Source organism: Dama dama, chromosome 25 (genome assembly GCF_033118175.1).
Source record: "Dama dama isolate Ldn47 chromosome 25, ASM3311817v1, whole genome shotgun sequence".
NCBI lineage: Eukaryota > Metazoa > Chordata > Mammalia > Artiodactyla > Cervidae > Dama > Dama dama.
The window spans coordinates 10,121,521-10,193,609 of record NC_083705.1 but is presented as its reverse complement, the minus strand read 5'-3'; the positions used below and the strand labels follow the sequence as shown (position 1 = coordinate 10,193,609).

The window sequence follows — 72,089 nt, the reverse complement described above, 5'->3', positions numbered from 1 at the left end:
GGGGATGACAGAGGATGAGATGGTTGGATGGCATCACCGACTCAATGGACATGGGTTTGGGTGGACTCTGGCAGTTGGTGATGGACAGGGAGGCCTGGCGTGCTGCGGTTCATGGGGGTGCAAAGAGTCGGACACGACTGAGCAACTGAACTGAACTTGTGCCAAGGAAGCAGGGCAGGAAACAGAATGAGCCACTCTACCACTTCTTCAGAGACTATTTCTGGGCTTTCTATATGAGAGAGAAATAAACTTTTATTTTGGAGATTTTCTGTCATCGATAGGAATTTGTTACTTACTCTTTTTTACCTTCTGTCCTCTGTTCTCTCTCTCAAGGATAAAGCTGTCATCAATGACAAACGTCTCAGGCAGAGAGGATTAAGAGTAAAGGTCAAAAGGAAACGTTAATTATATGTGGAACTCCTGCCGGATTAACCAGACAGTCAGTAGACAGGAAAATTGTCACCCACTGCTGTTCCATTCTGTGTCCAACCCCCGCCCCCCTCCAAGTGGTTAAATTATCTTCTTACAGGTGACACACCTGCTCAAAACCTCCACTGCTCACACAATGAAGTCCCAACCTATAAGCTTGTTACTCAAAGTCCTTCACAATCAGGCTGCAATCTACCTCTCCAACTTTTTGTTTTTTCACTACAGTCATTCACTAAAATCAAAGAGGACTATTTATTGTTTGACCCAAATGCCAACACCTTCCAACCTCCTGCCTTTGTCTATGACATCTCTCCTTCCAGTTTCCCTCCTAGTGTTGTACAGAGAGCCTGGTGTCTGAAGACAACTGAATCTAACACCCAGCCCAAGTACTTCCAAGTTATGTGAACTCTGGAAGTCTTTGTCTATAAAATGAGAATAATAACACACTGTCTCACATAGGTGTTCTGAAGCCAAAGATGTTGCATGAGAATGGGTCTTGTACTATACTTACTCTTATAAAGCATGACTGTCCTGAACCTGGCATAAGGGTGCATTACCCTCTGTCTCTCTTGGCTCAGCAACTGTCAGGTTAGCCCCTCGACCTCAGTTGCTAACTTTCATTGACCAGTCTCATTATTAAGTGATTTTCAGGTACTACCTCTATTCAACCCTCACAACAGTCTCAAGAGATCCATATTATGCCAGTTTTATAGATGAGGAAACAGGGTCAGATATGAACTCACAGTGCAAGCTTCTAATCATACACAAAATTTCTCAAGGGCAGAGGCTATGTCTTTTCTTATGTTATAGCTACACTACTTGTCTGTGGAAAGTCTACCCAAGTGTCCTCTCTGGAACTCTAATGGATCACCCTTTAAAGCTCCATTAGGAAGTACAAAGAACCTGGCCAGGGATCTACATGAGGCTCACTCTGGGTGCTCACCACACGGTGAGCTGAGAAAGAAGCCAAGAGGTTCTGGTATGAAGCTGCCCCCAGAAAAATCAGCTTCCCAGACAGACAGACACCGGCAGCCCTCGTCAGCTGGGCCAGAGGAAAAGGAAACTGAACGGGAAAGCAAAGCTCAGGAGCTCCTGTACTGGATGGGCTGGGACTCCCGAGATGTCCTGACGACTCCCGGATCCTTACGTGGCTCTAGCTCTTCGTCTTCCTCCAAGCCCCATACTCATGATCTCAGGTGCTCTTCATAAAAGAATGCCTTGAAGTGGAAATGTATTAATATCTAGACTTACAGTGAGGAAATTAAAGCACAGACCTGTCTGCAAAAATGACGGTGTCAGAACTAGAACCCAGACTCCTTACTCTCAGGCCACTGTTCTTTCTGCTGGGTGACTCCAGTCCCCCATCTCCTCATAACCCAAAGCCAAAAAGCCTTGCTTTTTCATTCCAGCTACCTGGAGTCTGCAGAGGAGGGCTGGAGAGTACCTTTCTTACCTCTGCCATTCAACGGCAGAGAAAAAAAGATCCTCTGATAAATAGGTACCTACCAAGTGCTCACTGGCCCTCTTAAAGGTCATTCACCCTATGAACCCCACCCCCAAATAGAATTTTCATAGGTAGGTGTGAACAACGTCAGATATTCCATCAGAAGAAGCCTCTGGGCCTAGAGTCTAACAGAGTTTCTAGTCTCTGAGCACACAGGTGGGGTTTCCTCTGCTAGGGAGGGTGAGACCCTACTCCATCCTGTAGGCCCCTCCCATCCTGTGATGTCATGTCCTGAATTGTGCTCCCATGCAGAAAATAAAGACTAAAAGCAAGCACTGATAAACTTTAATGAGGCTCTGTACAGCTGTCATCTAGGCCCTGCACGTGGGTTGATTCATCGTGTCTTCGACAACCCTGAGCAGCAGGTGCTGTTACTGCTCCCATTACACAGACAAGGAAACTGAAGCCTGTGGAGAGGACCTAAGTTGTCTAGCTCAGAAGGCTGGGAAGCACTGGAAGTTGGAATCCAAGAGCAGGAACCAGAGTCCATTCTCTTTGCCATGCAGCACAGTGCCCGCCCTGCAGGGGCACACTTCAGCCCTTCAGCCAGAGGGTGGGACTCTTCCACCACCCTCAGTCTCCCTAATCAACTGCCCTGCTTCCCCTGGGCTGCCAGTACCCGTCCCTTGTATACCACCCAGGCACCTTCGCTCTTCTGCCCACCAGTCTCCCTCCACAGAGGCTTCAGCACATATCTCATGTCCCTCCTCTGCTCAGAAGCCCTCTATGGCTCCCCACTGCCTAAAAATGGAAAAAGTCTCAACTTAGCATAGCATTCAGAGCTTTCTGAAATATGGCTCCAGCTTAACTTTGTGCACCCTTCCCTTCAATGCACCCTCCCCTCAAGGCAGAAGAAGCTGCCACGTTTTTTCTCTGGATGTGCTCTTGTTTCCCTGGATATTCCCTTCATGTCCAGCTTTCGTCTCCTAGATTGCATTGGTCCCTCCACCTATAAGGGTCTGCTCCATTTATCAGTCCCCATCTTCCCCTGAGCCTGATAACCTGAGCCTGATAACCTGAGCTAGAAGGGCCAGAGTTAGAGAAGCTTTAAAGTTGAAAAGTTAGTGAGTCTAGTTCAATGTAGGTAGAGAAATTGAGCCCCCTTCAGGGCATGGATTAGTATTTGTTCTCTGGCTGGGTACCATTCATCTTTAAACACTCCACAGCGCCTGAAGCCTAGTAAATGAATGACTAACTGGTGAGCCCTCCAGGACAGTGCTTCTCCAGCAGCGGCCCTGGGATCCCAGCATCTAATCACTCTCGGCCTTGGGTCCTCCAGCATCTGACCTGTTCAGTTCTCATCTCTGAGGGCGGTATCTAGTGTCTGCCTGTGTAGCAAGCCACAGAGAGGTTTTTAAATTCACACTTATCTGAAAACCACATTGAATCTATGGGGATTGCACCACAGGTGCCATTTAGTAGAAAGAGTCCTAGTACCTGAAGGTTCCCTTCCCCCAGTCACCACTTCCGCCCCTGAGCTTGAGGCAGAGGCCTCTGGGAACTTAGATGGCTGAAGCTGATGAGGCGGCTTCTTGGATGTCCCTGTATAACCTGGTGCGAGACTTTCTCCCACAGACTCTCTGGGGCTGAGTGGAGGGTCTTGCCCTCCAGCCCGACACCCTAAGGATGCTCTGACAAACAAGGGGGTCATCTGATCCAGGAGGAACAGGCAGGGGAAGCAGGCGGATGGGTGTCGCTTAGGGCAAGGGTGGCGGGAGGGACATGGGGTCAGGCAAGGCCCAGCCAAGAGAGACAACGATGCTCGATGCTCCCTCTAAGAGGACAAGTCTCCAGAAAGGGTGAGGGAGTCCCTGCAATGCTAGGAGCCTGACACACAGCCAGGTGGCTCCGAGCTCTGCTGGAACCCATCTAGGAAATGCACAGGCACTTAGAGAAAGAGGGCAGCCCTGTGGCGGTGGGCAGGCAGGAGAGGGAGCGGGCTGGGTGTGGCCTGCTGGGTGAGGTGCCCACCTTCCTCTCCCCCTGCCTCCCTGTTCCTCCCCTGCTGGCCCCAGAGCAGCGGAGAGAGCCCTCCGAGCTTGAGTCGGCACTCGGAGCCCACGTCCACACCGCTGGCTCCCCAGCACCTTCCTGGACGGCTATCTGGCCACCTGCCCTTCTCCTGCCAAGAGCCCAAGGCCCAGGCTTACCCACTCCATGTCGCTCCTTGTCAGTTTTGCGCCAGGGGGACATGGCTCGGCCGGGACCTGCAGGCACCTCCAGTCGTCCTGTGGGGAAGCAGCCAGGGGTGGCTGGGCGCGCTGCTGGGCCCCACTTCCTTCCTCTTTTCAAACTCCCTCTGGGCCCGCCCCCCCCTCCTCAGGGCGCCAGCTCCTCCTCCTGCCCGCCCTCTGGGCAGGGGCACGGCAGAAGCTTAGTGGTTAGAAGGTCAGAAGTCCTCCACAAAGCTTAGGGGCCACCCTCCACTGGCCTCCTCCCAGGCAATCTGGCAGTGGCCGAGCAGGTACCTGGGGTCACTCAGGCCATCACCACAAGTGCAGGAAGTTCCCTGGTAACTAGGCCTAGTGATTAAACCCAGCTCCCTCCCACCTTCCCAGGTGGCTCTAGTGGTAAAGAATCTGAGTGCAATTGTGCGGTAGTCTGAGCATTCTTTGGCATTGCCTTTCTTTGGGATTGGAATGAAAACAGACCTTCCCCAGTCCTGTGGCCACTGCTGAGTTTTCCAAATTTGCTGGCATAGTGAGTGCAAATCTTTCACAGCATCATCTTTTAGGATTTGAAATAGCTCAACTGGAATTCCATCACCTCCACTAGCTTTGCTCCTAGTGATGCTCCTTAAGACCCACTTGACTTCACATTCCAGCATGTCTGGCTCTAGGTGAATGATCACATCATTGTGGTTTTCTGGGTTGTGAAGATCTTTTTTGTATAGTTCTGTGTATTCGTGCCACCTCTTCTTAATATCTTCTGCTTCTGTTAGGTCCATACCATTTCTGTCCTTTATTGTGCCCATCTTTGCATGAAATGTTCCTTTGGTATCTCTCATTTTCTTGAAGAGATCTCTAGCCTTCCCCATTCTTTTGTTTTCCTCTATTTGTTTGCATTGATTGCTGAGGAAGGCTTCTTATCTCTTCTTGCTATTCTTTGGAACTATGCATGCAAATGGGAATAACTTTCCTTTTCTCCTTTGCCTTTCACTTCTCTTCTATTCACAGCTATTTGTAAGGCCTCCTCAGACAACCATTTTGCCTTTTTGCATTTCTTTTCCATGGGGACGGTCTTGATCCCTGCCTCCTGTACAATGTCATGAGCCTCCATCCATAGTTCTTCAGGCACTCTGTCTATCAGATCTAATCCCTTGGATCTTATTTGTCACTTCCTTTATCCTTTTGGTGCCACGACCCATTAGGAAATCTGATAAAAGCTCAGGAAACTCTCCTCTGAAAATATACAAGCACAGAACTTATCAACAATGCCATGAGGTCCAGGGTGTTCTAACAGCCAGCAACAGTGAGCCCTGGGAAGTGCGTCCTAGACTTAGACTAATGGAGACATTTCTCAGAAATACTCTGGGAACAGATTCCATCAAGAAGCAAAAATCTCTCTTTGATCCACAATGATAAGACTGAATTAAAGTCTTCCTGAATTTTCTTTCTTTATTCATAACTCTCACTACCCCTTTCTGCCTTGCACTAGAGAGTCAATAAAACAGATCAGGCAATATCACAGCTGACAGACAGCTATGGCAAACTATTAATTTCATTTTATCTAAAGTTATTTACTTTTCAGTTTTCTAGCAGCACAAATTGGGTAGTATTTTTTATAGAGAGAAGTGAGTCAGTCAGGATTCCACCAGGGAAACAGAATCATCAGGATAGATATGCGTGTTGATTGAGTGATTGATTGCAAGGAATTGGCTTGTGTGAGTGTGGCGCTGGCTAGGTAAGCCTGAAATTCAGAGGACCGACCTCCAAGAAGTGCCAGCTGAAAACTCTCAGGTAGGAGCTGTAGCTGCTACCTCTATGGAGAATTTCTTCTTCATTCAAGGAAAGTGTAGTCAAGGACTTTGAACTGATTCATTCCCGCCTACTCAGATTGTTGAGGATAATCTCCTTCACTTAAAATCAACTGGTTGTAGATATTAATTACATCCACAAAATACTTCCACAACAACACCTGGATTGATGTTTGGTTGAATGATTAGGGTCTATAGTTTCACCAAGTTGACTCATAAAACTAACCATCAGCGTAGTATTACAAATTGGACTCAACATCAGAAGTTGGCAAACTTTTGCTGTAAAAGATCAGATAGTAAATATTGCAGTCGTTTCAGGCCAAGATGAAAAATCAAGGATATTATGTAGGTACTTCCCCAACAAGAGAGAAAAAAGCTTCCACAATTTAAAAATGCAAAATCTGACATTAGTGACTGAGTCCATTCTTTTGTGACACATGTCTAGTAATGAGAAAAATAAATTTGTGGGTTAGATCACATTTCACTTCATTAGAGTTCAAAGTTAGTGTTCTCTTTGATCAAAATTGACTGCAACTCTTCATCTGCTAATGGTGATCTATAATGATATTTTACATTTCATCATTGAAAATGCTTCCCACAGGTGGTATGTACTAAATAATTAATTTTGCCCCAGATGTGGTCTGGTATTTGTCCTCAGCTACTGGGAAGTGATCTCTTGGAATGTCATGGTTTGCCAGGGGAAATGGGGTTACACTGGGCAATTTAAAAATATGACTTAGGGTCTAGGTTGACCATTTCAGGAAGACCAACAATGTGATATCTAAGTGGGGTTTTGGGCCACATGGTGTCAGTTGCCCTGAAGGTTGAGATCAACCACAGGGGCAATTATGGAGAAAAGTATTACCTACATGGTAGAGCCCCAAGAAAATATTTGGACACCAAGGTTTGGATGAGCTTTGCTCATTGGCAATATTCTACACATACTGTCACACGTTGATGCAGGGAAAGTACAGCATCCTGACTCCATGTGGAAGGGCAACAAAAATGTCTGATACTTACCTGGACTCTGCTCTATGCACATCTCCCCTTGGTTGAATTAACTCTCCATCCTTTACCAACAACAAATGGTAACTGAGCGTAACAATTTCAGGGAGTTCTGCAAGCCCTGTTAGTGAATTATTGACCCTGAAGGTAGTTTTGGGAACTCTTCCAAACTTGGAATTGATGTCAGAAGTGAGGATGGTCTTGCATGAATTGTGTGCTCTCTAAATTTTATAGCTGGCTAACTCTCGAAGTTGGCTGAAACACTCAAAGGAAAGTACTGCCAAACACTGATATCAATCCCTGTACATAATCTTTTATTAAGCATTTTCATTGCTCAGAAGGCATTTATAAAATTCTATTAAATATTCTCTTGATGTCTGCGTTTTAACACACCATTTATTATATTGCTAGATATGGAACTGCTGAATGGAAACCCTTCAATTGCACAGTGAAATGAATTTGAAATTTAAAAATTACTTTTACACTTGAATTAAGGTCTGAAAACATTGTTAGAACTGTAGTTTGAGACTGGAAAATATGTTCATTAAAATTCCTGAAGGAATGGTGATCTCACTTTCTGTTTTAATTTTTGACATCACAGCAAGTTTTATACACTGCTTCATGTTTCTTGTGATTTAAATATTAATTGTCATCAAAATGATTTTATCACAAGGTTCGACATATAATCATTGTTTTTCTCTGTCATTTTGGTTGAATCAATTAAGAAACATTATGAAGTCTGCAGCAAAAGCTAATTTTCCAGGTCAACCAATGTTCAATAATAGTGGTTGAGAGCTGTTCTTAAGAAAAATTTCAATCACCATCCTGAGCTCAAAAACTCACAGATGACTTATTACTGTTAAGTCATTAAACTGCTATGTAGGTGATAGGGCAAGTCAGAATATTCATCTTCTATTTTTGATAAAAGTTCACAAAACAGATAATAGTTAAGTCCAGAACAGATAATGATCACCTTTGTCACAATTCGTTCAATAATGCACAATAGATTCAAATATATTCCACAAAGTACCTTCTGATGGATATTATAATCAATTAGTAAAGGTTTTAAACACTTCATGTTTTCATAAGCTTTGTAAATTTGTCAGAAAAGCCTTTTCCTGCTCATTAACAGCTTAACGCATCTTAGCAGATTGTATTTCAGGCAGCATTTAGTGTTTCCTCATTTTTCTTGAAAATATTTTTGATCATAGTTTTTCCACACAGATTATTCATAGCTTACTCTTCATTCACTTCAACCTCAACATGAGGACTTGACAAACAAGTGAGCAGTATTGGTCAACTTATCAAGAGCCAAGGAAAACTGTTAGAGATCATCTGCCATGGTTTGAAATTGATTATTGATGTTGTTCCCAAAGTTTTCAACTCTTCAAACCGCTGTCACCAAAAGGCTAATAGCCTTAAACGATTTTATTTTCTCTAGACACATTTCATCTGTTGCTACAACCGACACTAATTTAATCAACTCGCCATCAATAAATGTCTTTCCTTGTGTGGTTAATAAATGAGTCATCAGGACACTTACATTGGTTACAGTCTCATTTTCATTTTTCATGGGGAAATTGTGCTATTATGAGATACCTGGTTTAAATTTTCTAATTTTTCCGGCTGCTCCTTCTTTGCAGCTGGGAATGTTGTGATGAGGGCTTACTCTGTTATGCCATATTCTTTTAGCACAGTTGTAGTGTCACTATACAGCTAAGACAATGCTTTCCTGTCCAATGCTTTAACAAAATAATCCACACTCCACTGTGACTTGAAAGCATGACATTGTGGATCTCACTATTCTCTTCTTTTTTTGGTTCAGGTTGGTTGGTTTGGACATGACGGTTATTGTGCTGGTAAATAAAATATAACAGCATTTCCGTAAAGTGATATGCTTGGCACTTGAAACAGTGGCATGACGGCCACATCCCTGAGGTCTGCAGGTTGCTGCAAAGCAATGTGAGCACCATGCACAGACAGTCTTTGCTGCACGTCCACAACTCTGCCACTGCAGTGTGCAAGCCTCCATACAAGTGTGTAAATGAATGAGCATGGCTATGTTCCAATAAAACTTTATTCATTTGCATTTCATGCAATTTTCACATGTCATGAAATATTTTTCTTCTTTTGAATTCTTTTCAATCTTCTAAAAATGTAAAACTATTCTTAGTTCATAGTTCATACAAAAACAGGCAGTGAATCAAATTTGGTCAATGAACCAAATTTTTTGTCTGCCATCCCTTGGAGGAATCTAAAAGATGCTTGTTTTTTCATCTTAGATTTCTGATATAGATGCAGACAAGTTCATAACTACAATGTGATAAGGTACTTGATGGGGGAACAAAGGTAGGTAGTGATTCCAGAAGGTAAATAAGGTTGAGATTTGAAGAATATTGAAAATTTCTCCTCCATTTAGTTTTTGACATGGGAATCTGGATTTTTAAAATAATGTTAAATAACAAATTATTCAACATATTAAAAGAGTTGAAAATTTACTTGTGGTTGAAGGAGATGAAATTTAGAAGGTTATTTTGAGTGAAGGTTAATTAACTTCTCAATGGGATGGTTTCCAATAGAGAAATCTTAAAGCTTCATACTGACTAGGATATGGCTTTTATATTTATTTGAAACATAGGAATTTTATTATAATGATTTTATGGCACTGTGGAAAATTTTTGGCAAGAGAGATTGATGGTCAAATATAAAGATATAACTAAAATCACTTAAAGAATTTACAATTATCTTGGTCACACAATTTTATTAAATACCATCTGCTACATACTTGTAAATTAGGTAGTGCACCATTGATGACTATAATCTTGCATAGACTCTGACAGATGATAGTGGAGAGAAGGACTTCTCCTGGCAAGACCCCACCTGAGGGTCAGGCTCATGTGTCCAACTGCCTCCAGGACCTCCCTTTCCCACCCAACATTAATGTCTTCAGTTCTGAAACTAAACTCATCACCATAGCCACACCCCAGACCTATCACCCCTCTGATTGTTTCTATTAATAATTTATTTAACAGTTGACATGAGTAAACTCTATGCTCCAACTGAAATGTTAGAATTCCTACTCTATCACTTACATAGCTGCTTAGTTTGGAGAAGTTACTTAACCTTTCTAAACCTCAGTTTCCTGAAGAAAAAAGTTTCTAACATTTATTGAACACTTACTGAATGCCGATCCTTGATTTAATACTTTACACGCATTATCTCATTTAATCTTCAAAGTAGCCCTATGAAGGGCATGCATTCTAAATCATTTCAATTGTGTCTGACTCTGCGACCCTATGGACTGTAGCCCACCAGGTTCCTCTGTCCATGGGATTCTCCAGGCAAGAATACCACAGTGGGTAGCCATGCCCTCCTCCAGGGGATCTTCCTGACCCAGGGATCAAACTTGCATCTCTTACATCTTCCGCACTGGCAGTCAGGTTCTTTACCACTAGCACCACCTGGGAAGCCCGAGGTAGGTACCATTATGATCCCCATTTTTGTTAAGAAGTAAATAGAGGCCAGGAGGCTGAGTGTCTTTATTTGTAGCTGTCAACCATTGTAACTGCCTACAAATGGTATCATCACCCTCTACTTCACCCTTTCTTTCCCTGCAGATGATCGTTTCAAAATGATCATCTCTTGGATATGCCCCTTCCTCCACACCACTACCTTGCCAAGGTCGTCCTCATCTGAAGCTCGTGTGTGAGTTCTCTGCCTCCAGTTTTGCCTCCTTCCAATCTCTTCATCATGTTACTTCTAGGATGCTTTAAAGCCCCAATGATTGTGGCACCTCAAACTCACAAAGTAAGCTAGAAAATATAAACAAATCAGGTTTTAGGTAACTTGAGAGATTTTTACTACCTTTGTGAAATCAAGATATTGCACATTAAAGTGCCATGCAAAGCCTCAAGTGCAGACCAAAGAAATCCATCCAGCCTCAGACCCATGTTTAGGAAGATCACAGGAACCTCTTTCCCTAAGGCACAGCAGAAGAAGACTGTATTGTCCAGCTTTCTCAGAATCACAGATTCAGGACTGAGATTTTGTTACAGTTCACTAGTATGGCTATGTGTGTGTGTGCTGTCTCTTCAGTCATGTCGACTCTTTTCGACTCCATGGACTCTAGTGTGTCAGGTTCCTCTGTCCATGGGACTTCTCCAGGCAAGAATACTGGAGTGGGTTGCCACGTACTCCTCCAGGAGATCTTCCTGACCCAGGGATCAAACCCATATCTCCTGCATCTCCTGCATTTCAGGTGGATTCTTTATCACTGAGCCACTTATGGCTGTAATGATTATTAAATATTGAAATATGAGTTGCTTAGGGCTTCTCTGGTGGCTCAGCAGTAAAGAATCTGCCTGCAATGCAGGAGCCGCAGGAGACACGGGTTCAATCCCTCAGTTGGGAAGAGACCCTGGAGGAGGGCATGGCAACCCACTCCAGTCTTCTTTCCTGGAGGATTCCATGGACACAGGAGCCTGGTGGGCTATGGTCCATAGGGTTGCAAAGAGTAGGACAGGACTGAAGCAACTTGGCAAGCAAACAGTCACCACCAACAGTGCCTGAAGTGCCCTCCTCCCACCCTTGCCTTGAAAAGTTTTCACTGGGCACCGCTGGGGTCACTATGATGGTGCTTCCAGCTTGTCCTCTATAATTTAAGAGGATGGGCCCCCTCCCCTGGGTGCCTCCCTGACTCTAAGCCAAAGGGAGGAGGAGAAGTGGACGACAGAGGATGAGATGGTTGGATGGCATCACCGACTTCATAGGCATGAGTTTGAACAAGCTCCAGGAGTTGATGATGGACAGGGAAGCCTGGCATGCTGCAGTCCATGGGGTCGCAAAGAGTTGGACACGACTGAGTGACTGAGCTGACTGCGAGAGATGTCTGGTGGTAGGACTGGCGAGTCAGCAGGTGTCAAGAGTCTCCTGGTCCACCCTCCACCGGCACCCCCTATGTGAAGTCCTTTGGGAACTGCAGCCTCCACAGTATAACATTTTCTATCATGTCTCTCTTCTTGTTTTACTCATAGAGTCATGGCAAATAGCTTCTATGAGGTATGTTATAAGCAATTCAAATAGTTTGGAGCTAAAACATGTACTTACCTTTTAGTAACAGGGGGAAACTTTAGGTCCTTATCATGCCAAAAATGCTCTAGGGAAGAAGACATGAGTGCCCGGAAGTAATCAGCTACACTAAAGGGAGCAGCAACAAAGACCATCTGTAAATAAAGAGGTGTTTAAATAATTTTGCCTTAAGGTAACAGTCAAATCTCTAGAAGTGAAGATAGGAATGGGAGTTGGAGATGAGGAAGAATCAAAAGGTTTCCTGCGTAAAAGAATTCACTCTCTTCCATTAAATACTAATACCCTCAACCCTTACTGCTAATTAACATTACCCATCACTGCCAGGGGGATCTGTCTAAACTGCGGGACTGAGATGTCAAGGCACTAGTCAACATCTCTCAGTGCATCCTCCACACCCTTCAGGATACTAGTTAACTCCTAAGAGCACTGTACAAAGCCCTCTCGGTCAGACTCTAGCTCTCTGCGACACCTTCACTTCCTGCCTCCTGCACTGCCCCTTCCTACAGCCACACTTCCCTGCACCACACACACTCTCTACCACATGACACAGTGTGACAGAGGTGCTGTCTTGCCACATGGTACTGTTTGAAGTTTCCCGAAAGTATCACAAGTTCTCACATTTTGTTCACCAGCACCACCCCTTCTTCCTCTCTAGACTACACTGTTCTCTAGAGGTAAGGGAAGTCATCCTTGGTAATCACCACCCCACCTCCAACTTCTCATCCAGACAAACAGCCCTCTTGGGTACCCACAGCAGCCTGTTCTCATGAACTGCTATCCATATTCTTTAACTGCCTGTTCTGTCCCGAAACTGTCAGAATTCACACTGTGTGCACAGCGGTATCAACCCTGTTCCTTGTTCATATCTGATTAGCACTGACTGATTCCTTGTCTACATTCAACAGAGGTCCAACCCCAGAAGTCCAAACGTCAAATCCGGATGATGACTGATTTGTTTAACAAGCACATTTTATTCTCACGGTGATTTTTTTTTTAATTGCCAACAATGAACAACTGAGAAACTTCACCTAAACTTCTGGTTTTTCTCAAAATAAATATGAAGATCTGGCAATTAGGTTCTGTGTTCCCACAGATAGACATGCCCTGGAGGTGATTTTAGTGGCTGTTCTTTAGTCAGAGTATACACTCTAGTTTGCCACAGTCCCCAGCATTCTCTCTCTTCCCCAAATACTGAGGCCAAGTCTTAACTGCCATTTATCATTAGATTTATACCACTACTTTTCTTAAGATAGGGCTTCCCTGATAGCTCAGTTGGTAAAGAATCCACCTGCAATGGTGGAAACCCCGGTTTGATTCCTGGGTCAGGAAGATCCGCTGGAGAAGGGATAGGCTACCCACTCCAGTATTCTTGCGCTTCCCTTGTGTGGCTCAGCTGGTAAAGAACCCACCTGCAATTCAGGAAACCTGGGTTCGATCCCTGGGTTGGGAAGACCCCCTGGAGAAGGGAAAGGCTACCCACTCCAGTATTCTGGCCTGGAGAATTCCATGGACTGTCCATGAGATCAAAAAGAGTCGGGTGACTGGGTGACTTTCACTTTTCTTAAGATAAAGACCAAAAAAGTAAACCCCAACACAAAACAAAAAAAACATACTACAACTCATGTGCCATCAAAAGTGAGAACACAAAAGAGACCAAGAGGGTATATGTTTTAAGAAACATGAAAGAGGGTCTATATGTATTCAATATGTAGATCTGAAGAACTGTCCTAGATGTAGATCTGTGTCAAGAGTTCTTCCTAAGCTGCCATTAAAAACAAAACAAAAACAAAAAACACGGTTTACTTCGTTTAAGATGCCTGCCCAGTTCCTAGAGGCATTTGAGTTGTGATCTTTGATAAGTGTGTTGAAAATGGAGGAGGTTAACATTTTTCTGGTCAATGAGAAGACTTTGTATTGGGTGACAGAAAACCAATGCTGTCAGGTTGCTCTTGGAGAAAGCAAACTGCTAGAGCCAAAGGAGCCCTTGAATAATCTCAGTCTAGGACAAATCAAGATCACAACAAGTATATGGCTTAACAGGAGACAACAGATTCTTCATAAGCACTCGTGTTATGGTTTCTCCAGTAGTCATGTATGGATGTGAGAGTTGGACTATAAAGAAGGCTGAGCACCAAGAATTGATGTTTCTGAACCGTGGTATTGCAGAAGATTCTTGAGAGTCCCTTGGACAGCAAGGAGATCCAACCAGTCCATCCTAAAGGAAATCAGTCCTGAATATTCACTGGAAGGACTGATGCTGAAGCTGAAACTCCAATATTTCGGCCACTTGATGTGAAGAACTGACTCATTGGAAAAGACTTTGATGCTGGAAAAGATTGAAGGTGGGAGGAGAAGGGGATGACAGAGGATGAGACGATTGGATGACATCACCAACTCAATGGACATGAGTTTGAGTAAACTCCAGGAGTTGGTGATGAACAGGGAAGCCTGGTATGCTGCAGTCCATGGGGTCACAAAGAGTCGGACACAACTGAGCAACTGAATTGAACTGAACTCTGGCACCAAGCCTCAGACAATTCAGTCGTGTCTCCTCCCTAAGAAGTCCTGTGCACATCTGCATACCATGCTGAGCTGTTGACTTACCCTCCATCCATCCCTAGAGGCGGAGTGTTTACTCCACCAACATTTATTGAGATCCCTGCATGTGAAAAGCGATGTGATAAGCACAAAGGTATACTTTGGTCAATGACACAGACCAGATTCTTTCTCTCATGAACTCTGTAGCCCATGAAGTATGGAAGAAAATCAACAAGTACACAATAAGGTTTAATGAGGAAAATAAAACAGAGAAATGATATAAAGAGTGTCTTGGGGGAGTAGAAAAGGCGAGAGTGAGGGAAAGGCTCACTGAAGAAATTATATTTGAGAAAGGACACTTGGGAAAACATTGTTTCAGGGAGAAATGAACACAAATATAAAAGTCCTGAGGGGAGAAGAAGCTTTAAGCATTTGAGAAATTAAGAAAGAACCAGTGTTATGGGACTGCAGTGACTGTGTGGTAGGAGATGAACTTGGAAATTAGGGAGGAATTGGATCATGTAGGACCTTGAAGACCATGGTAAGGAATTTGAATTTTACTCTAAATGGACAGGCCAGTAAGAAAGAGACAAGCAGGCCCTGGCACTCACAGGTTGTGGTGGTCTGTTGAACACCAATAATTCCTCAGAACAAAAACAGGATGCAATCATGATGAAACACAAAAAAGTATGGATATTGTAAAAATCACAAACATGATCAAATATCTATCATGGTTAATGTGTCTGCTCCTTTTTTTTTTTTAAATCAGTTTTAACTTTGGCTTCATTTTATTCTTCTAACCTTTAGATGAGATTTATTAATATATCTAATCATAGAATTAAACTTGCTTCCTTAAATACTACCCTATCATCAACATAAGCCCAAATCCTATAACAAAGTCCCTTCTGATAGACTCTATGGCTCCCCATGGTCACAAGCAATAAACTCAATTTGTTCTATTTTATGTATGTTGCTGGTGGTCTTTTGATAAAAGGCACTGACAAATGTCAGTGGAGGATTTTAGGTGGGAGGTGATATAATATTTTTTTAAAGAAAACTATTCTCATTGGAAAATAAACTCTATAGGTCAAGAATAGAAGCAACAAGACCAAATCAAAGCTGTTTCAGCATCCAGGGGAAAATGATGGTACCTTGGGTCAAAGTGGTAGAGCAAAACAGTCAAATTCGATATATTTCACAGGTGGTATCAGCAGGACTTGCTTATGAAGTGGATGGGTTCATAGAGAAACATGAGTAGACAGTCAAAGACAGAGATCCAAAATAAAATTAGCCAAAACAAGATAGAAACCTATTTCTTATCACATAAATTCTCAGTTGTCATCGCAGATCCATGAATTTAGCAGGGATGCAAGCTCCATCCTTCCTGCTATCCCACCATCCCTCAGGTTCACAAACATTAAGTGGATGACCCAAAATTACTTACCACCACGTCCCCATGCCAGCCTGCAAGAAGCGAGTCAGGGAAGAAGAGGACATATCTGGGAAGCAGCACTCATCAGTTCTGCTCACGTTCCTTTGACCAATATCTGGTTTCACGGCCACACCTCATTGCAAAGGAACTTGGGAAATTTCTAGCCTTTATTCTGCATGGTCATACATCCAACTAAGGTTTCCCTGGTGGCTCAAAGGTAAAGAGTCCACCTGCCAATACAGGAGATGCAAGTTCAATCCCTGTGTCGGGGAGATCCCCTGGAGAAGGAAATGGCAACCAACTCCAGTATTCTTGCCTGGGAAATTTTGGACAGAAGAGCCTGGCAGGCTACAGTCCATGGGGTCTCAAAAGAGTCAGACATGACTTAGCAACTAAACAACAATAACATGTCCAACTAAATGGTCTCTAACTGTGGAGAGTAGGAAAACAATTGTGAAGACAGTGTAGAGGAAAGACAAAGCCTGGTTGGAGTTAGTTAAGGAGAAAATAGAAGATAAGAAAACAGAATGGTGAGCACAAGCAAATCTTTTAAAGAGTTTTACTGGGAAGAACAGATAAATGAGGTGGTAGCTAGAGGAGACCATAGAATGAAGAAGTTAAAAGAGGTGTGGTGACCATTACCTTTCAAATTTCCCACTGTGAAGAACACAGTTGACTACAGGCCCACGTTCTGTGTTCTGAAAATCTTTCTTCACAATCGTAAGACTATACTCTTCCATGGGCTGCTCACAATCACTGACCAGGAGTGGAGGGAGAACAAGATAGGCATGTCCCTCCATGACACAAGACTCCTCTGACTAGTGGCTTTAGCCTAAGGACTCCCCCCTGGGGGGGGCGGGTATCGCCAACACTTTCTTAGAGTTGCAGTTCAATCCAAGGCACTTCACTGTCTCTCTTTCCTTCCTTCTTTCTCTCTCACCTGCCCAGGGGTCATATCTGATGGCTCTTCTGATTTTCTTCCCACCTTCTCTCACAGGAGCTCTGTGAGGAAAGTGCCATTAAAATTTTTGCATATCTAGTTCTGTCTTGGACCTTGCTTCTTGGAAGACTGAAATGATTCCAGAAGAGATGCTGGAGCATGTTTGTAGCCTTGTGTAAATGAACCCGGCATAAGGAGTCAATGTGCTCATGCTTAAGGGAGAGGAGGTCATTACAGGCAGATGAGATGGAATGGGAAGCTTGTTTTTAGATGGGTATGCACAGAATCAACTTTATAATTATGGGGAAGGCAGAAGACATGAGCGCAGGTTCAGATTAAGGGGCAAATGCAAAAGAAGGAAACAAAGGTAGTCCTTTTTGCTTTGTTTCAGCATACCACGGGAGGCAGTATTGCGCGGTGGTGACAGGTGGATTCTGTAGTCAGCCTGGCTGGATTCAAAGTCAAAGTTCTGTCAGTACTAGCTATGTGATTGTTTCTGTTTCCTCATCATGAAAATGGAGCAACTTTGCAGCATCTACTTCAGAGAGTTGAGAGAACTACATGAATTAATACTTGAGAGCACATGTAGAGCATTACTATTTAGCACATAAGCATGAAACAAATGTTAATTATTATTTTCTTAATACAATGTAATGGTCATCGGCTGAGATAATTAAAGACATTAAAGGAAAAAGAAGTGAAAGTCATCTTGAAGAATTGCAAACAAGCACTCACAGGTCGTAATATTAAAGCGACAAAGTCAAGATGATTGAGTGGTTTTCTTCTGCCACGTTCAGCCATTTGGGCACAGACTTAAATTAGACCAAAGATTCACCACTCTGGCTACAGTTAGAATCACCTGGGGAGCTTTTAAAATTTAACTCAAGGACTCCTGTTTTAAAACTTGACTCAGGTCCAGTGGCTAAGGCACGACACCCCCAGTGCAAGGGGTCTAGGCTCAGTCCCTGGTCGGGGAACTAGATCCCACATGCCGCAACTAAGAGTCCATATGCCACAAGTAAAGATCCTGCATACTGCAATGAAGATCAAAGATCCCACATGCTGCAACAAAGACCCAGCAAAACCAAATAAATAAAAACTTAACTCATATCTCAGGTCCTCTCCCCACCACCCATCCCATTCTGATTAATTTGGTCTGGGGTGGGAGTCTAGCAGACTTTTAAAGATACCCAGGTGACACTCATGTGCAACCAGAGCAGAGAAGTACTGGAACAAAGGATGAGTTTAACGGAATGAAACTGACTGGGGTTTAACTGAAGTTTATGGTTTTTCCAGGGGAATTCAGAGAGATCAAGAGAGTGATTAATTATGGATAACAGAATCTAAGTTAGTTAAGGGAAAAATTAAAGACTTTCATGATGTAGAGTGAAAAGCTAGTAGAGTCTAGGGCTTGGAGTTCCCACTGGAGTTGAAGTGTTAGTATGCAAGGAACTGTGAAGCTGAAACAGTTCATGATTACATATCTTTATCCCAAATGCCAAACACACTGCCCTCACGTGTTCTACCATATAAACAACACCAAAATTTAATTCAAGTACACCATGAGAATTATTCTCTTTTTGATGACTCTTTTTCAAAGTCCAGTCCCAGAACTTATTATTTGAATCTAATTGACCTAAAGCGCTTTTGTTCTAAAAGTATCACCATGTTGGAAGCTCAAATATAGAGGACAAAATCTACTCTAGTTTAAGTAGGAAGTCATGCATTACAGAGTATCAAGCGCATGACAGAACTGATGAGGGGCTTGAAGCAACAGATACTGGATTTCCAGGAATGACTACTTACCAGAGCTACACTGTGAAACTAGGCTGAGCAATGTTTGTAACTGTCAAGGTTGATGTCCTCCGTCTGTGGTGAATCAGTGAGATAAAGAGCAAAGACCAACAAGTAAGAGAGGTAACTAACGCAGACCAATGTAATCCTAAATCATTTGCACGCTGCTTCTTAAGCGAGATGGAAAAGTGCTAATAAGTGTTTGAAACTACGTTTCATTGTATAAGACGTCACAAAGTCAAGAAACATGCAATTTTATTTCCAAGAGTTATTGGTCAATAAAAATGTTTAAAAATAACAGTCTTCCTAAATAAATAAATATGGCAATAAAAGAGTTATTGGTTACTTTGTCAAATAATATGCTCAATGTATCTTTGCTATCCTGATAGCTTTTCAGGTGGTGTATCTTTAAATTTAAAACAATGGGTCTAATTGTTAATCTAAAAAAATATACAATAAATACTATTTTCCTTGTTATTATGCTTCTTTTTCCAGGTCAGCACTTAGATCCATTGCTTTAAATTTTAGAATATTTCACCTGAAATTTTATGGAACATTTAAAAATGTAATTAATATACTGTTTATACCTAAGTTTTTCCTACGTTCCCCAACTTCTTGGACAGTTTTCATAGTAAAAACAGTTCAGGCCAACTCTCTTCTCTTTACTTTTAATACCCAGAATCAATGTGAAGGTATTTTAAAATGAGGGGGAGGGAAGGTTTCACAACCAGAATCTAGAGATAATGTGAGTAACAGATTATTCACTTTAAAAAATTCATTGTAACCAGCTAGAAAAAAACAAACACTATTTCAAAGAATTATCTCTTCAAATAACACAAATCACTTTTTTTTTAGGTTATAAATTTCACCATACTTATTCTCTTTTGAATTATTCTTTGCATGTGCTTCCGTTTAATTTCTTTTTAACTTTTCTTCGATTTTTTTTTTCTTAATAGATGTGTCTCAAGGCTCATAGGAAGTACTATTATTAAAAAGAATACTAGAGGTGGGGTCAAATTTTCTGGATTTAAGACTGAGTTTTAAAGGAAAATTACCTTGCCTTATATTTACATCTGCAATATACTTAGAACCGACATTTGGGTAAGGTAGGTAGAGATAGGGATCAAGATTTATTTTTTTCTCTGTATGTTATGCAAATTGAATCAGCTTCAGTTTTCAAAGAGTCTACCCTTCTCCTTTGTATCTGTGGTCATTTTTTTGGCCACAAACCAAATGAGCAAACATATCTGGCTCTGATTATGGACTCTTATTCTCTTCCTTTGATAGATGTCTCTATGTTTGCATTCATATTGAAAGGTTGTTGCTGAACGGTAAGACGCCGGGATTCTTGGCCTCCGGAGGAGACGAATTCAATATGGGGCCAGAGACGAGGCTGGATCGCTCAGAGCTTTTGTGTAATAAAGTTTTATTAAAGTACAAAGGAGATAGAGAAAGCTTCTGACATAGGCATCAGAAGGGGGCAGAAGGAGTACCCCCCTGCTAGTCTTTAGCTGTAAGTTATATAGTCACTCGCAATCTGTTAATGAAAAGAAAGGAATGTCTTAAAATTTAGAATGGCACCAGATAATTCATCCCCGGCCATAAAACAATTGACTTGAATCTTGTAGAAGGGCAGATTCCCACACAAATAGTTTCATTTACATAGATTAGGGAATAATACTTGAGTAAGTAGGTTGGGCCATCTGGCGGAACTTGCAGAGTCTGGGGTAAACTAACATATCTTAAGACAAACATTTCCATAAAAAAAATGTATTGGTTAACTCAAGGTTTGAGAATAGTTAGCTTCAGGTGAAACCAGGTGTCGTGGCAACACAGCATTTTAAGAGAAACCTCCTTTTAAATTTGTATAGGGAAGAAAAAAAATATCGCTGGTTTGTTTCCTCCTGCCGCTTAAGAGAGATAAAAATGTCTGGCACTTGAAGCCTATTTCCTCTGTTTGGAGACCCCTGGCCTTCCTGCCTGTTACCCTCTCAATATCACACTGAATTGATTATCATCTTATAACAAATCTCTGTACCTGATAGTATAAGTCCATTACCTTTCTTCTCCTTCAAAATTTTCTGGTATATTTTTGGCTTTTTTATACTTCCATATAAATTTTAGGATCAACTTGTCATGTTCCAGGACAAAAAACAGCTTGCAAGGAATTTTATTGAAACCGTGTTGAATATTTAGATCAATGTGGAGAGAAGTGATGTCTTTATTATGGGATCCTACTATTTATTCAGATCTTTAGGTTTTCTCCATGATGTTTTGTCATTTTCAGTGTAGAGGCTTTTTACATCTTTTCATTGACTTTAGCTCTAGGCATATGATAAAATTTATGCTGTTGTAAACAGTGCAATTTGAGCCTTTTCATTTCTATTTGTTTACCTGGTATAACTGGCTTTTAAAAAAATTGATCCAGTTTTCAATTTTAGTAGTCTATCTACAAAGCGTTTTATTTTTATTTTTTTTTGCACATACTGTCATTAACATCTTAAAATAATGACATTTTAAAACCTCTAATTTTAACAATTTCAGACTTACAAAAAAGTTTCAAGAATATTAAAAAAAGTACATTCTTTACCCAGATTTTCCAAATGTTAACATTTAACAACATTTGCTTAATTATTTCCTTTTTGATGTATATACATGTTCTTCTGAACCTTTTGAGAATAAGATGCAAAACATAAAGCCTTTTTTCCTTAAATATGTCACCATCAATTTCTTAAAAATCAAAGGCAGCACAATTATCAAATTCAAGAAAATAATATTGACAAAAATGTTAATAAATGTCATACCATCAGCTAATCAAATGCCACTTGTCCCATTAATGTTTTCTATTGCAAAAGAATATTTCATGTGGCAGGCTGTATTCATGTATAATATGTATCCTTAGTCTCTTTAAATCAGGTTCAGCTCCTCCACCTTTACTTGCCCTTCATGATCTTGACATTTTGAAGAATATGGGCCAGTTTTTGAAGAGAATGTCCCTCTTCAGAATATTTCCTTCAGTCAGGCCTTCAGAATATTTCCTCATGATTAGAAGCAAGTTATGCAATGTATGGCAAGAATACCATGATTGCTATGTATGCTTTCCTTACTACTTTACATCAGGAGGTACATGCTATCAATTTGTCTTGTTACTGCACCGGCAAAACCCAGTGGGTCCCTGGGAAAGGGAAGATGGGATCTAGGTGAGAAGACAGAGTCTACCTCTTCTTTGGGGCTTAGTCTGGTTTCACTTGCCTGTGGAGGGCTGTGTGCAGCAGAGGTCTTGCACCTAGCCCGTCAGATTAGAGCTCCTAGTGTACAAACCACCATTCCTGACACCTGGATTTGGGGAGCTGTGTGTAGAAGCACTGTGCAAGGCACTTCAAGTCAAGATGGCAATGCAGGCAGTGTGCAGAGGCGCTGCGCCTAGCACTGCAGTCTGAGCTGCCTTGAGCCACACAAGTGCACCTGCCCAGGAGGACTACGGCCACTCGCTCCCACTGACAAGAACCCTAGGGTGCTGCCCCACCGATGGCCTTTCGGGGAGTACATGTACTCTGCAGTGGTTCCCAACCCTTTGACACCAGGGACAGGTTTCATGGAAAAAACAAATTTGGGGGGGGGGTGATTTGGGGATGGTTCAAGTGCATTACATTTGTTGTGCACTTTATTTCTAATCTAACGTGAGGCACCAGTCCGTGGCCTGGGGGTTGGGGACCCCTGCTCTGGAGTGCAAGTTCAAACCTCTCATTCTCTGATTAAAGACTAAAGACTTTCTTTGCTTCTGAACCAAACTCGGTCTGATTCTGTTGGTTCCAAAGACACTGGGCAGGAGAACCGTTGCTGGGGACGGACTTGGGAGTGTCAATGCCAATTTGGGCACCCCAGAAATGACAGAACATGGCCTTTTCCCCTGCACCTATCCCGTAGTCTCTGGGCTTAACTTGCTCTAGCCGGAGGATGGCAGAGACTTTGGGAGGTTCAGGTGAGGACGACTGCCTCTGATCTCTGAGTTCCCTCTTGAGGGGAGGAGCAGCTTTATTCAAAGCACTCTGCCTGGAAACTGATACCCAGGTGTGGTGTACACACAGTGCAGCCCCCAGAGTCATCTGGATTGTGCCCCTTGAAATGGTCACACTGCCAAGTGTCTGAGCATCAGAGACTGAAACTCATGCGTGCCTGCCCACTGCTCCAGCTGGCTTTTCCAAGGTCCCAGACGCTGGCTGACAGTGAGGGACAAGAGGGAGCGACAGCAGTCTTGCATGCTGACTCAGCAGCAGTGCTGGCCTCTTGACCTCTGTACAGGAAGGAGAGGCCACGCCAGGGCCGTTCTCCTCACCAAACTCCAGGGCCACAGCAGTAGCATTCCCTTCGTCACTTTGAGCTTGATAAAGGAAAGAGGACACTGATCCTTTAAGGACTCAAGCCAGTGGCACAGGGCCAGTGTGCTTACAAAGAGGACACAAGTTCTTGGGTAAGCTCTCAAACTCAACAAGGGGCCAGGCATCCCAATGCTTAGACAGTGCCAAGGTGAGGGGCTGTGTTACCATAAGAACTTTGAGACCAGATCCAAACTTAAAGTTTACAGTCAGACCATTACCCATGAGGAGAAGCCACAATGCTCCAAAAGAGCCAAAGGACTATGAATCATGGGGGTTACTGTACTCATGGGGGATGCTAGTGACTCAGGCCGGGGGTACTATATACATATGGATATATATATATATATATAAACACTGTGTATATTGTCCACAAATATACACAGTACTATATTTAAAAGAGTGAAGTAAGCCAGAAAGAAAAACACCAATACAGTATACTAACACATATATATGGAATTTAGAAAGATGGTAACGATAACCCTGTATGCGAGACAGCAAAAGAGACACAGATGTTTAGAACAGTCTTTTGGACTCTGTGGGAGAGGGCGCGGGCGGGATGATATGGGAGAATGGCACTGAAACATGTAAATTATCATATGTGAAACGAATCACCAGTCCAGGTTCCATGCATGAGACAGGGTGCTCAGGGCTGGTGCACTGGGATGACCCAGAGGGATGGGATGGGGAGGGAGGTGGGAGGGGGCTTCAGAATGGGGAACACATATACACCCATGGCGGATTCATGTCAATGTATGGCAAAACCACCACAATACTGTGAATAAATAAATAAATAAAACTGAAAAAATAAAAATAAAAAGGGCTTCCCATCCCATGGACAGAGCAGTCTGGTAGGCTCCAGCCCACTGGGTCATGACAGAAGTGACTGAACACACACACATATTTAAAATAGCTAACCAATAAGGACCTACTGTATAGCATAGGGAACTCAGTTCAATATTCTGTAATAACCCCAATGGGGAAATAATTTGTATAAGAATATATACTGGTATGGGTATAACTGATTTACTTTGCTCTACACCTGTAACTAACACATCCTTGTCAGTCAACTATACTCTAATATAAAATTAAAATAAATTAAGGGGAAAAAAAAAAAAAACCCAGTCTCCATAATAAAGGTAACAGCCACAGTGGTGACAGTGCCCAGGACACTGGTCTCAACTTCAAACTGTTAGAAAAAAATTGATACTTGAAGTAGGCCAGGCCTTTAAACCCCATACAAAACTCTGCTGACCACCGAACTGCCCTAGATTATCTGTTAGCTGACCAGGGAAGGGGTCTGTGTGCTCACCAATACATCGTGTGGCTGTTATGTCAGTGCAAGTGTCCTGACTGGAGAAAAGTGCAGACCGGCCACTGGAAAAAGCAACTTGGCTAACAGAAGCCCTTCAGCCTCCTCCAGTTGAACAAATTCCGAGTAGAATGAAGCAGGCTCTCCCCAGCCTCACTTGGTTTCTACATTTCCTGAACTCCTTAATAACCATTGTTCTCTTGCTGATATCTGGGCCGCGCATTTTAAATTATCTGGTCCTTTCTTTCCAAGAGGATAGAATCTGTAAAACTCCAGATGAGTTTTACTCAGGGATGTAAACATTTAGGACTAAAGCCAGTGACGACCAAATGTATCTAAAGGTGGCTGGAGGAAGTTGTGTTCCTCTCCCCGGGGTTACGACTACACCCAAACACAGCAGAAAACAGTAACAGAAGATGGGCCATCACCGCCCCCCAACTTAGTGTCCCCCAAGAATGAGGAGCGAGACACGACGGAGAAGGGGTTTGTCACCAGCAGATCTAGGTAATAACGTTTAATCTGTTCTTTTGGGCTTAGTCTAGTTTCACTTGCCTGTAGGGTGCCGTGGATGGAGGCCGGGCGTCTAACACCGGATTAGCGTCCTTGATGGAAAACCGCTGCGCTGGACACGTGAGCTCCGTGAAGCCTGCGCAGAAGCGCTGCTCGCCGCGCCGCAAGCCAAGATGGCGGCAGCAGTGCGGTGAGCGCCCAGTCAGCCTGGCCCGCGAGAGCTCCGCCCTGCCCTTCTCAGGCTGAGCCTGTGGAGCGGCCCTCTGAGGGCCTTCCCTCGGAGTGCATGCTCCAGAGCTTGAGCTCCTGTCTCTCCATTCTTGGATCAAAGAGAAACCTTTTTTTCTTCTTGCTTCTGAGCCAAACTCAGCCTCACCCTATTGGCTAGAACACCAGGTAGGAGGACACTTGTTGGGAAAAACTGGGAGGGTGAGTAACTTTCCTGGTGATGTTTACACTGATCAATGATCAGGGTGATGTCCTTTAACTTTTCCATGTGAAGGTTACTAGTTTTCCCCTTGTAAATATTTTGTATCTGTGGAGAGATGCTGTCACTTAAGTTCAGTCACTCAGTCATGTCGGACTCTTTGTGATCGTATGGACTACAGCAGGCCATGCTTCCCTGTCCATCACCAGCTCCTGGAGCTTACTCAAACTCATGTCCATGGAGTCAGTGACGCCATCCAACCATCTTGTTCTCTGTCATCCCCTTCTTCTCCCGCCTTCAGTCTTTCCCAGCATCAGGGTCTTTTCCAATGAGTCAGTTCTTCACATCAAGGTATTGGAGTTTCAGCTTCAGGATCAGTCCTTCCAATGAATATTCAGGACTGATTTCCTTTAGGATGGACTGGTTGGATCTTCTTGCAGTCCAAGGGACTCTCAAGAGACTTCTCCAACACCATGGTTCAAAAGCATCAATTCTTTGACACTCAGCTTTCTTTATATTCCAACTTTCAACCCATGGCTTTGAATAGATGGACCTTTGTTGGCAAAGCAATGTCTCTGCTTTTCAATAAGCTGTCTAGGTTGGTCGTAACTTTTCTTCCAAGGAGCAAGCGTCTTTTAATTTCATGGCTACAGTCACCATCTGCAGTGATTTTGGAGCCCCCCAAAATAAAGTCTCACTGTTTCCACTGTTTTCCCATCTATTTGCCATGAGGTGATGGGACAAGATGCCATTCTTAGTTTTCTGAATGTTGAGTTTTAAGCCAAAGTTTTCACTCTCTTCTTTCACTATCATCAAGAGGCTCTTTAGTTCTTTTTTGCTTTCTGCCCTAAGGTGGTGTCATCTGCATATCTGAGGTTATTGATATTTCTCCCGGCAATCTTGATTCCAGCTTGTACTTCATCCAGTCCAGTATTTCTCATGTAAGTTACTTACTCTGCATGTAAGTTAAATAAGCAGAGTGACAATATACGGCCTTGACATACTCCTTTCCTGATTTGGAACCAGTCTGTTGTTCCATATCCAGTTCTAACTTGCTTCTTGACCTGCATACGGATTTCTCAGGAGGCAGGTCAGGTGATCTGTTATTCCCATCTCTTGAAGAATTTTCCACAGTTTGTTGTAACCCACACAGTCAAAGGCTTTGGCATAGTCGATAAAGCAGAAATATTCTTTAACTCATCATACTTTTAGTCCACTAGTTTTAGTATCATTTATTGACAGTTCTTTACTGAAACACTTATTATTATAATAATTACCAAAAAGAGATTTTTAAAATTCTATCATTCTTTCCACTTTTATTAAATGGGATTCTACTGTGAGAAAAAGTTTTTCCTTCACTATCTATTCATTCATGGATTTATTCATTTATTTAAAACAATACGGGCTCATGATTTCCTATTTTACACAATAGTCTATAATCCATTACTATTATTCATTGAGGGCTCTCCTGGTGGCTCAGTGCTAAAGAATCCGCCTGCCAATGCAAGAGACATGGGTTCAATCCTTGGGTCGAGAAGATCCCCTGGAGAAGAAAATGGCTACCCACTCCAGTATTCTTGCCTGGGAAATCCTATGGGCAGAGACACCTGGCAGGCTACAATCATGGGGTAGCAAGAGTCCGACGCAGTTATTCAGCAACAGTCATTTATTTTGATGCTCAAATTGTCCTAGATTTAGACAGCAGGAGTCATCATGATGCCCCCATCATTCTGTGACCATTTTCCTACTTTTTCAGACAAGATGTTTAGGGCTCATCTCATTCATTCTCAACCTAATCCTGAAAGTAGCCAGTTCTGAAAGAAATGGTTCATATCAGTGCAGAATGACATTAAGAAACCAATATCTGTATGCTAAATGTGTACATGTGCTTATTGCTACTGAGATGTTATCGCTTCTAGGGTTCAACAGATAGACTTGGAAATATACAAACACTTCTGTGTAAGTGTGTGTGTGTGTACTTGCATATATGTATGTGTATATGTAATTGCATATCTTCACTCTAATTTTTAAAATCTATCTCTCCAAAATAATGAGTTCATATCAACACCTCCAATTCCAATCCAACATCACAGGTTCATTTTTAGTCTCCTTTTTCATTACTCTAGCTTCCTCCTTCACTCATTTTCACTTCTTTGCCCAACAGTGAGAAATGTGTCTCTAATTATCCACAATACATTGTTATTTGTTCAATCCTTTAGTCCTTTTGCAAATGTTTCCCCACTCATCTTTTGTTGGATGATCCTCAAGGAGGGTTCATAGGCACAAAAATCACTGAGTTTTTAGCATGCTTAAAACTGTTTTCCTTTGGTCTTGATGCCTCAAGAATAGATTCAATGAAAATAAAACACTTAGTTCACACACTTTTTTCCTTAAAAAATTTTTTTAAACAATATTGAAACATTTTTCTGAATGCTGTTATGGGAAAATATTATCTTATTTCTCTAAGTTGATATTTTCTGCTTGAGTTCTGAAGAATTTTTCTCTATTTAAAAACCCTAACAGTCTGTTCTAGATCAGTTTTCTTAGTTTTGAGTGTTGTGTTATACTTTGTTTCTCCTTCAAATGGCTTTTGAGAGGGGGAGAACATGAAGTTCATGAAGCGGTCTTGTTTCATTTCCTTCACATAATAGATTTTTACAGTTTTAGTCTATGTCATCAAAATTCTGGAGTACTTTTACAAAGTTCCTAGTCAAAGGGTGCCCCCTTCTGTCAGTGCAATGAAGTATAGAGTCTCTCATAAAGAATTTTTGTTCTCAGTGATGGGGGAATCCGGAGGAAGTTCTGAGTCCAGTAATATTATGGTTGTTCAAGTTGTTCAAGCTGAATTTATAAAATGCAGAGGAACCAGAGATCAAATTGCCAACATCCATTGGATCATTGAAAAAGCAAGAGAGTTTCAGAAAAATACCTACTTCTGCTTTATTGACTATGCCAAAGCCTTTGACTGTGTGGACCACAACAAACTCTGGAAAATTCTTAAAGACATGGGAATACCAGACCACCTTACCTGCCTCTTGAGAAATCTGTATGCAGGTCAAGAAGCAACAGTTAGAACTGGACATGGAACAACAGACTGGTTCCAAATCAGGAAAGGAGTATGTCAAGGCTATATATTGTCACCCTGCTTATTTAACTTATATGCAGAGTACATCATGAGAAACACTGCGCTAGAAGAAGCACAAGCTAGAATCAAGATTGCCGGGAGAAATATCAATAACCTCAGATATGCAGATGACACTGCAGAAAGTGAGAACTAAAGAGCCTTTTGATGAAAGTGAAAGAGGAGAGTGAAAAAGTTGGCTTAAAACTCAACATTCAGAAAACTAAGATCATGGCATCTGGTCCCATTGCTTCATGGCAAATAGATGGGGAAACAGTAGAATCAGTGAGAGACTTTATTTTTTGGGGCTCCAAAATCACTGCAGATGGTGACTGTAGCCATGAAATTAAAAGACACTTGCTCCTTGGAAGAAAAGTTATGACCAACCTAGACAGCATATTAAAAACAAGAGACGTCATGGATTTTGTCATAGTAGCACTTTTTAAAATAACTGTTTAAAAGTTATAAATCTATACTTATTGTACAAACTAAGAAAATGCAGAAAAACAAAGAGAAAATTAAAAAGCAGAGATGTTACTTTGACAACAAAGGTCCATCTAATCAAAGCTATGGTTTTCCCAGTAGTCACATATGGATATGAGAGTTGGACTATAAAGAAAGCTGAGCACTGGAGAATTGATGCATTTGAACTGTGGTGTTGGAGAAGGCTCTTGAGAGTCCCTTGGACAGCAAGGAGATCCAATCAGTCCATCCTAAAGGAAATCAGTCCTGAATATTCATTGGAAGAACTGTTGCTGAAGCTGAAATTCCAATACTTTGGCCACCTCATGGGAAGAACTAACTCATTTGAAAAGACCCTGATGCTGGGAAAGATTAAAGGTGGGAGGAGAAGGGGATGACAGAGGACAAGATGGTTGGATGACATCACTGACTCAATGGCCATGAGTTTGAGTAAACTCTGGGAGTTGGTGATGGACAGGGAGGCCTGGCATGCTGCAGTCCATCGGGTCGCAAAGAGTCGGACACGACTGAGTGACTGAACTGAACTGAACTGAATATTATGGTGCTTTTGTCTTTGAAGGCCCCATGTTTTACCTTTTGTTTCTTTTCTCCTCATTTTCCAGTCTGCAAAGGGAGCCCATCTCCTTTTTGATGATGGGGAGCTTGGCTAACATGACAGAGTAGGAAGACCCTGAACTCACTTCCTCTCATGGGCACACCAAAATGACAACATTTACAGGGCAACCATGGATAAGAAAGACCAGAGTCTGCCAGAAAAGACCTTCTACAACTAAAGAAGGAACCACAACAAGACAGGTAGGATGGGCAGTGTACAGGTAGACTCACAACCCATATCTGGGAAGACCATGCACAAACAGGGAGAATGATTACAATCGCAGACATTCTCCCCAAGGAAGAACAGGTCTGAGACCCACATTAGGCTCCCCAGCCCAGAGGTCCTTGACTGGGAAGAAAAGACTGCAGAATGCTTTTGCCTTAAAGGCCAGTGGGACTTACTTCTGAGAGACCCAGAAGGCTGTGGGGAACAGACTCCACTCCTAAAGGGTGCACACAAAATCTCACGTGCTCTAGGACCCAGGGCAGAAGCAGTAATCTGAAAAGAGCCTGAGTCAGATTCAACTGCTGATCTTCGAGGGCCTCCTGGACAGACAGGAGGTAACTGGAGCTCACCTGGGGACATAGACACTGGAGGCAGCCATTTTGGGGAACACTTTCTACCACATGGACGCTGGTGCTGCTGCCATTTTGGAGTCTTCCCTCTACCTTATTAGCACTGCGACCCAGCCCCAGCCACTGGCTTATCCTCAGCAGTACTGTGACACCTCAAGCCAAGCAGCTAGCTGGGCAGAAGGCAGGCTGCCTTAAGAGACCCCGAGCCTACAGCCACACCAACATACAACCCTGTCCACCAGAGAACCCAGAACTGGGCCCCAAAACCTGGTGGCAGGCACTAGCCCAGGACCCCAGGGCCCAGTAGCCAGAGACCTTGGGGCCCCGTTCTGCCCCCTAGTGGACAGGCACCAGCCCCAGGACCCACTCGCCTCCAGCCCTGCCCACAAGCAGACTGACACAATTTTATAGTAATTTTCAAAAGTCAGGTAGTACATGTTGTCCAACTTTATTCTTCTTTTTAAGTTTCTCTGGTTGTGTCAGTTCATTGCATTTAGAATCACATTTTAAATTTCTATAATAAAGCCTGCTTGAATTTTCACTGACATTGTATGGAATCCACAGGCAAATTTCAAAATTCAGGTTTTTTGCTTTAGATGTTTTGAGGCTCTCTTGTTAGGTGCCTATTTGTTAATTGTTCTACCATCTTGACAGATTGACACTTTTCCCATTATATAATGTCTTCTTGATATGTAAGTTCATCTAATAAGGGATCTTGGGAATTTGGAGGCTAAAGTAGAAAAAGATAAGCCCATGAAAGGCAGTAACACACAGTAAGCTTTATTGCATGGCACCTGGACAGGACTGCCTGAGAAAGTTCTCACAGCATAAGACTACCCAGAGGCTACAGGTCAGGAGCCACAATCCAGAAGGGGATAGCAAGGGAACTCCTGGGGAAGAAGGGAACTGGAAAGAGCCCACATGTTGAGATTATGTTGTTAAGCATAATAACATGGCAGCCGTCTGTATGTCTTCCTTAGGAAAATGTCTGTTCAGGTTTCAGATTGCTTTTTCTTTTTTTGTCATTGTATGGTTTCTTTATATGTTTTGGGTATCAGTGCCTTATCAGACATATGATTGCAAATATTTCCTCCCCTTCAGTAGGTTGCCTTTGTTGATGGTTACATTTGCTGTGCAGAAGTTTTTTAATGTGATATAGTTCCACTTGCTTATTTTTGCTTTTTCAGCATCTGTTGAGATGATCATATAATTTTCATCCTTCATTTCATTAATGTGGTATAGTACACTGACTGATTTGTAGATGCTGAACCATCCTTCCATCCCTGGAATAAATCCAACTTAATCATCTTATGTGATCCTTATAATGTATTGAATTTGACTAGTTAGTATTTTGTTGAGGATTTTTGCATCTATGTCCATTAAGGATGGCTTCCTTTATGGCTCAGTGGTAAAGAATCTGCCTGCCAATGCAGGAGATGTGGGTTTGATCCCTGGGTCGAGAAGATCCCCCGGAAAAGGAAATGGCGACCCACTCCAGTATTCTTGCCTGGGAAATCCCATAGACAGAGGGGATTTGGCAGGCTACAGACCATAGGGTCCCAAAAGAGTTAGGTACAACTTAGCAACTGAACAACAACAGCCACAACCGTCAAGGATATTGGACTGCAATTGTCTTTCTTTTTTTCAAATATGCTCTTGTCCCTTTCTCCTCTTTTTGGGATTCCTATTATGCATATGTTGCTATCTTTGATAGTGTCTGGTAGGTCTCTTAAACTCTGTTCATATTTTTTCATTCTTTTCTGTTCTTTAGCCTAAATAATCTCAATTGGCCAAATTTGCTGCTGAGTCTCTCTAGTTTCTCATTCATTATTATACTCTTCAACTCCAGAGGTTTTATCTGGCTCCTTTTAAGGCTTTCTTGGTAGCTCAGTGGGTAAAGAATCTGCCTGCCAGTGCAGGAGACACAGGTTCAATTCCTGATCCAGGAAGATCCCCTGGAGAAAGAAATGGTAACCCACTCCAGTTTTCTTGCCTGGAAATCCTCATGGACAGAGGAGTCTGGTGAGCTACAGTTCAAGGAGTCAAAAAGAGTCAGACTCAGCGACTGAAGAACAACTTTGGCTTCCCAGATGGCATTAGTGATAAAGAATCTGCCTGTCAATGGAAGAGACAAAAGAAATGAAGGGTCAATCCCTGGGTTGGGAAGATCCCCTGGAGGAGGGCATGGCAACCTATTCCAGGATTCTTGCCTGGAGAATCCTGTGGACAGAGGAGCCTGATGGGCTACAGTCCATAGGGCTGCCCAGAGTCACACATGACTGAAGTGACTTAGCACACACATACTTTAAATAATTTTCTCTCTTCGTTGGTAGTTTCTATTTGGCCCTGCTGGTCCGTTAGATCTTTGTGCATGCCTTTCATTAGTTCTTTCAGCATATTTTAAATTGTTGATTTAAAGTTTTTTTCTAGCAAATCCAATGTCTGAGCTTCCTCCTGGACGGTTACTAATTTCATTTTTCCTGTGTATGGGTCATACTCTTGTTTCTTGCATGTCTTGTGATTTTTGTTGGAAGTTGACCTCTTTGACCCACTTCCTGGGTCAGGAAGATCCCCTGTAGAAGGAAGTGGCAAACCACTCCAGTGTTCTTGCCTGGGATATTTCATGGACACAGAACTATACTGTGACCATGCTGGAAACCTGACTCTCCTCCCTCCCTAGTTGGTTGTTGCTCCTTGTTGTAGTCATTGCTCCAACTTTTAAAATGATGTTCCTGAACTGATTTCGTAAGGTCTGTGTTCTTTGCTGTGTTTCACCACTGAAATCTCCATTCCATTAGCTTAGTGATCACCTGGTGTTTCATACCGGAGATTTCCTGGAATGCCCAGATTCAGCTGATTTTTCTTTTTTTAATTTTCATTTATTTTTATTAGTTGGAGGCTAATTACTTTACAGTATTGTAGTGATTTTTGCCATACATTGACATGAATCAGCCATGGATTTACATGTGTTCCCCATCCCAATCCCCCCTCCCACCTCCCTTCCCATCCCATCCCTCTGGGTCTTCCCAGTGTACCAGCCCTGAGTACTTGTCTCATGCATCCAACCTGGGCTGGTGATCTGTTTCACCCTTGATAGTATACTTGTTTCAATGCTATTCTCTCAGAACATCCCACCCTCACCTTCTCCCACAGAGTCCCAAAGTCTGTTCTGTACATCTGTATCTCTTTTTCTGCTTTGTATATAGGGTTATCATCTTTTTAAATTCCATATATATGCATTAGTATACTGTATTGGTCTTTATCTTTCTGGCTTACTTCACTCTGTATAATGGGCTCCAATTTCATCCATCTCATTAGAACTGATTCAAATGAATTCTTTTTAATGGCTGAGTAATATTCCATGGTGTATATGTACCACAGCTTCCTTATCCATTCGTCTGCTGATGGGCATCTAGGTTGCTTCCATGTCCTGGCTATTATAAACAGTGCTGCGATGAACATTGGGGTGCACGTGTCTCTTTCAGATCTGGTTTCCTCGGTGTGTATGCCCAGAAGTGGGATTGCTGGGTCATATGGCAGTTCTATTTCCAGTTTTTTAAGAAATCTCCACACTGTTCTCCATAGCGGCTGTACTAGTTTGCATTCCCACCAACAGTGTAAGAGGGTTCCCTTTTCTCCACACCCTCTCCAGCATTTATTGCTTGTAGACTTTTGGATAGCAGCCATCCTAACTGGCGTGTAATGGTACCTCGTTGTGGTTTTGATTTGCATTTCTCTGATAATGAGTGATGTTGAGCATCTTTTCATGTGTTAGCCATCTGTATGTCTTCTTTGGGGAAATGTCTGTTTAGTTCTTTGGCCCATTTTTTGATTGGGTCATTTATTTTTCTGGAATTGAGCTGCAGGAGTTGCTCGTATATTTTTGAGATTAATCCTTTGTCTGTTGCTTTGTTTGCTATTATTTTCTCCCATTCTGAGGGCTGTCTTTTCACCTTGCTTATAGTTTCCTTTGTTGTGCAAAAGCTTAATTGTTCACTTTATTGCTGTGAATCTTTGATTTCTTTTCCAGAATCTAAAAAATTTGGTTCTGACTATCCTTGCCAGTTTATTATCAGATTTTGTAGAGGGACAGGCTTTTGTTGTTTCCTATCCACAAGTCTTCTCTGATATCACCCACTATTTTATCTAAGAAGAAGAATGGAGATTCTATCTACCTGCTATCTACATCTGCTATGTAGAAAGACAAAAAAAAAAAAAAACAAAAAAACCAGAGAGCGAGAGAAAATAAACCATGAAATTTAAATGGTTCCTGGTGGGAGGAGGTAATAGAAGCTAGATTTCCTTAAATAAACCTCTTGTAGATTTTATTCTGGATCCACATATTTTGTTGTTGTTATTGTTTAGTTGCTAAGTCATATCCAATTCATTTGTGCTCCCATGGACTGTAGCCTGCCAGGAACCTCTGTCCATGGGATTTCCCAGGCACTAATACTGAAATGGGTTGCCATGCCCTCCTCCAGGGGATCTTCCTGATGCAGGGATCAACGCCACATCTGTCTTCTGCATTTGCAGGCAGGTTCTTTATGACTAGCGCCACCTGGGAAGCCAGAGTTGTTGTTGTTCAGTCACTAAGTTGTGTCCAACTCTTTGTGACCCCATGGACTGTAGCCCGCCAGGCTCCTCTGTCTTTTGCATTGGCAGGTAGGTTATCTATCACTGAGTCACCACGGAAACCCCCACATATTTTAAATAATTATGAAAAAAATTAAAGGATTACCTAAACAAACTATTCTTTGAGTCATAAACTTGCTAAAGTCTAACATTTATGTGGATAAGTTGAGATTTCAACTCAAGCAGTTTAATAACAGATGCTACAATAGTAACTATTATGCTAAACTAGGTGGTATTGAGAGACACAACACAGGCAAATTACCTAGCAAATCAATAAACATTAGCACCCTTCCACCGATACCTTAGGGGCTTCCCTGGTGGAGCTAGTGGTAAAGCACACACCTGCCAATGCAGGAGACATAAGAGAAGCAGGTTTGATCCCTGGGTCGGGAAGATCCCCTGAAGGAGGACATGGCAACCCACTCCAGTGTTCTTGCCTGGAGAATCCCACGGAGAGAGCCTGGTGGGCTGCAGTCCATAGGGTGGCAGAATCAGACACTACTGAAGCAGCTTAGCACGCATGCATACACCGACACTTTACTCAAAGCAAGAAAGCATAATTACTTTGTCATCTTTGTTCTAAGCCGATACACAGGGCTTATTATGTCTAATCAGTGAAAACAGTAAATCAAGGCTAGGAGTATAAACATCTGACCCTCAAGCCACCTCGGACTAATGATGAGGAAAAAAGTGCCTATTATTAATAGTTATCTTAGTTTCACATTTTCTATATAAAAATGAAGGTTTGGAAAACATTATTTTCGATCATGTAAACATACACGAACACTTTCCTAGACTCCGACTTGGACACCCCAAAGGGACCTGAATAAAAGTGTTCATCAAAATTGAAATACCTTCTACCCCTATTTTCTGTTACCACATAACTAATTCACATGTAGCAGATATATCCCTTTCTCCCAGAGAACCACATCCTATTTTGCCAGCAACTCTTCACCACTTTGTTTCTTTAAATAATATCTCAACTCCAACGACCACTCTGCATTTTCACTATTCACATTTGTTATTTCCTACCTGGTCTACTGAATGGCCAAACTAGTTTTTTCAGCCTCCATTCTTTTCTAAATTCATTTTCCATTATGCCCCTAGAGTATTTTTACAGAAAATAAATTGAGCATTCAACCTTTTAAATTTGTTCAGTAATTGCTTTGCTTCTATCGATTATTCAGTTGCTTTTTGTCATTTAGTGTGCCGATTTTTCAAAACATTTTCCTAAAAGACTCAAGACTCGGCAGAATCGTTTCAGTCTCTGTGGGTGATAAGACAATAGCTGGATGGATAAGGTTCTCTTGTCATCTCTGTTCTTCAATCTTCAAACACACTTGCTCATTTTGTTAATAAATCTGTTTGTAAAACAGATTTCCCTAACTTACACTCTTCATGGTTTTGCTCCTAGCCATCTCTTCAGATTCTGTCTACTGATACAATTTCCTGTTACAATTTTCTTCACAAGCCCTATACACCCAGCCATTTCAGTCTTCAGTTTGCTGAATTAAAGATAGTTTCATACCTTTATTGGTTGAATAGCTATTTCTTCCACTTGTAATGCTATTCTCTGTGGCTTAGGAAACCTCTGAAGTAATCTCAGTTTAGAAATGATGAAAATTAAAAAAGCCCCAAGTCAGTTTGTTGTTTTCCTTCTTGGTTCCTATAGCACTCTATACACACTTATACAATGTCTACAACTCTTGTTTCATTATTTACTAACACTTGTAACCTTGGAGCACCAAAGAATTGATACTTTTGAACTATGGTGTTGGAGAAGAATCTTGAGAGTCTCCTGGACTGCAAGGAGATCCAACCTATCCATCCTAAAGGAGATCGGTCCTGGGTGTTCATTGGAAGGACTGACGTTAAAGCTGAAACTCCAATACTTTGGTCCCCTGATGCAAAGAGCTGACTCATATTTAAAGACCCTGATGCTGGAAAAGATTGAGGGCAGGAGAAGGGGACGACAGAGGATGAGATGGTTGGATGGCATCACCGACTCAATGGACATGGGTTTGGGTGGAGTCTGGGAGTTGGTGATGGACAGGGAGGCCTGGCGTGCTGCGGTTCATGGGGTCAGAGTCAGACGCAACTGAGCGACTGAACTGAACTGTGGCCTTGGACAAACAACCTCTTCGATACCTTGATTTCCTCATCTGTAAAATGAGCATCAGTAGGGTATAATATCTAGCTCACAGAGATGTTGGAAAGGTTAAATGTGGTAATATGTGAAAGGGTTTAAAAAAGTGCTTGGCACATTAGATATATGCAAATGTTAGATATGATTACTAGTAATACCACCAACTACCACTATTCATCTATATGGGTCTATTAAACTGTGAGCTCTGAAGGCTTATTCTTGTACTACTAGCACCTAATTCATGACAAAAACTCATTGTTGGAAGGAACTGATCTATATTCTATATGCGAGGAATATGGTGGTCACTCACTATTGTCCTCAGGTTAAAATCATTTGTCTTCTAGTGACTTCAGCTACTTTTTATAAGAAATATTATTTAATATGAAACTTCTAACTTCTTTAGAGTATACTTTTTGTGACAAAATTAGTTTATTATTTGATTTATTTAAAAGGGAGAGGCAATTTCCTTTTACCTAATATATTTCAATAGACTTATCTAATTAACCCAACGTGATGGTTACGGATGTGTCAATTTGGTTGAGCTATGAAGCCTAGAAATGTTGTCAAACATCATTCTAGATGTTTCTGTGTGTGCTTTTGGATGAGATTAACGCTTAAATCTGTGGCCTTTGAGTAAAGCAGATTTCCCTCGCGAATGTGGGTGGGCCTATGCATATAATTAGTTGAAGCTCTGGATGAAACAAAAGGCTAACCTCCCCTGAAAAAGGGAAACTTTTGCAGCAGACAGCTTTTGGACTTAACTGTGACATCAGCTCTTCTTTGGGCCTACTACCTGAGAGGCCACTCTGTAGGTTCTGGACTTGTCAGCCTCCTTATTTTCAAAACACAATTCCTTAAAATAAATCTCTCTTCTCTCGATTAATACACCATCAAATGTATACACGAAATTAAGTTACAGACCAGGCTATAATCACTTACAGGAAAAAAAGTTTTTATTTGGAAAGTTGAGAATTGAAAATATATATTATGTGTGTGTGCATGTGTATATATATATATACATATATATATATACACAAAACTTATATGTACCAGGGAATTAAGAATCCCTGGTTTCATTTTTCTTCCTTTATTCCCTTTGATAACATACTATAATCTATATAGAATAAAAAACCAAAAAGGAGATAAAATTATAGCAGCTTTATTTTAAATTTCAAAATTGTATTTTTCATGTAATTGAAACAAAAATCATGTAGATGAATACAAAGATGAACATACATGCTTTAAATACTGACAAAATCTAGTTACAATATATTTTTAAACAAAGTTTTCTATTTTCACAACATAGTGAAAAACTACGTTCATAAAAATGTACATAGGAAAATATAATAATGTGTTCTCTTTTCAAGTATATATGGCTCTGAAGGTACTTTAATCATCTATATACAATGCAACCAACAGATTTATAATAACACTTTCCTTCAGTTAATAGTCTATTCACTGTGATTCACAGTTCATCACTTAAGGAACTCTCCTGGTTAGAATCACAATCACATTTTGAATGTTTGGTCAAAGCATGAAAATACCAGTTCCTGGCACAATGAGTAGAAGGAAAATAGGCTGCAAGAAGGTATCCTCAGAAATATTTAAGCTCCAGGGCAATCTTTGGGGCAAGTGGTACCTTATTCTCATAAAGGAAAAGTCTTTACTGCTGAGGGCACTGGGTCTCTGGAGTTGACTTGGAGGAAACATATACAATAGGGTGTGATTTCTTACAGGCTGCTTTTTCCACTTTGCTTGCAGTTTCTTGTTTAACTTCTGTTTGAAGCCTTGATTCAGCAGCTAACCTACAGACATTAAAGCATCCATTCTGAATTCAAATGTGGTCAGGAAAAATTAAAGAAGAAACAATCCTATAGTATAATGGATCTCTTAATGAGACAAGGTGATTTTTTTTTAAGGTATTTAAGAAGAAAAATTACAGTTGACTCCAATACCATTAAAAAGAACTAAATCACTGCCTCACTAAAAACATTTTCTATCAATAGGCTTAATTTTTCAAATGTTTAAAGAAATATCTTTAAAGCTGATAAAAAGTCATGGCAAAGTCTAAAATAAAGAATTAAAATATAATGATACCTATCATGATAAACATATCTAACAAAAATGTTTAATGCTAGAGCACTGTATTAATGTTAACATGACTCAACAAAAGGCAAATGCAAGATAAAAATTAACAAGGAATCCTGGGCTGCATGAATAGATATCTAAATATCTCATTAAAAAACTCTAATTTCAACTAGCAAAATAATAGTTTAAGAAAAAAATAAACAATGAAGAAATAGTTTAAAGTGCCTATACAGATATTTTATAGCAAGAGCATCAATTAAATTTATAAAGCATGCAACAGTGAATCTCCTAATAGAAGCCATGTTTATTATTATAATATTATCATAGGATTGTGTGTCTAAATTAATCATGCAGAGGGCAAAAGATTGGAAACATCTGAAGTTAGCAGATGGACTCACACACACACACAAAAACAAATGTTTTGCTATTTTATTTGTTTTTGTTTAACTAGCAAGACAAAAAAATTTCAACATGCTATTTGAGTCAAACAAGTAGCTGAACATTTGCTTGAATAATTTTTATTAAGCAAAAGAAGGCAGAAGAAGAAATGAAGACAACATAGTAAGATTTGCACTGATCAATTCTGGAAATTCACCTCCAGAAATATACAATGGTCAAGCACACAAACACAATGAATCACATATACACAAGCTTCACTTGTTGAATTCAATTCACAATTAGTCAAAACCGTGTGTGTGTCAGATTGCATTCATTTAAAGGTACTTTTTTCCTTCAGAATATTAAGCTTTTAGTTCAAGTGACTTATAGGTTATAATGCTATTACATAAAAATTCGAGAAGTGGAGTAATACATTACTCCAATTAACAATAAAAGCTGCAATATTGTTGAAATGCTTTCATTGTTGAATACTACATTCAGTAAAATGTAAAATGTCTTATTTTGTACTTCTCCATTAAGACTGATGTAGTACCTTAAAGATCTAGTAGCACCTTAAGGATCTCCTTTCATAGCAGACAATCCAAGCTAACTATTTTCATACCAATATGCTTAATTTATGGCTGATTCATATCAATGTATGACAAAACCCACTGAAATGTTGTGAAGTAATTAGCCTCCAACTAATAAAAAAAAAAAGAAAGAAAAAAAAAATTAAAAATGTCTATTTTAATTCCACTATCATTCCACTGCATAAAGACATCCTTCATCTTTTATCATCCTTTTTTACCTTCTCCATGTTCCTCATTCTCTTCTTTTTTGTCCACTCTTGGTTCTGCTACACACATCAAGAATGTGTTTGTTTTTACACCACCCGAACCTCAGTCACTGTACCTGCCTTTCCCTTCCACTCACTTTCTCTTACCTTCTTTCTGGCCTCTATTATTTTAATTTTTAAAAAAAGGACAAGGACCTTAAAATGTTAATTCCTACAGACACATATGTCTGACACCTCCTCTTTTTAGTCACAAACTCAATTATGCAGAAACTAGAGGCTTTGAAGTTTGGGTGTAAATTGAAAATGAATTACCTTTGATATTTTAAAATGTCAGAATAGGTATTAAAGCACATGCTTGAAGGCTTAGAATAAATAATTTCAAAAGCCATAAAAAAATTTTACCTAACAGTTTTTTGGAAGGCTGAAATTTCTTAAGACTAATTAGAAAGCCCTTTTAGGGGGTAAGGTAATTTTTCTTTCAGGTCACTCCTGAACCAGGAAAAAAATAACTACATTTATTCAAAACAACAAAACATTCAGAGATGTACTAAACTTGTGACACAGAAAAGTGTTACTGTTTAAAATAATTCCCTTTTTCAGTCTTTTCCCCTTGCAATCATCTTAGTCTTTCTTAAAGTTTTAGAAAATTGGAAGGTAGGTAGATGAAACTGGGGAATTACACTGCATGCAATACTAAGAAAATAGATTAAGAAGCAGATAGCACAGTTCATGCAGCGATAGAGACGAGATGGAGAGGGCTGCTCGCTGCCTTGAAGGAAAGACGACACTGACCTGGGAGAGTTAGGGGTGTTTTCACTTCTTTCACTTAAGGCTTCTGAGTCAGTGGGAACTCCTGTAAGTTTCACACACTTCTTTTCCTTTCTTGGCTGAATATCCATGGGCAGATTTTTGTATGGAGAGAGAATGACTCCTGATGTGCTTACAGAAACTGTCTTTTCTAGCTGCAAGTTGTTATCTTCCAAACCATTAGAATAGGATTGTGCCTCCTCTTTCTGTGGTGATAATCTATAAACTTCTTCCCCAACAGCACTGGTGGTACATATAGCATTAGGGGTGGTTATATCCACAGGCAGGACCTCACGTCTCTTTTTGAGTATAGGCACTTCAATTTTCTCTGAGAATAAAAACAATTGAAAAATGTATCTAGTCAATATATCAAAGATACAATCAATATAAGGTAGAACTAGCTATAAATGTATTTCTTTTCCTTTGTTTTCCACTCCTGTTTCTTTAAAACTTATTCATCTCCTTACTGAAATACACTGTCTTTAATTCTTTCTTTTTTATGGATTCCATTAACTATATCTTTTCAAGGTTATCTGGCTATAATTTTTTCCTTGGGACCTCAATATATTTGACCATAGAAATGAACACTTAAATGTTTTCTCCTAGGCATACAAAAAAGATCTTCATGACCCAGATAATCACAATGGTGTGACCACTCACCTACAGCCAGACAACCTGGAATGCGAAGTCAATTGGGCCTTAGGAAGCATCACTATGAACAAAGCTAGTTGGAGGTGATGGAATTCCAGTTGAGATATTTCGAATCCTGAAAGACGATGCTGTGAAAGTGCTGCACTCGATATGCCAGCAAATTTGGAAAACTCAGCAGTGGTCACAGGACTGGAAAAGGTCAGTTTTCATTTCAATCCCAAAGAAAGGCAATGCCAAAGAATGCTCAAACTACCACACAATTGCACTCATCTCACATGCTAGCAAAGTAATGGTCAAAATTCTCCAAGCCAGGCTTCAATAGTACGTGAACTATGAACTTCCAGATGTTCAAGTTGGATTTAGAAAAGGCAGATGAACCAGAAATCAAATTGCCAACATCCGTTGGATCATCGAAAAAGCAAGAGTTCCAAAAAAACATCTACTTCTGCTTTACTGACTATGCCAAAGCCTTTGACTGTGTGGACCACAACAAACTCTGGAAAATTCTTAAAGACATGGGAATACCTGACAACCTGACCTGCCTCTTGAGAAATCTGTATGCAGGTCAAGAAGCAACAGTTAGAACTGGACATGGAACAACAGACTGGTTCCAAATAGGGAAAGGAATATGTCAAGGCTGTAAATTGTCACCCTGCTTATTTAACTTATATGCAGAGTACATCATGCAAAATGCTGGGCTGGATGAAGCATAAGCCGGAATCACGATTGCCGGGAGAAATACCAATAACCACAGATATGGAGATGACACCACCCTTCTAGCAGAAAACGAGAACTAAAGAGCCTCTTGATGACAGTGAAAGAGGAGAGTGAAAACATTGGCTTAAAATTCAACATTCAGAAAACTAAGATCATGGCATCTGGTCCCATTACTTCATGGCAAATAGATGGGGAAACAGTGGTAACAGTGACAGGCTTGGGCTCCAAAATCACTGCAGATGGTGACTGTAGCCATGAAATTAAAAGATGCTTGCTCCTTGGAAGAAAATCTATGACAAACCTAGACAGCATATTAAAAAAGCAGAGACATTACTTTGCCAACAAAGGTCCATCTAGTCAAAGCTACGGTTTTTAGTAGTCATGTATGGATGTGAGAGTTGGACTATAAAGAAAGCTGAGCACCGAAGAATTGATGATTTTGAACCATGGTGTTGAAGAAGACTCTTGAGAGTCCCTTGGACAGCAAGGAGATCCGACCAGTCCATCCTAAAGGAGATCAGTCCTGAATATTCATTGGAAGGACTGATGCTGAAGCTGAAACTCCAATACTTTGGCCACTTGATATGAGGAACTGACTCATCTGAAAAGACACTGACGCTGGGAAAGATTGAAGGCAGAAGGAGAAGGGGATGACAGAGGGTGAGACGGTTGGATGGCATCACTGAGTCAATGGATATGAGTTTGAGTATCGAGTTGGTGATGGACAGGGAGGCCTGGCGTGCTGTAGTCCATGGGGTTGCAAAGAGTCGGACATGACTGAGCGACTGAACTGACTGAACTGACGGTTATTATAAAAGTTGCATGGGGCTTCAGCATGGAAATTAGGAAGGATATAGTGGATAAGAGTCAAGCAATCCAGGTACAAATCCTAGTGCTAACAACACTCAGCATCTGAGTGACCTTGGAAAAGTACTTAACCTCTCTGAGCCATTGTTTTCTTTCTTTTTTTAAAGCTTGAATAATAATAATCATTCACTGATCAACTACTAAGTACAAAGCACTGTGTTAACGGCTGTATGCTTTTATACTTAATCTAAAGCATGAGCTATGTTTTTGTAAACTATAAAATGGGAATTAAAAGCACTAATTGAGTGAACACTCAGTGTGTGTTATAAGGATTAACATAACATCATTCCATCCCTATGCAGGTTGAGATATACAGTCACAGAATAATCGTCCTAAAACAGTTTTTTCTGTTTTCCAAAACTAACATGTCTTTCATTTTCAAAATCAAAATATTAATTAAGTTGGAGAAACCACAGCTGACTGTGGGGCTGGTGTTCCTGCTCTACAGTATTGCTTTTAAATCATTATTTTTCCTTTCTCTTGCACTGCTCCTTTGAAATCCACGCCATCGATATTCACTATACTTCCTTTTGCTTGCACTGTTTAGTTCAGCAGACCTTTGAAATTTGAAGTGGATAACTCTTAATCAGGACAGTCTATTAATCAGAGAAGGGGAAAAAGATGAGAGAAAGAGAAGCCTTTTTAAACTATAAAGAAACCTTATTATTGCTGACAATCTCCCCCCTATTGTTGAGAATAACTCCTGTCCCTGAAATAATGATGAAGAGAGAGTTGTAGGCATGTGAATGGTGTAGGGGCAAAAATGGCTGAAAATGTATAACCTAGAACATGTAATAGAACTTTTTTTGGCCTAAGAACAATCACATTCTTAGACTCCATTCTTTTAGGTTTTCTATGAACAATTACTGTTAACTAATATACCTCTTAAACATCGGTTGCCTCAACAAAACTGAACTCTTTGATTACATAAGATGCTGCAAACTTAAATGGAAAAGGCTCAAATGTTAAGGAATACTCATTTTATTCATGCACATCCAGTACACAGTTCTCTTTCCTACAAATTCTGTAGCAATACATTTATTTTATTAAACATAGATACATAGTCACAAATTAGTTTGTAATGAGGTTTGCATAAAGCTGTAGAAAGAAAAAAATTTGATGATTTCTCAGAGCTTCTCATGATATAAAAGACAAAATATATGATACATTCATACCTTCAGGTTCATACTTCAGTTTCAGCTCATCTAATTTAGCTCTCAGTTTCATATTTTCACTTTGGGAAAGCTGGAGGCACCTTTCATTTAAAAAAAGTTTCCGCTCAATATCCAGAGCCCGCTGGCTCTCAAGTAATGCTTTCATTCGCTGGATGGACAATTCACCTTTAGTGTTTTCATTTTCTTTGCTACATTAATAAAAAAAAAAAAGAGAGAGAGAGAGAATCAAGGAATATTAACATAACCACATGAAATACATAGTTTTTAGCACAAACTATTTGTTTAGTTGCTAAGTTGTGTCCAACTCTCTTGTAACCCCATTGACTGTAGCCTGTCAGGCTCCTCTGTCCATGAGATTCTCCAGGCAAGAATACTGGAGTGGGTTGCCATTTTCTTCTCCAGAGGATCTTCCCTATCCAGGGATCAAACCCACATCTCTTGTATCTCCTGCATTGGCAGGCACATTCTTTACCACTGACCCACCTGGAAAGCCCACAAATTGTTTACCTTATTATATATTTGAACTCTTAGTAAAACATATTTCCCTGGTGTTTTTTAGTTAACAAAGAAACAATAAGCAAAATAAGATTTAACAATAGCAGTTTCAAATAAAAAAATCTCATGCATTTTTCAAAGGAAACAGACAAAGAGGGGCATACCTTCCACATTTACACATGTATAAATAAACTCAAGTTTTAAATTATGTGATATTTATTCTTAAAAAAATTAGGTTATAAGAACATTTTCTAAAGTTCTTTATACTTGCTAATTTGAAAGGCTTTGGAAAAAACAAAGAACTAAAAACATTTAATTATTCATTGAAAGTATTTTTCTCCAATAACCAGTACGAATTATATCTTGAATAAATATCATTTGCTGCACAGAGGTATTTTTTTTGTTGTTGTTCTTTTCTGGAACTTTCTTTTGGCAATGTAAAGACAAAACTACCACCACTTATTATAAGCAAGTGAACAGAGTCTCCATCTTTCTAAGCACCCAACACTTACTTTAAGTTGTCAAGCTTTATTTGAAGTAAATCTGTGTAATAGGTGACATCTTCCAGAGGAACAGAGTTGGCTGAAGGCTTAGATTCCATACTTTCATATAAACTCTAAAGAAAACAACACTTCTTACCACTTAGATAATAAATTAGGTTAGCATAGGTTTATTAATAATCAGTTACCACTACTGAATGCTTATCATATGGCAGGCACTGTGTGAGCACTATCCACTTAACTCACTCACCTGCTGAAGCAGGTTTAAGAAGGAGCATTTCTCTCTTAGAGATGAAGGAACTGGCTCACAATACTATAGGCAAGTAGACTGAGAAGAGAGAATCTGAACGCAGCTCTGTCTCCAAAGCCTATGCTTCTAACCACACCTGTGTCCTCCCTCTGGTTCTTCTCTCCTGGCTTCTAATATGGAAGAAACAGATACTCACTGGGAAAGTGCTGCACTCCACATGCCAGCACATCTGCAAAACTCGGCAGTGGCCACAGGACTGGAAAAGGTCAGTGTTCATCCCAACCCCACAGCCTTAATTCCCGCCTTATGAAAAAGCCATAAATAACAAAAATATGAAAAAGAGTGGAAATCCATATAGTTATTTTCGGTGCCCGCTCTTCTGAGATTCTGAAGGAATCTCTGTACAATTTCTCTAAGAAAAAAAATGTAAATCTGCTTAAAAATATGTAAACAAATTCAGAGATTGCAGGTAAAAGTCCTTAATTTAAAGCCATAATTTTCAAAGTATAGTTCAGAGTGTACTGGTGAGCCACATACACCTACCAACTGATGTTTTTCAAGTTCAACCAAAATTGCAATCCTTTCAACAGTTCTTGTAAGAGGAAGAAAATTATATAAACTTAAAATTTTATACTAATAGCTAATTTTATAATAAATAGCTACAATTTAGAATGTTGAAGAGATTAACGTTTACAAAGTTTGTCATTTATAAGCTGTGATTAATTCTTTAGTGAGAAGATAGATATCTGTGCTCCCTAAGTTAATTTATAAATTCAATGTAATCCTAATAAAAATGCCAACAAACGTTTTTGAGCTAGACAAGATGTTCATCGGAAAAACAACATGAGAGGACAGAGAAAATGCTGAGAAGGAGAAGCTGTGTGGGAGGAGCGCCTCAGCAGGCAAAACGCAACTAGGAGACCTCTGACATTAAAAGTATGGCGCTGACGTGCAGAAAAGGAGGCCAGTCAAACAGAATGGAGAATCCAGAAACAGGCTCAAGCATGTGTGAAAATCTGATATACGATAAAGATGTTATATCAAGTCACTGCTATCAAGACTAACTCTTAAATAAATGATGCTGGGACAACTGGCTAGTTATTTGGAAAAGGTAAAATAAGATTTATATCTCACCCTATACACAAGAATAAACTTCAGTTGAGATCAGGTCTCTAAATTTAAAATGTGAAACCATACAAACACTATGAGAAAACATGCATCAGTTTCTCTATATACCTGTGCAAGTAAATACACCTATGAAAACATGTTAAAATTCACTCATTATTACAAAAATAGAAATTAAGACTACAGTGAGATACCATTTCTCATCTATCAATCCAGCAAAAATTTAAAAAAATAATACATTCTATTGGTGAGGTGACAGAGAAATGAGCACTATGATACAATGCTAGTTTACTTTGACCCAGCAATTGGATTATAGGAATTATTCAGGATGATACATCTATAATAAGGAAACACACAATACATGCAAAATATACTTTGTAGCACTGTACATAATTGAAAAATACTGGAAATAATCTAAATACCCAGACAAAGGAGAATGTATGAGAATCCATACATCAGAATTCTCTCTTGCTGTTAATTAGGAAGATCTTTCTAAACTAGATGAAGTGATTTCCAGGTTAAAATAAAAAAAAAAAAGGAAACTATAAAAGACTATCTGTGTTATGCCACATTTTTGTTCAAGAAATAAAAAGGGAAAATAAAGCCTACATAAAGCTGCTCTTTTTGCAAAAAGGAACAGAGCATGAGTAAATCAGAAACAAATTGGCTACCCAAACAGGTGGGGTGTAAACAGAGTGGAAGGAAATGGGAGACGGGCAAAACTCTTTACAGTTTTTACTTTTAGAACCATGTTAATGGTTCACATGCTGGAAAGAGTAAATAAATAAATTCAACAAGGATGGACAAAACCTAACTATTTCAGATGGACACCACACTCATAATTGGTAAGGGAAAGAGCTGCACTCAATATGCCAGCAAATTTGGAAAACAGCAGTGGCCACAGAACTGGAAAAGGTCAGTTTTCATTTAAATCCCTAAGACAGGAAATGCCGAAGAATGTTCAAATCATGTACAATTGCACTCATTTCACATCCTAGCAAGATTATGCTCAAAATCCTTCAAGCTTGGGTGCAGTAGTACATGAACCGAGAACTTCCAGATGTATAAGTTGGATTTAGAAAAGGCAAAGGAACCAGAGATCAACATTCGCTGGATCATAGGAAAAGCAAGAGAATTAAAAAAAAAACCATCTACTTCTGCTTCATTGACTATGCTAAATCCTTTAACTGTGTGGATCACAACAAACTGTGGAATATTCTTGAAGAGATGGGAATACCAGACTACCTTAACCGTCTCCTGAGAAACTTGTACGCAGGTCAAGAAACAACAGTAAGAATCGTACGTGGAACAATGGACTGGTTCAAAATAGGGAAAGGAGTATGTCAAGGCTGTATATTGTCACCCTGCTTATTTAACTGCATGCAGAGTACATCATACGAAATGCAGGGCTGGATGAAGTACAAGCTGGAAACAAGATTGCTGGGAGAAATATCAATAACCTCAGACATGCAGATGCAGAAAATGAAGAGGAACTAAAGAGCCTGTTACTGAAGGTGCAAGAGGAGAGTGAAAAAGCTGGCTTAAAACTCAACATTCAAAAAATGAAGATAAAGGCATCCAGTCCCATCACTTCATGGCAAATAGATAAACAGTGGAAATAGTGTCAGATTTCATTTTCTTGGGCTCCAAAAATCACTGCAGATAGTGACTGCAGCCACAAAACTAAAAGACGCTTCCTCCTTGCAAGAAAAGATATGACAAATCTAGACAGCGAATCAAAAAGCAGAGACATCACTTTTCCGACTAAGGTCCATTTAGTTAAAGCTAAGGCTTTTTCAGTAGTCATGTACGGATGTGAGAGTTGGACCCTAAAGAAGGGTGAATACAGAGGAATTGATGCTTTCGAACTCTGGTGCTGGAGACGACTGTTGAGGATCCCTTGGATAGCAAGGAGATCAAACCAGTCAATCCTAAAGGAAAGCAACCCTGAATATTCATTGGAAGGACTGGCGCTGAAGCTAAAGCTCCAATACTTTGGCCACCTCAGGTGAAGAACTGACTCACTGAAAAGACCCTGATGGTGGGAAAGATTGAGGGCAAGAAGAGAAGGGGTGAGAGGATGAGATGGTTGGATGGCATTGCTGACTCAATGCATGTGAGTTTGAATGAACTCAGGGAGATAATGAAGGACAGGGAAGCCTGACACGCTGCAGTTCATGTGGCCGCAGAGTTGGACAAGATTTAATGACAGAACAACAACCAAAATTTATGAACATAGTATTTTGACTATATACCCTCAAGTTAAAAACAAAAAGAACTGCAAACAAATCCTGAACTTTAATGAATAATTTCAAAACTATATATATTTTAAGAATGAGTAAATAAGCAAATATATTGAGGACAATAAGAGCGAGGTTTTCCACTGTTGGAAGAAATGGGGTCGGCAATGAACCCTGTGGCACTGGACTCAAGCTGGAGTTATTAAGTATGAAATCAAGGTTTTATTATGTGTCTATGTGTATATATGTGCATGTAATACACAAAATTGTTTACATGAAACATTCCTACACATGCATATAACACATACATGAATACACTAAAAATATGGACATAGACTTCCAGTTCTGTCTGCTAAAAGAATCCAGGAGTGATGACATTTCAGTAGCAATAAGCACACTCAGTGCCCAGATCTTGGTTTCTAAGTGCCCTTCTTCATTGAAAGGAACCTACATTCCTTGAAGAAATGTTGATTCCAAGGCTAGGAATATTTTGTTGTGCCAGAGTAAGGAAGTACTCCCACTGGTCAAATCTGGGACAGAGTAAATAAGGAAGTTATAGACTATAGTCCATAGGATAAAATAAGAATTTATAAGACTATGTGATATAAATAAGTGAGGAGAAAAGCTCTTTTTAATTCATTATTCTAACTGAAATTATCATTTGGCAATCACCACAGTAATACCTGTTTCAGGCAAGAATCATCAATGGATGTTCAAGTATAAGGGGAAATAGATATATACCTGGCCTAAGTAACTCCCTATGAAATATTTAAGGTTAATATTACCTGTTACAGTACAAATAGACATCATGTGCCATCTGATGTGACATACTGAGAAAGTATAACAATACTCCTGGAGTGTTCCCATCAAAAATACATTGCTCTTGTTCAGTCTCTGAGTCGTGTCTGACTCCTTGCAACCCCATGGACTGCAGCATGCCAGGCTTCCCTGTTCTTCACTATCTCCTTGAGTTTGCTCCAACTCATGTTCATTGAATTGGTGATGCCATCCTACCACCTCATCCACTGCCGCCCTCTTCTCCTCCTGCCTTCAATCTTTCCTAACTTTAATTATATGGACCTTTAGAGTCTTTAAAGAGATTTGACAATTAAATACAACACATGATCACAGATTGGACCCTAGAAGGAAAGCATTTGGTCATTTTTGTATTCCAGGAAGGACATTAGTGGTAATTCCTAAACTGTAAAAGGCAGCTCAGCTAAAACTATGTATCAATGTTAGTTTCCTGATTTGACCATTGTACTATGGTTATATAAAAGATAAACTTCAACACTGAGCAACAACTTAAGGGTAACGGGATACCTGGTTTGCAACCTACTCTCAAATGTTTCAGATAAAAATGTATATACATGAAGAGAGAGAAAATAAAAATGCAAATATGGTGAAACTGACAACTGAGCAATCTGGGTGAAGGGTATGCAGTAATAATTTTACAACTTTCCTGGTGGTTTGAATTTCAAAAATTTTGAAATAGTTTACTAAAGACTTGTATGAATTCCAGTTGCCACATAATACTGGACAATGTGACAGAAATCTTACTTTGCATTCATCAAAAAATAGAGGTAAAAAGCACCAAAAAAGAATTACTGGTAACACTTGACAGGAGGAACAAATCTCATTGACATAATGTTGAGTGGAAGACAAAAACAAGAGTATGTAATGAATGGTTTCATTTATATGAAGTTCAAGAGTATTTGTACATGTAAAGCTGGTACAAAGCTAGAAGGTAGGAGTACTCACTCAAAAGGGACATGGCAGAACTTTTTTGGAATGCTAGAAGTATTCTATACCATGAGCTGGGTAATAATTTAAGGGGGTATATGTATGTAGTACTCACTGAGTTGTACACCTAAGATATGGGTGCTTTGACTATAAGTGAGTTAAAATTTACAATAACAACAACAAATCTTTTGATTAAAAGAAGCAGTAGTCTAAACCACTGAAAAGCAAAAGAAACTGGAAGAAAAAATTAAATATTGGTAAATCTCAATAGAAACTATAGATTAATTACATAATAAAGAAACCCATTCAAGTTAAAAGTAGCAAGATATTCAAACAAAAAACTGTTATTTTTTTAAAAGGTGTTTACACATACCTTAAATTTCTCCAGATTCCTAATTTCACCTAAGAGATGTTTAATTTCACCATTCTTCTGCTCCAACATGGCAAGCAACCGTTCCTGCTGTTCAAATTCAGCTTGAGACCCTTTCATTTGTAGCAATGTAGCGATCTGTAACTAGGGAAAAAAAAAAAATTCTCCCCCATAAAATTGAGTGGGGGAGAAGATTCTGATAACTATATTTTTGTTACAATTCATATTTTGTACTATATACTACTTTGGTTTCATTTTAGAAGCTAAACAAATTAGCTGTGTCTAGTTTAATACTCTTAATAATCTGAAAATATTTATTTCAGATAGCCTAGTTACAGACATAACTCTTTAGTACTTATTTTGACTACTTATGCATTGGTATCTGAAGTCCATAACAATTATCTGTACTTCTGTGAAACATAGTTGAACTGCATGGCTGTGGTCTAGAAGTCACCAGTTAAGTGGTAAAGAAACCTGGTGGAATGCCATAATGTACTCACCATATGCACTCTCATTAAGGGTCTGGTGCAGTTCCTCAAAAAGTTTAATGAAATTCAGTAGTATTCAGTGGGGGAAATTATTAAGCTACTCACATTCACAAATGTGAGTTTTACAAAGGACAAGGATGGAAAGCAAAGGTAACGGGCAATCCAAGGATCTTGAAGCAAACTTCAATATAAAGTTATGTTTTAAGAGCAGCCATCAACCTACCTAGTTATGACTCCACCTAAACTTGGAGGTGCACAGTAATCAGAAGGGAATTAGCTAAAACCTAAACCTAGCATTCCTTTCTGCCTTTGGAAATTTCTGCAGCTCTAAAAAGTGTGAATTAATTAAAATACATTTTTGAGTACAGTAATGATATGAAGTTGCAGCTATGGTTATAAGTAAGAGACAAAGAAGACTTCTAACATTTTTAAGGATCCACTTTTCGCTCCTGCTTCATACTGGAATTCCCCGGTGGCTCAGATGGTAAAGCATCTGCCTACAATGCAGGAGACCCAGGTTCAGTCCCTGGGTCGAGAAGATCTCCTGGAGAAAGAAAGGGCAACCCACTCCAGTACTCTCGCCTGGAAAAGCCCATGGACGGAGGAGCGAGGTAGGCTACAGTCCATGGGGTCGCAAAGAGTCGGCCACGGCTGAGCGACTTCACTTTCACTTTTTCACTTTCATACTGGAAGCTAGACACATCGATCGCCCCAAAATTCAGAATGCCACCTGTGTCTAAAGATAGTTTGGGGTAGCAGAACTGTGAGAGATTAATAACAATAGCCCAACAAATACAAAAAGAAAACAAAGGGCAAATATGAGAAAATTTACAAAGAAATAATACCCAGATGGGGAGAGCCAAGGTAAACCAGACAGCACAACTGAAATCCTCAGAAATAAAAGGCACAGTTCTCATCTATTAAGTCAGCACTTTCCTATTTGCCAACCATGTAAGCATGCTGCTGTGCCCTCACTTAACTCCAGGACGACTCTTAAGAGGCAACTTCTATCACCTCTATTTTACAAATGAGGGGACTAATACTTGAAAAATAAACATGCTTGTCCAAAGTCACACAGCTAACAAGTGAGACTAGGATTCAATCCCAAGTTCATCTGATGCCAAAGTTTAATCACTGATCTTTCCTATTTCTTTGGTAGATCTCATCATCCTTAAAAGAGGCAGGAAACCTTACAGACTTCTATTAAGCATTACCACTTCAGGAGAGTTAGGCACAACAGATCAGGAATCTAAGGGTTGGCACAATACTGGAATCTAATTTCCACATGCTTTTCTGTTACCAGCCGTTCGACAAAAATGATGCCCAACAAACCTTAAAATTAAAAGGGCTTATATGCATGACTTGAGAAACTCCAAGGAAAGGAAATTCAAACTTCAGTCTATAAATAAGCCTTTGTGGGAGAACTGGAGAATGGTGAGAGAGCTAGTTTTAGTTGAAGTAGACATTTCAGGGCTACCCTCAGAAAGAAACCAGGCCAACAGTACGACAGAAAAATTTTTTAATACTTGATTTTTCCCATTACAAAGAAAGAGCTAATGGCAAGTCTACTGAGTAAGAATTAAAAACTCAAGGCTAGTGAGTAATAATTAAAAACTCAATCAATCCATGGATGTTACATATACCACTAAAATCTACACAGAATTAAATGTTTTTAAATAAAATATAAAAGGGATCTCTCATTCAATTAAAAAAAATTTTTCTAAGGTCATGTAGTTCTAGAAATAATCATGTAACTGTTGTAACTGTATTACTTGTACAAGTCATACTGATACAAAATAAGGTTTAATAAATCTTACACTAATTCTTACCTTCATTCTTTGCATCCATTCTCTATTAAATGCATTTTGCTTCTTTAGTGACTGATACTTGACTTTCATGCTGATAAGCTGACGTTCCATTGCTGCCCTTCGATCCTCCACCTAGAAAATAATAACATGTTTAATTATGCTTTTATTAAGCATATGCCAATTTAAATTATGCCAATTTAATCAATGTAATATTTATATGTACCTCTGCAAACAAAGAGCTGCCTTTACTGTTAGGGTCCAAGGCTTGCTGGAGGGCCTGGTCTAGCTGCACCTGAAGGTCCTGTTTCTCTACACGAGCTTTCTAAATTCAAAAGAGAAAACAATTCAGCTTCTTGAGATAAGATTAGCAAGAAAACAACTTATATAAATTGGAAAACAACTTATATAAATTGGTATTACTATAATCACAATACCTCTAAGGCATTATAGTAAGAAACCGCTTCTTTCTCTCGCTCTTCTTTTTCTCCTTTAAGCCGGTCTACCTGGCGCATTAAATTAGCATTAAGAAGTTCGAGTTGTTCTTGTCTGTACTGCAGTTCATTCACTTCTTCTTGGAGGGTGGTCTATTAAACAGGAATTGAAAAAGAAGAAACTCTTGAATAATCCTTCAGTTAGCAGCAGTCAGTTTATCTATCAGCAGAGGTTAACACTCAAAACTAAAACTAATAACTAGTCAAAGATTATTAAAGTGCATAATAAAGAAAATAGCAAAATTCTGTAAAGCAATTATCCTTCAATAAAAAATAAATTTTAAAAAACTCAAAAAAAATTTTTTAATTACCTTTTAAAAAAGTGATCAAATAAAAGACTCCAGAGACTGTTTCTTTTCTAAGAATTTAAAATTTTTCATTTTTAAGTTAATTTTAGCTTACAATGAAAAAAATTATACTCATATATCAACTTCTACTGTATGGATAACAGCAAACTCTGGAAAGGGGTACCAGATCACCTTACCTGCCTCCTGAGAAACCTCTACGCACGTCAAGAAGCAGCAATTAGAACCGGACGTGGAACAGTAGATGGGTTTAAAATCTCAAAATTAGTTAAGTCAAGGCTGTATATTGTCACACTGCTTATTTAACTTATATGCAGAGTACACCATTTGAAATGCCAGGCTGAATGAATCACAAGCTGGAATCAAGACTGCCAGGAAAAATATCAACAACCTCAGATATGCAGATGATACCACCCTAATGGCAGAAAGTGAAGAGGAACTGAAGAGCCCCCTGATGAAGGTGAAAAAGGAGAGTGAAAAAGTTGGCTTAAAACTCAACATTCAAAAAAACGAAGATCATGGCATCTGGTCCCATCACTTCATGGCAAATAGATGGGGAAAAAGTGGAAATAGTGGCAGATTTTATTTTCTTGGGCAGGAAAATCACTGCAGACAGTGATTGTAGCCATGAAATTAAAAGATGCTTGTCCCTTGGAAGGAAAGCTATGACAAACCAAGACAGCATATTAAAAAGCAGAGACATTACTTTGCCAACAGAGGTCCGTATAATCGAAGCTGTAGTTTTCCCAGTAGTCATGTACAGATATGAGAGTTGGACCATAAAGAAGGCTGACTGCCGAAAAATTGATTCATTTGAACTGTGGTACTGGAGAAGACTCTTGAGAGTCCCTTGGACTTCAAGGAAATCAAACCAGTCAATCCTAAAGGAAATCATTGGAAGAACTGAAGCTGAAGCTCCAATACTTTGCATACCTGACACAAAGAGCCGACTCACTGGAAAAGACCTTGATGCTGGGAAAGACTGAGGGCAGGAGGAGAAGGGGGTGACAGAGAATGAGATGGTTGGGGGACATTACTGACTCAATGGACATGAGTTTGAGAAAACTTTGGGAGATAGTGAAGGACAGGTGTTAGGGAAATTAAATGGTCTTGTTTAGGCTTCAGAGACAAAGCAGAGCAGGCCTCTGACCTTGCTTCTAGCCTGCCTGGACACTAGCCTGACTGTGAGTGACGGCCTGCTGTGAGTGCAAGGCGTGCAGCACCACAGATAAGATGGGGAAGAATTTTGAGACCTTGGAGGGACCCTGGCCAACCAAGCCCCAGCATAACAACATTCCAAGTTTTACGAGACAAAACAAACAGCACTAACATGAAACCAGGCTTGCACTTTGGTCACAGACTGATGATTATACCAGTTTTCATCCTAGGATTATAAGCGGGAACCCTGAACTGCAATTTTTTGAAGTCTAACCCAAGGAGCAGACATCCTGCCTGGGACCTTGGGACAATTGGGGCTCCAGATGTGCTCTGACACGGGACTTCCCAGCACCGTTTGAGTCTAGACGTTGGTAAAAACCCAATTTGGTGACATATCCTCTGTTCTATTTCTCTTTTCTTTTAATGTTAGTATATTGAAAGTAAGCTAGATAATTCTCCAATAAACATTTGTATTATTTATATAGAACAAGTGGCTTAATTTGTTAACAAATCCTTTGAACCTGAGATGAAAGTGAAAACTTGCGGCAAAACAATAGGGTGCTGCAGTCCATGGGGTCGCAGCAGTCAGACCCGACTGAGCAGCTGAACAACAAATCAACTTCTGCTGGACCAACTTTTATATTGGGCTTTTATGACACAAACTAGAATCAGAATAAATGTGTAAATTCTTCCAGAGGTTCCATTAATCTAAAAGTATTAATAATACTGCCTTACATAATCATCTAACCTAAAGCTTTACTGTATTTGAAGGAATCCATTTAAAAACTTATTTTTTAATTAGATCAAAGTTAGGCCAAAAAATATTTCATCTTAAAAATAGTTCATAAGGATTATTATAAAAACATGAAAAATATACAGTCAGAAAAAGGAGAAAAGTCCATAATACACATGCCATAAAAACTACCTTCACATTTCCCATTTCAGTCAGCTCAATTTGAAGAGTCAGCATCTCTGAAGACACACTTTCATGTACACGTTCAGACATTATTTGCATTTCCTTTGATTTACTAGAAAGGAGTTCCTGCTGATGATCCACTTTGTGCTTCAGCTGCTTTTCACTTAGCCGAGCTTCATCTAACTCGGCTTTCAGTGTTTCTAACTGAAAAAAAAAAGAAAATTCACAATCTTAACTAGTAAAAGGTAGTAAAGGTCATCAGAACATACAATTGCAGTACAAACTGTTCCGGTACCTGCAGGACAACTATTTTGGAAGGCAATCAAGCTGAACAAAATTATTTAACCCCTTTTCCAAAAATGTCACATTGCTTCAGTCTTGGAAAACTAATACAGGCATACCTTGTCTTACTGCGTTTTGCTTACTTGTACCTCCCAGACACTACATTTTTTTCACACAAGGAAAGTCTGTGGCAATCCTGAGCCAAGCAAGTCTACCAAGCAAGTTTTTTCAATAGCATTTGCTCACTTCTTGTTTCTGTGCCATATTTTGGTAATTCTCACAATCTTTCAAATTTTTTCATTATTTTATTTGTTATAATGATCTGTGATCAGTGATCTTTGATGTCACTGTTGTAAATGCTTTGGGGCATCACAAACCACACTCCTTTAAGAGGGCGAATTGAATTGACAAATTGACTGCTCCTCTGAATGGTCATTCCTCTCTCTCTTCCTCTCCTGCTGCTGCTAAGTCGCTTCAGTCGTGTCCGACTCTGTGCGACCCTAGACGGCAGCTCACTAGGCTCCTCTGTCCCTGGGATTCTCCAGGCAAGAATACGGGAGTGGATTGCCATTTCCTTCTCCAATGCATGAAAGTGAAAAGTGAAAGTGAAGTCGCTCAGTTGTGCTCGACTCTTAGTGACCCCATGGACTGTAGCCTACCAGGCTCTTCCGTCCATGGGATTTTCCAGGCAAGAGTACAGGAGTGGGGTGCCATTGCCTTCTCTGCTTCCTCTCCTAGGGTATTCCTATTCCAAGACAAAACAATATGAAATTAGGCCAATTACTAACCCTATAATGGCCTCTGAGTGTTCTCACCTCTCACTTTAAATCAAAAACTAGAAATGATTATGCTTAGTGACGAAAGGCTTATTGAGAGCAGACAGGCTGAAAACTAGGCCTCTTGTGTCAGCTAACCAAGTTGTGAATTGAGAGGAAATGTTCTTCAAGGAAGTTAGAATTGCTACTCTAGTGGACATACAAATGATAAGGAAGCTGAAGAGTTTAGTGCTGATATGGAGAAAATTTAAGAGGTCCAGACAGCAGATCAAACCAGAAACAACATTCCCTTAAGCCAAAGTCTAATACAAACTGTCTTCAATTTTATGATGGTTGAGAGGCAGGTGGAAGCTGCAGAAGAAAATTTTGAGGCTAACAGAGGTTGGTTCATGAAGTTTAAGAAAAGAAGTTGAAGCCAATGCTCATTAAGCATTCTGAAAATCCTAGGGCCTTAAAAATTGCATTTAATCTACTCTGCTTGTGCTCTATAAATGGGACAACACCTGGCTGACAGTACATCTGTTTACAACATGGTTTACTGAATATTTGAAGTCTACTATTGAGACCTACTGCTCAGAAAAAAGAGTCCTTTCACAATATTACTGCTCACTGAAAATGCACCTGGTCACCAAAGTGAGATGTAGAAGATTCAGGTTGTTCTCGTGCCTGGTAACACAAGATCCACTCTGCAGCCTATAGGATCAAGGAGTAATTTCTGACTATTAATTCTTACTACTTAACTGCTGCAATTTCATGATTAAATGTTAATAGATGAGGAGTTGCTTCTTATGGATGAGCAAAGAGAGTGGTTCTGAGATGGAATCTGCCCTTGGTGAAGATGCTGTGAAGACTGCTGAAATGACAACAAAGGATTTAGAATAGGACATAAACTTAGTTGACAAAGTAGTGACAGAGTTTGAGACTGGGCTGTCCAGGTGGCACTAGTGGTAAAGAATCCACCTGAAAATGCAGGAGAGGTAAGAGACGTGGGTGGGTTTGATCCCTGAATTGGGAAGGTCCCCTGGAGGAGGAAATGGCAACCAACTCCAGTATTCTTGCCTGGGAAATCCCATGGACAGAGGAGCCTTGCAGGCTATAGTCCATGGGGTCTGAGGCATAAAGGTTGGACACTACTGAGCATCTAAGCAGCAGCAGAAGAGTTTGAGACAATTGGGTCCAATTTTGAAATAAGTTCTACTGTGGATAAAATGCTATCAAACTGCTTTGATGCTACAGAGAAACTGCTCATAAAAGGAAGAGTCAATTGATATTGTTGACTTATTTTAAGAAACTGCCATAGCCAACCCAACCTTCAGCAATCACTGCCCCGATCAGTCAGCAGCCATCAACACAGATGGAAAAAAAAAAAGATGACTCTTTTTTTTGAAGTCTCAGATCATGGTCAGTATTTTCAAGCAATAAAATATTTTAAAATTAAGGTATATACACTGCTCTTTTTAGACCCAAAGCTATTGCACACTTTAAAAGACTACTTTGGAAACTAAAAAATTCATGTGACTCACTTTACTGCAGTGGTCTGGAACTTTCCCTGCAGTATCTCAGAGGTATGCCTATATGCGTCACATCCTCCTTACAGCAGGAGGATGAAGCTTTAGGGTCAGGTCAAGGTTTAACTTGTCTCACATTCCTCAAATGTAAGACTATAAGTGATTCTACCTGTGTTATTGTGCGGCTCTCAACCGAGATTGGGTGGGTAAAACATTCGGCACCACATCTAACATTCACTAAATGGTTTGTTGTTAATAAAAGTCTTTTACTTGATGTCCAGGGTTACCATTATCATCTATATTGAATTATATTGAATAGGGTCTCAACATTCCTAGACTGTATCCTGATATTTGTTTACTATTTAAAAAATAAAAGAGACTTCTATTTTCTTTTCCCCTTTCAATTTTATCATGTGAAATAAAAATTTCAGCTGGTTGATGTATGTTGATATGTGTATATCCTTTTGAAAAATATCACTGAATGACTCAAACTTACTGTATGATGAGATGAGATGACTGGGGTTTCCTATCTGGCCAAAGCTAAGCATCTTTTAATAGGCAGTGACACGCCTTGTTTTATAAGCACACAAATAATCCTTACACGTAATCAGAGTAGGTCTGGACTCCTGGCCATGTTGCCGCCGTGTGAAAAATGAATGGCATGACAGCAATAAAGGAAACAGGCTACCTGGACAGTAGTGGAGAGGTGATGGTGAGCTGGACTACAGAGTAGCGGAGACAGATATTTTGTAGCTTAAGTTCTTAAGAGCTTGTTGATGTGAGAAATGTGAGAAATAAGTGAAAGAAAGATGGCAAGTAAAACTCCAAATTATTGGTACAAGTAATCTGAGAACATAAGACTGAAAATATTTTTTGAATGATTTAGTCTTTACCAAAAAGCCATCTCTATAACTGGCCTCACTTTAGACTCAATATTTTGTACATTACTCTTTTTTGTTTAGGTACTGAAAGTTATTGCTAAACTGAAAATATCCATGAAGAAGAAAAAAAGCATCCATATCAGTTATTGGTGTCTCAACCTGCATAGCTTCAGACAAGCTGGATTATTATTTGTCAGAGTGGTAAGCAAGATGATTCTATGCACTGCATGAAAGCATATTTTGATAGTAATATTTTCCTGCATATTAGGAAAAAAATAACCAGCTCAAACATAATATATTTCATTGATACTGTTACTTAAAAATAGAGAACATTTAAAAGAGAGTCAATTTAATGAGAATTAACTAACAGCACAGGTGGTACAGATATATAACAATCTTAAAAGATGCTACATGAAACACAATGAAGCAGGCTTTGAAGTAAGAGAACTAAATTTTGACTGATAGTCTCTAGTTCTATAATCTTGTCCAACTTTACTCAATCTGTTTAAACATTGGTTTTCTCATGTTATATGGAGATAATGATGGTACCTCCCTTAAGGAGTTGTGTATGAACTGGATCATATGTCTTAGTTTATCTTCAATAAAAGTTTATCTAAAATAAACTAAACTGTAAAATATACATTTTATAGTTGTAAAATATACAACTATAATGCACATTAATTTACCAAAAACTACTGGTTTCTTTGCGGAATTATAAAGTGTACCACAAGTTGCAGTGAAGGCTAGGAAACTAGTCTTTCTGAAAAGGGACCGGTATCCTAAGCACTCTAAAGGAGGCCATGCTGATCAGAGCTAAAACTCCTTAACAAATACTCAGTTGCTAAAATTAAATAATTCAATTTAACTACTAAAATGTTATTTAAACAAACTGCTAAGGTAAACTACTGTTTCTCAGTGTTTCCACTCCTCACATTAAGATGATGGAACCCCTCATCTCAGCTATTTTGCATAGATGGTAGTAAGAAAATCTTTCATCATCTAAAGTTTACAAATGGTTGCATGAGCATGAAATACTTCTGTTCCAAAATACACAGATACACAAACCTTTTTTTTCAGTTCATTCACTTCCTGCCCGTGGCTTCTGCTCAGTGTTTCTTCTAATTTCTCCAGATGCATTTTCTGTTGTTGTTTAATAGCTTCACATTCAGAGCTCAAACTTTCTAACATTCGACTCTTGAGCTCAACTTCTCTCTGAAGAGTGTATTTTTCTTGTTCGTAGCTCTGAAAACAGATTCAATTATAATTCAGTTACATAAAAATAAAGCCATCAAACATAAGCAGGTTTCATCTTTGAATCATTCCTATTTCACACATTTGTTGCTTTCTAAGTAACAACCACATGTTAAATCTGGAATAACTATAGCTAGTATTAATGTAAAAAAAAACCCTGAGAGGTGATTTGAGACTAAATTAAAGTTCATGCTGGGGATACAGTAATTGCTTCTATGTCCTGCTAAAGAAGTAAAAAGTGATCTATGGCTGTCAAGTCAAGTAGTCGCTGCTAGGAAGAAAAAAAAAAATTAACAGCACTTAAGTTTTCCTAGTAAGAATTATTTGGTTTCATAACAATATTCTTTACTTGTAGCTCTAAGTAAAATGAAGAAAATGTCATTAGTTCAAACCTCTTCAACAAGCTTTAAAAAAATAAGATAAAAATAGATTTAAAAGGAAAAAAATAACAATAAGGGTGGTCATTAGTTTTTTTAACTGCTATGTTTAAATTTGGAGATCAAAGTTTAAATACATTACTGAGCATTTTCTAAGTAAAACTGATTTATTCATTCTTTTAATAAAAGCATGTCAGATATTAGGGATGCAGCTGTGAACAAGAGAGACAAAATTCCCCTCTCTCATGTCATGTCTCTCATGAGGGTGGGGACAAGTAACTCAGATGGAGGCAACAGCTCCTGTGGAGCCCATAAGGCAGGACTAATATAGTTAAGAACAGGGGAAAGTAATTCATAAGATAAGGTCAAAGGTTGAAAGAGGTTAGGTTACATGGAGATCTACAAACCCAGGTAGAGAATTCAGTTTTTGTTGTAAATAAAACGGGAAGCTGCTCTGTGCTTTCAGCAGAACCGTGACATGATTTTTTTATGTGCTCCTCAATGACCACCTGGCTGATGTGTAAAGAGCGAACGGTGTGAATGGCAATCTGGGAGACAGGCAACCTAGTCAGGGGGCTATGATAACAGTCCAGGGGAGAGATGATGGTGGTCTGACCTAGAGCACCAGATGTTCTGTAGGTCAAGTTTTTAGAGATTACTAGTGGATTAAATATGAGAAATATGGGACGGAAAGATATTGAGTAAAACTCCTAGATTTTTGGCTCAAGTAACTGGATAAATGTTTTTATAGTTACCAAGTAAGGTAAAGAATTCTGCAAGAGCATGTTTGGTTAGTGGGTAAGGAATCAACTATTCTGTTTATGTTAAGTCTGAGATGACCATGGGTGGGCAACTGAATACAAAAGTCTAGACTTTAGGACAGAACTAAAGACTTGGTGTGCCATCAAGACAAACCAAAGTCTAAAATTCAATATGGAGTAAAGAAAGAGAACATATTTTTCAAACTCAGAACACAGAGTCAGGAAAAAAAAAAAAATTAGAGATTTATTTAGTTCATTTCCCTGCAGATGGGTGGAAATTAGATCTAAAATTTTCAGAAAAGAAAAATATTACATTAATAATATTAATGACTACTAGACAACAGCAATCTTCAGTGGCTAAGCACAAACTGGTGAGCAGAGGAGTCCAGCGTCCTACCTCAGCCAGGGCCGTCATTTCATTACGGCATTTATCCAGTTGATTCTGCAGTTCATTCTGGCTCTCCACTAGCTGTAAACCATACTGTGCCGCTTTCAGCCGCTCTTGTTCAGTCTCTTTGAGTTTGCGTTGAAGATCTGCTATTACATCTGCCTCCATGATTTTCTTCCTGTCTACTGTAAATAGAAGAAATAAAAGTATCTAAACTTAAACAAAAAACTTCATGTCACTAATAAAAGACACAAGTGTGTTGTGTATGTATGTGTACATTCAATATGACTGCCACATGAAAACACAGTATTGAAGATTTTCTCTTTGACTTTTAAATGGTCAAATTTGCCTTCTTGTTATGAGTAAGGTCTGACTATTTTGTTACCCAATTTGAGAACAAATCAAATAGAGCAAAAAAAAAAAAAAAGATGAATACAATTTAATTTTGCTTCTAAGGAATGCAGTATTAGGAAACTATTCAGTTGTTGTGTGCTAAGATTTCTTAAATGCTAAGGTAGGGTGATCTCATAATTATATCACTATACAGGTAACCAAGTTAAGAGAACAGTAAAAGAAATCAAGAAATTTCATAGTAGCATAACTTCTACTTAAATATAAAAAGGTACCTTTGAATAAGATTGATAAGGTAAGGACTAGCATGTCCACAAGTTTTCACAACAGTGTTAACTTCCTGAACACATTAAATTTGCCACATTAAATGTACTTTATAAAAACAGACTCACTAGCATTTTGCTAGTTATTCATAAGAACACATGCAAAACAGACACCATGTTTACAATAATTAAAGAACAACCTCATTCTAGATTTTCAAGCAAAGATTTAAACATTTAATATAGAGCGCAACCTCACTCATCATTCTTCCCTAACTGGTTCCAGGCTCCTAGGCTAGACTTAACTCAGCTTTGAATTCAAAGAGCAACAAGTCATTTTTAAGGTATTCTCCCATGTCTGCAGTCGATGGAGTCATTCATTCAACAAACGTTTCTTGAATGCCTATGCGCCAAGCTCCATCCCTGGCACTTCAGATACCTCAAGCAGCGGTCAAACGGACCCCGAAAAGGCTCTTCGTTCATAAAACTTACCCTCCAGTAGGAGAAGACAAGCAATAATAATATAATAACTAAATGCACTAGAAAGTAAAAATGGAAAAAAAATAAAACAGGATAAGTGAGCTTGGAAGAAGTGGCTGTATTCTAACTAGGAAGAAATTAAAAATGTGTTGAATGGGGAGCCCCTCAGGTGACTTCTGAACAAAGCCTTGCAGCGAATCATAGAATTAGCCATTAATTAGCCATTAGGGAAAGCATGACTGAAGCGACTTAGCAGCAGGGAAAGCATGTTCCGGGTAGAGGGCAGCAGTACAGTGGAAGAAGTCCAAAGAATGAACAAGATAGAATACAGGCCAGAGGAGATAACAGAGGAGAATATGGAGATCAGGCCATTGTAAACAAAAACTTTGGCTTCTACTCTGGGTGAAATGGGAAGTCACTGCAAAGTCTGGAGTAAAGAAAGGATAGGTTTAAAAGGATCATTTTGGCTGATGTGCTGAATAGTTGGGAGGGAAGCAAGTTGAAAGGATAAAGATCAGGTGGGATGACCACTCATACCAGAGTGGCTGCCACAGAAGGTGATGAAATTTAACATATTCTGAAGGCAGAGCCAACATTATTTTCTGACAAATGGAATGTGGGATGTGTGAAAGAGAATTTTAAAAGGCCTCCAAAGCTTCTGGCTGAGCAACTAGTAGAATAGATTTGCCAATAACTGACACATCAAAAACTGTGGGTAGAGATGTTCTGGAAAGAAAATGAGAGGTTTAAGTTTTAAAACATGACATATGTAACAGCTCTAAGAGTAAGAGAAGGGTATAAGCTGGAGGTATAAATTTGGGAGTTATTAGCATAAATTTTTGAGTTCTGTGTTCATCAAAGTATGAGCATAATTAAAGAGAAGAGGACAAAGGATGGAGCCCTGTTATGAGGTGGGAAAGAAGACAGCAAAGGATACTCAAGCACGATCAGTGAGCTAGGAGGAAAAGGAAGAGCATGTGCTGTCTTAGAACTCAATCAACAAACATGTATTAAGGAGGTAGATGATAAACTGCACCAAATGCTAAATGAAATAAGGTGAACACTGAGAACTGGCCATTGGATTTAAATTCACGGAGGTCAACTAGAAGATGACCCCAAGAATAGTTTTGATGGGGAGACTGGGGCAAAAGCCTGACTGGAATTAATTGGAGAGAATGGTAGAACAGTAGATAGCAAGCACAATTTTGCTGCAAAGAGCAGATAAACAGGGCAGTAGCTGGAGATGCAGTAGGGTCTTTTTTTTTTAAGATGAAAAACTCTTTAAGAAAAAACAACAGCAACCTTGTATGACAAAGGAGAGATCAAGCAAAGAAAAACTAATGATATAGAAGACATGGAGTAATGAATGATTTCTGGACAGGTACATGAATGTTTCATCTGAATTAAAGGAAAGGCTGGTGCACTGGGAAGACCCACAGCGATGGGATGGAGAGGGAGGCGGGAGGGGGGATCGGGATGGGGAACACATGTAAATCCATGGCTGATTCATGTCAATGTATGGCAAAAGCAACTACAATATTCTAAAGTAATTAGCCTCCAACTAATAAAAATAAATGGAAAAAAATTGTATTTAAAAAACTGGGAAAAAAAATAAAGGAAAGTAAAGTATATGGGTACAGACACTGATAAGTAGGTAGATAACAGTGTTCAGCGTCTGCATGAGTGCCCTTCTGATTCAGTTTATCAGTAAATTAGGAAGGAAGGTCTTGAGAATGAAGATGGAGGAGGAAATACAGCGTTTTAGAAGAGGGGGGTTAAAAAAAAAAAGAATCCTATGTTATCCAGGACTGGCTATCACTGCTCTAAAATGCAGGACCTCTCTAAAGCCTGTACATGATGGAGCCAGCCATTAATTGTTGAGCTGTTAATAATGATTTGTATTTGCTAAGGATTTACCATTTGCCAGGCAGAAGTGCTTCAAATGCACTATCACATTTAATTCTCTTAATGGACCTGAGCTAAGTACTATTGTCATCAATATTTACCAGAGAAAATATGGGACTAGCCTCAAGATATCCCAGTTATTAAAGTCCAAGGCAGTCACAAAATTAGCTCTCATTCACTTTAAAGATTTGCTGGAATTCCTATTATGTGTCAGGTACTGTGCTGTTGCTGAGGACACACTGTGACCCTCAAACCAGACAACATGCCTGCCTTCTAGAATCTTACAGTCTTATTACTGGAAATATGTTGAATAACTGGTAATGTAAAGTTACAAGTGTGGTAAGTGCAAGAGGGAGAGGTGTATGGTGCTATCTGAGCCTATAACTAAGGGCAGCAGTCTTAATCTGGGTGGTGGCTTGTGGCCAGGGTCAGAGGAAATAAGGACAAGAAAGACTTCCCTGAGGAAGTAACTTTTCAACAGGTGTAATGAAAGTCTAAGAGTAACCTATCAATCTGCAGAGAAAGGTAGCCAGGGTTGAATAAAAACTATAGCTAATATGTACCAGATATCGCACTTAATGCTTTGCAAACATTATTACCGCAAATTCTGGAAAATTCTTAAAGAGATGGGAATACCAGCCCACCTGACCTGCCTCTTGAGAAATCTGTACACAGGTCAGGAAGCAACAGTTAGAACTGGACACGGAACAACAGACTGGTTCCAAATAGGGAAAGGGGTATGTCAAGGCTATATATTATCACCCTGCTTATTTAACTTATATGCAGAGTACATCATGAGAAATGCTGGACTGGATGAAGCACAAGCTGGAATCAAGATTGCCAGGACAAATATCAATAACCTCAGATATGCAGATGACACCACATTTGTGGCGGAAAGCTAAGAAGAACTAAAGAGCCTCTTGATGAAAAGGAAAGAGGAGAATGAAAACACTGGCTTAAAACTCAACATTCAGAAAATTAAGATCATGGCATCTGGTCCCATCACTTCATGGGAAATAGACGGGGAAACAGTGACAGACTTCATTTTTTTTGAGCTCCAAAATCACTGCAGATGGTGACTGCAGCCATGAAATTAAAAGATGATTACTCCTTGGAGGAAAAGTTATGACCAACCTAGACAGCATATTAAAAAGCAGAGACATTGCTTTGCCAACAAAGGTCCATCTAGTCAAAGCTGTGGTTTTCCAGTAGTCATGTATGGATGTGAGAGTTGGACTATAAAGAAAGTTGAGCACCGAAGAATTGATGCATTTCAACTGTGGTGTTGGAGACAACCCTTGAGAGTCCCCTGGATAGCAAGAAGATCCAACCAGTCCATCCTAAAGGAAATCAGTCCTGAATATTCACTGGAAGGACTGTTGCTGAGTCTGAAACTCCAATAGTTTGGCCATCTGATTAGAAGAACTGACTCATTTAAAAAGACCCTAATGCTGGGAAAGATTAAAGGCGGGAGAAGATGACAGAGGATGAGAAGGTTGGATGGCATCATCGACTCGATGGACATGAGTTTGAGTAAACTCTGGGAGCTGCCAATGGACAGGGAGGCCTGGCGTGCTGCGGTCCATGGGTTGCAGAGTCGGACATGACTGAGCGACTGAACTGAAATGAAACATTATTTTATTGAATCCTCTCAACAACCCTATGAGATAAAAAGGGTCACCCCTCCCCCCAAACCATGGACTGCAGCATGCCAGCCTGCAGTCAGTACATGGGGTCTCAAAGAGTCAGACACTACTTGGCGACTGAACAACCCCCCGCTTCTACACAGGTGCAAACTGAAAGGTTAAGTAACTTGCCCAGGGTTATCAAGTGATAACCTGGTAACAGGTGATAACACTGATAACCCAGTGGCTAAGTGAGATGGGAACAGGATTTGGTTCCATGGCCTGGTGCTCCTAACCACTTTTCTGTTCTGCCTCTCAGAACAGAAAAAAGCATGTAGCAGACAGGGAGCTCAGGGGATCAGACTGCTTGAATTGTCACCCCACCTTCAGTACTAACTGGCAGCATCAACTTGGACAATTTCTCCAATGTCTTGTTTCAGTTCAGTCGCTCAGTCATGTCCGACTCTTTGCAACCCCATGAATCACAGCACGCCAGGCCTCCCTGTTCATCACCAACTCCTGGAGATTACTCCAACTCACGTCCATCAAGTCGGTCATGCCATCCAGCCACCTCATCCTCTGTTGTCCCCTTCTCTTCCTGCCCCCAACCCCTCCAAGCATCAGGGTCTTTTCAAATGAGTTAGCTCTGCATCAGGTGGCCAAAGTATTGGAGTTTCAGCTTCAGCATCAGTCCTTCCAGTGAACACCCAGGACTGATCTCCTTTAGGATGGACTGGTTGGATCTCCTTGCAGTCCAAGGGACTCTTGAGACAAGAGTCTTCTCCAACACCCACAGTTCAAAAGCATCAATTTTTCGGGGCTCAGCTTTCTTCACAGTCCAACTCTCATATCCATATATGACCACTGGAAAAACCATAGCCTTGACTAGACGGACCTTTGTTGGCAAAGTAATGTCTCTGCTTTTTAATATGCTGTCTAGGTTGGTCATAACTTTCCTTCCAAGGAGTAAACGTCTTTTAATTTCATGGCTGCAATCACCATCTGCAGTGATTTTGGAGCTCAAAAAAATAAAGTCAGTCACCGTTTCCCCATCTATTTCCCATGAAGTGATGGGACCGGATGACTTGTTTGCTGCTGCTGCTAAGTCACTTCAGTCGTGTACGACTCTGTGCGACTCCGTAGACGGCAGCCCACCAGGCTCCCCCGTCCCTGGGATTTTCCAGGCAAGAACACTGGAGTGGGTTGCCATTTCCTTCTCCAATGCATGAATGTGAAAAGTGAAAGTGAAGTCGCTCAGTCGTGTCCGACTCTTAGCGACCTCATGGACTGCAGCCTACCAGGCTTCTCCGTCCATGGGATTTTCCAGGCAAGAGTACTGGAGTGCCATTGCCTTCTCCGAGATGCCTTGTTTAGTCATCCATAAAACAAGGTTAGTAACAATAGGGTTTTTGTTTAACATTAAACCAGCAATGGGTAAAAAGCAGCTAGAGCGGAGTCCTACACGAAACTTGTCTGAGCAGCGCTGTCCAGTAGAAATACAGTGCGAACAAGACATGTTGATTTTCAATTTTCTAGGTGCCACATTTATTTTAAAAAGTAAATACTGGTGAAATTCACTTTAACAATACGTTATTTAACGCAATATATCCCAAAGATTATAATTTCAACATGTAGTCGTCATATTATCAACGAGAGTGTAGTCTTTAAATTCCAGAGTGTGTTTTACACTTGTAGCCTTTCTCCAATCGGACTGCCACACGTGTCATATAGCCGGCCGTCATACAGCCAGCGCAGATCCACTGTTCGTTATCCCCCAGACCCAGGCAACGGACCCGACTTTCCGTATTTACGCAGAATTCCCGGGAGAAGTCGAAGCGGCCCAGCGGAATATTAAGGCCGGCTCGGAACCTGGTCTGTAAGAGCTGAGTTCCGCCGAAGAAGCTGCTCCAGCTAAAAGCTTGGGCGGGGACCTAGGCCCCAGGTATTCCTAGGCCCTGCCCTCCTCTCCCCAGGAGCCCTTCTCTACGCCGCCCCCGCGCTTCCCCCTTCATACGCACCTCCCTCCGGGTCCCTGGCCCCTACCTCTCTCCTCACCCCTTCCCCTGCTGCTGCACCGCTCCGCGCTCAGATTCCCAACGTTAACTCCACGGCGGCAACGCACAATCACCGGCCCACTCAGTCGCCGAGCACTCGGGTAAGCGCCGGTGCTTTTTGAATGCAATTCCCGCGAGAACTCACGTCACGCGATACTTTCCGCCCTAGCAGCGCGTAAAGGGAAACGGGGGAAGGAACGCCCAAGACAGTGCCACGCCCCAGCCACGGCGGGTTTGGCGCAGGCTCAAACTAGGTCTGTGTTCCGTCAGCCTTACTCAGGGTTGGTTTTTCTGGATGTTTTTGGGGGTTCTTGGCCTTCGTTTTCCCTAAAGACAGTGCTTTCTGGAGGGATAGCGTCGCTCGAAGGCGAGGCGGCGGGGGAATTCCCTCGTGTGCTGGCTTCACGGCGCGTTGGGCGGTGTGCATTTTGAAGGCTCTCCGCTGTGGTATCTATCTTAGGGTTCCAGAAATTTCAGTGAGTGTGACACTGCCTAAAAGCATTATAGACAGAATGACAGTCTCGTTTATAAGACAGAGTGCCAGTTAATTTTACACAGATCATCACATTTAAGCCCGCCAACAGCCTTATGAGGTGGGTGCGTGCTAAGTCGACTCAGTCGTGTAAGACTCTTTGCGACTCTATGAACTCTATGAACATCAGGCTCCTCTGTCCATGGGATACTCCAGGCAAGAATACTGGAGTGGGTTGCCGGTGCCCTCCTCCAGGGGATCTTCCCAACCCGGCAACGGAACCTGGCCTCTTCTGTCTCCTGCATTGGCAGCCGGGTTCTTTCTCTCTAGCGCCACCTTGGAAGCCCTATGAGGTTCTACAGAGGAAAACAGAGTCCCAAGAAGAAAGATACCTTAAACAAGTGGTAGAACTAGAATTTGAATTAATACAGCCTGCTGTGGTGCTGGAGAAGACTCCTGAGAGTCCCTTGGGCAGCAAGGAGGTCAAACCAGTCAATCTTAAGGGAAATCAACCTTGAATACTCATTGGAAGGACAGTTACTGAAGCTGAAGCTCCAGTATTTTTTGGTCACCTGAGGTGAACAGCCGACTCATTGGACAAGTCCCTGATGCTAGGAAAGATAGAAGGCAGGAGGATGAGATGGCTGGATGGCATTACGGATGCAATGGGCCTGAACTTGGGCAAACTGCAGGAGGTGTTGAGGAATAGGCGGGCCTGGTGAGCCGCAGTCCTTGGGGTCGCAAACAGACATGACTGGGCGACTGAACAACAAGAAGTCTGCTAAAGTCCAAGCTCTTGCGTGTGTCTTTAAACAATTATTTTATATTTTGTAAACCTGATGCCTATTCATTACTCAAAATTTTAAGCAATCAGAAATAATAATAGCCAACATTTAGTGAGCACTTCTGAATCCATTAGCAACTGTAGTACAGATCAAGTTTTGCTTTTGAGCCCATTTTTTTCTTGCTTACTTGAGGCCATACGTGCTTTCTTCTTCATCACTTTTTCCCCCCTCTGTTGGATCTTCCCTATCAACAAATAAACATGCTGTAATGACTTCCATCTGAAAAATAATACTAACCTTCCTTAACCTCACTGGGCTTCCCTGGTGCTTCAGTGGTAAATAATCTGTCTGCCAAGTAGGAGACCTGGGTTCAGTCCCTGGGTTGGGAGGATTCCCCTGGAGAATGAGATGACAATCCACTCCAGTATTCTTGCCTGAGAAAGCTCATGGACAGAGGAGCCTGGTGGGCTACAGTCCATGGGGTCGCAAAGAGTCAGACACAACTGAGCCACTAAAGAAGGAACAAGTCAACCTCAGTCAGCTTACCACCTCATTATTTGCTTCCCTTGATAAAAAAAAATTCTGGGAAAAAAGGCTATACTCATTATCTTAATTTTCTTATTTTTTATTCTTTTTTTTCCCCACTTTAGGTTTTGGTCTCACCGCTCCAGTGAAATGGTTCTTCTCAACATCACCAGTGAGTACTATCTTGCAAAATCCATTTTTCAGCCCTCACTTAACAATTGATAGCTCTCCTTGAGTCTCCTTAGGTGTTGGGATATACCACACCCTCCCTGCTTTTCCCTTTTCAGTTTCCTTTGCAGGCTTCTATTTCTGACTGAGATAGGCCGCACTAAATTAAGGATTGATCTGGGTTCAGAGACTGACAACAGTGATGCCTTCATGTTGCTCACAGTACAGCCTAGCAAATGCATTTGGGGCCTCAATTAGCCAGATACTCCTTCATTTGACATCACCCCCAAGTTCTTGAATAAATGAAACCTGATTTTCGTTTTCATTTGACAAAGATTTTTCAACTCAGGACTCGGGAGGTACCGTTCTAACTTAGTCCAATCATGACTGGCTGAAATTAGGTAGTCTATAATGTACCTGAACTTCATTTTTCTCCTTAGTTACATGGATACATAGGCCTATGTTTCATTCATGTCTCTTTCAAATTTAATATTTTAGAAATATTTTAAACTTTTATGTATTACTTTGTATTGGAATATCATTGCTTTACAGTGTTGTGTTAGTCTTTGCTGTATAACAACATAAATTAGCTACATGTATACATATACTCCCTCATTCTTGAACCTCCCTCCCACACCCTCTGGGTCATCACTGAACACCAAGTTAAGCTTCCTGTGCTATACAGTAGCTATCTATTTTACACATGGTAGTGTATATATCTTAATTCTACTCTCCCAATTCATCCCTGTGTCCACATGTCCCTTAGTGACCACAATGTGTTAGGCAAAATGCAAGGAATTTAGAGATACAGCAATTGCCACTCGACTCTGGAAGATTCTCACAATGTAGTGGGGGATTAAATAAAAAAAAAAATTAAATAACCATCGGGCTATGTATGAATGTCATGTCAATGGTATATACCCTACAGTAAAGACACGTGAAGGAAGAGGTCAGTTTTGTTATGGTGTCCCTTTAATGTTTCACTGTGC

General features: G+C 40.3%; 2 protein-coding genes across 7 annotated transcripts in view; both read right to left on the bottom strand.

The window, feature by feature from the left end:
* DOCK2 (dedicator of cytokinesis 2) overlaps positions 1-4,241 on the bottom strand; it is a 459,408-nt gene extending 455,167 nt beyond the window's left edge. The window contains exon 1 of the mRNA XM_061129423.1: positions 4,084-4,241. Coding sequence (XP_060985406.1) covers positions 4,084-4,126 — 43 coding nt within the window. The 5' untranslated portion in view covers positions 4,127-4,241. The remainder of the gene's footprint in view (positions 1-4,083) is intronic.
* A 33,785-nt stretch (positions 4,242-38,026) lies between these two features.
* On the bottom strand, positions 38,027-69,278 carry SPDL1 (spindle apparatus coiled-coil protein 1). Of its 6 annotated transcripts, none has more exons than XM_061129419.1 (12): positions 69,140-69,273; positions 62,485-62,660; positions 60,764-60,940; positions 56,261-56,455; positions 53,816-53,965; positions 53,605-53,703; positions 53,403-53,513; positions 51,089-51,229; positions 45,370-45,473; positions 44,363-44,550; positions 40,938-41,280; positions 38,027-38,688 (listed from the first exon to the last, which is right to left on the bottom strand). In XM_061129419.1, exons 2-12 carry the CDS (start codon positions 62,641-62,643, stop codon positions 38,547-38,549), a joined length of 1,809 nt encoding a protein of 602 aa, XP_060985402.1. In that variant the 5' UTR covers positions 62,644-62,660; positions 69,140-69,273; the 3' UTR covers positions 38,027-38,546. The 6 variants fall into 6 exon arrangements, with proteins under 6 accessions (XP_060985402.1, XP_060985403.1, XP_060985400.1 ...); XM_061129420.1 differs by having other exon boundaries at positions 38,543-38,683; XM_061129417.1 differs by lacking the exon at positions 38,027-38,688 and having other exon boundaries at positions 40,727-41,280; positions 69,152-69,278.
* Positions 69,279-72,089: the final 2,811 nt, after the last annotated feature.

Bases quoted from the DNA above. Each gene is read 5' to 3' on its own strand.
- SPDL1 (XM_061129417.1), bottom strand. From the start codon at position 62,643: ATGGAGGCAGATGTAATAGCAGATCTTCAACGCAAACTCAAAGAGACT. The intron at 53,704-53,815 runs GTATTGTGATTA...TTTTGAATTTAG, and splicing joins CTTACTATAATGCCTTAGAG to AAAGCTCGTGTAGAGAAACA. The intron at 51,230-53,402 runs GTAAGAATTAGT...TTTTTTCCCTAG, and splicing joins AATGGATGCAAAGAATGAAG to TTACAGATCGCTACATTGCT.